The following is a 72089-nucleotide window of genomic DNA, read 5'->3' as shown; positions in this document are numbered from 1 at the left end:
TGGTGGTGCTAGTCTCTATATTACAGACTCCTCGCCGTCACTACCTGGTGGTGCTAGTCTCTATATTACAGACTCCTCACCGTCACTACCTGGGGTGATAGTCTCTATATTACAGACTCCTCATCGTCACTACCTGGTGGTGTTAGTCTCTATATTACAGACTCCTGACAGTCACTACCTGGTGGTGCTAGTCTCTATATTACAGACTCCTCACCGTCACTACCTGGTGGTGCTAGTCTCTATATTACAGACTCCTCACCGTCACTACCTGGTGGTGCTAGTCTCTATATTACAGACTCCTGACAGTCACTACCTGGTGGTGCTAGTCTCTATATTACAGACTCCTCATCGTCACTACCTGGGGTGTTAGTCTCTATAATACAGATTCCTCACCGTCACTACCTGGTGGTGCTAGTCTCTATATTACAGACTCCTGACAGTCACTACCTGGTGGTGCTAGTCTCTATATTACAGACTCCTCACCGTCACTACCTGGTGGTGCTAGTCTCTATTTTACAGACTTCTCACAGTCACTACCTGGTGGTGCTAGTCTCTATATTACAGACTCGTGACAGTCACTACCTGGTGGTGCTAGTCTCTATATTAAAGACTCCTGACAGTCACTACCTGGTGGTGCTAGTCTCTATATTACAGACTCCTCACCGTCACTACCTGGTGGTGCTAGTGGTGGTGCTAGTATCTATATTACAGGGATAGGCCTCAAAGTCACTACCTGGTGGTGCTAGTCTCGATATTACAGACTCCTCACCGTCACTACCTGGTGGTGCAGTCTCTATATTACAGGGATAGGCCTCACCGTCACTACCTGGTGGTGCAGTCTCTATATTACAGGGATAGGCCTCACCGTTACTACCTGGTGGTGCTAGTCTTTATATTACAGACGCCTCACCGTGACTACCTGGTGGTGCAAGTCTCTATATTACAGACTCTAACAGTCACTACCTTGTGGTGCTAGTCTCGATATTACAGATTCCTCACCATTACTACCTGGTGTTGCTAGTCTCTATATTATAAACTCCTCACCGTCACTACCTGGTGGTGCAAGTCTCTATATTAAATACTCCTGACAGTCACTACCTGGTGGTGTTAGTGGTGGTGCTAGTCTCTATATTACAGACTCCTCACCGTCACTACCTGGGGTGTTAGTCTCTATAATACAGATTCCTCACCGTCACTACCTGGTGGTGCTAGTCTCTATATTACAGACTCCTGACAGTCACTACCTGGTGGTGCTAGTCTCGATATTACAGACTCCTGACAGTCACAACCTGGTGGTGCTAGTCTCTATATTACAGACTCCTCACCGTCACTACCTGGTGGTGCTAGTCTCTATATTACAGACTCCTGACAGTCACTACCTGGTGGTGCTAGTCTCTATATTACAGACTCCTCATCGTCACTACCTGGGGTGTTAGTCTCTATAATACAGATTCCTCACCGTCACTACCTGGTGGTGCTAGTCTCTATATTACAGACTCCTGACAGTCACTACCTGGTGGTGCTAGTCTCTATATTACAGACTCCTCACCGTCACTACCTGGTGGTGCTAGTCTCTATTTTACAGACTTCTCACAGTCACTACCTGGTGGTGCTAGTCTCTATATTACAGACTCGTGACAGTCACTACCTGGTGGTGCTAGTCTCTATATTAAAGACTCCTGACAGTCACTACCTGGTGGTGCTAGTCTCTATATTACAGACTCCTCACCGTCACTACCTGGTGGTGCTAGTGGTGGTGCTAGTATCTATATTACAGGGATAGGCCTCAAAGTCACTACCTGGTGGTGCTAGTCTCGATATTACAGACTCCTCACCGTCACTACCTGGTGGTGCAGTCTCTATATTACAGGGATAGGCCTCACCGTCACTACCTGGTGGTGCAGTCTCTATATTACAGGGATAGGCCTCACCGTTACTACCTGGTGGTGCTAGTCTTTATATTACAGACGCCTCACCGTGACTACCTGGTGGTGCAAGTCTCTATATTACAGACTCCTAACAGTCACTACCTTGTGGTGCTAGTCTCGATATTACAGATTCCTCACCATTACTACCTGGTGTTGCTAGTCTCTATATTATAAACTCCTCACCGTCACTACCTGGTGGTGCAAGTCTCTATATTAAATACTCCTGACAGTCACTACCTGGTGGTGTTAGTGGTGGTGCTAGTCTCTATATTACAGACTCCTCACCGTCACTACCTGGGGTGTTAGTCTCTATAATACAGATTCCTCACCGTCACTACCTGGTGGTGCTAGTCTCTATATTACAGACTCCTGACAGTCACTACCTGGTGGTGCTAGTCTCGATATTACAGACTCCTGACAGTCACAACCTGGTGGTGCTAGTCTCTATATTACAGACTCCTCACCGTCACTACCTGGTGGTGCTAGTCTCTATTTTACAGACTTCTCACGGTCACTACCTGGTGGTGCTAGTCTCTATATTACAGACTCGTGACAGTCACTACCTGGTGGTGCTAGTCTCTATATTAAAGACTCCTGACAGTCACTACCTGGTGGTGCTAGTCTCTATATTACAGACTCCCCACCGTCACTACCTGGTGGTGCTAGTGGTGGTGCTAGTATCTATATTACAGGGATAGGCCTCAAAGTCACTACCTGGTGGTGCTGGTCTCTATATTACAGACTCCTGACAGTCACTACCTGTTGGTGCTAGTCTCGATATTACAGACTCCTCACCGTCACTACCTGGTGGTGCAGTCTCTATATTACAGGGATAGGCCTCACCGTTACTACCTGGTGGTGCAGTCTCTATATTACAGGGATAGGCCTCACCGTTACTACCTAGTGGTGCTAGTCTTTATATTACAGACGCCTCACCGTGACTACCTGGTGGTGCAAGTCTCTATATTACAGGGATAGGCCTCACCGTTACTACCTGGTGGTGCAGTCTCTATATTACAGGGATAGGCCTCACCGTCACTACCTGGTGGTGCAGTCTCTATATTACAGGGATAGGCCTCACCGTTACTACCTAGTGGTGCTAGTCTTTATATTACAGACGCCTCACCGTGACTACCTGGTGGTGCAAGTCTCTATATTACAGACTCCTAACAGTCACACCTTGTGGTGCTAGTCTCGATATTACAGACTCCTCACCATTACTACCTGGTGTTGCTAGTCTCTATATTATAAACTCCTCACCGTCACTACCTGGTGGTGCAAGTCTCTATATTACAGACTCCTCACAGTCACTACATAATCTCTATATTACAGACTCCTCAGTCATTACCTGGTGGTGCTAGTCTCTATATTACAGACTCCTCACAGTCACTACCTGGTGGTGCTAGTCTCTATATTACAGACTCCTCACCTTCACTACCTGGTGGTGCTAGTCTCTATATTACAGACCCCTCACAGTCACTACCTGGTGGTGCTAGTCTCTATATTACAGACTCCTCACAGTCACTACCTGGCGGTGCTAGTCTCTATATTACAGACTCCTCACAGTCACTACCTGGTGGTGCTAGTCTATATTACAGACTCCTCGCCGTCACTACCTGGTGGTGCTAGTCTCTATATTACAGACTCCTCACAGTCACTACCTGGTGATGCTAGTCTCTATATTACCGACTCCTCACAGTCACTACCTGGTGGTGCTAGTCTCCTCAGTCACTACCTGGCTGTGCTAGTCTCCTCAGTCACTACCTGGTGGTGCTAGTCTCATCAGTCACTACCTGGCGGTGCTAGTCTCCTCAGTCACTACCTGGCGGTGCTAGTCTCCTCAGTCACTACCTGGCGGTGCTAGTCTCCTCAGTCAATACCTGGCGGTGCTAGTCTCCTCAGTCACTACCTGGCGGTGCTAGTCTCCTCAGTCAATACCTGGCGGTGCTAGTCTCCTCAGTCAATACCTGGCGGTGCTAGTCTCCTCAGTCACTACCTGGTGGTGCTAGTCTCCTCAGTCAATACCTGGCGGTGCTAGTCTCCTCAGTCAATACCTGGCGGTGCTAGTCTCCTCAGTCAATACCTGGCGGTGCTAGTCTCCTCAGTCACTACCTGGTGGTGCTAGTCTCCTCAGTCAATACCTGGCGGTGCTAGTCTCCTCAGTCAATACCTGGCGGTGCTAGTCTCCTCAGTCACTACCTGGCGGTGCTAGTCTCCTCAGTCACTACCTGGCGGTGCTAGTCTCCTCAGTCACTACCTGGCGGTGCTAGTCTCCTCAGTCACTACCTGGCGGTGCTGCGTAGAAAGGATAATGGACCTATATTCAAGCATTTCTAGATTGCTAATAATCACTACACAGTCAGGGAGCAATGCACATTCCAAAAACTATGAATAGAGGTCTATTTAGTGCAAATTTTGACGGCAAGGAAATATAACCAGCTTTGATTGCGGTCCTCCGGACCTCGTTGAATACCGATGGCGCCTCTCGGGACAAAATGAGTTTGACACCCCTGATCTAATGGTTAAGGTTAGGGATTGGAAATGAAAGCTTATCCTCTGTCTTTAGCTAGCGGGTAAAATACATCTGTAGCTAGCAGGTAAAATACATCTGCAGCTAGCGGGTGAAATACATCTGTAGCTAGCGGGTGAAATACATCTGTAGCTAGCGGGTGAAATACATCTGTAGCTAGCAGGTGAAATACATCTGTAGCTAGCGGGTGAAATACATCTGTAGCTAGCGGGTGAAATACATCTGCAGCTAGCGGGTGAAATACATCTGTAGCTAGCGGGTGAAATACATCTGTAGCTAGCGGGTGAAATACATCTGCAGCTAGCGGGTGAAATACATCTGTAGCTAGCGGGTGAAATACATCTGTAGCTAGCGGGTGAAATACATCTGAAGCTAGTGGGTGAAATACATCTGTAGCTAGCGGGTGAAATACATCTGTAGCTAGCGGGTGAAATACATCTGTAGCTAGCGGGTGAAATACATCTGTAGCTAGCGGGTGAAATACATCTGTAGCTAGCGGGTGAAATACATCTGTAGCTAGCGGGTGAAATACATCTGTAGCTAGCGGGTGAAATACATCTGTAGCTAACGGGTGAAATACATCTGCAAGAGGGTCTGTTCAGGTGGGTGCAACGTTAAAAATCAAAACTTTACATGTTCAGGTATAGAAATGTGTTGTGTAGATAGATCAGGTACGAGTGTTTTGTCATGCAGAACTAACTTGAAGGTACTGTGAGGGACTGACTGAATGTGATGGTTTGCTGGCTCACTCACACTACCTGCTGGATTTATGATGTTACTACACCCTGTTTCCTGGATACAGTATAAAATCCTCTCACACATTCCACTGCTATTCTGCTGTTGTTATTCCAGACAATATGGAGTCCTACTGATGTGCTCTGTTTCACCATCTAGTATTGGATTGGTCAAGTTAGCCTGGAGTCCTACTGATGTGCTCTGTTTCACCCTCTAGTATTGGATTGGTCAAGTTAGCCTGGAGTCCTACTGATGTGCTCTGTTTCACCCTCTAGTATTGGATTGGTCAAGTTAGCCTGGAGTCCTACTGATGTGCTCTGTTTCACCATCTAGTACTGGATTGGTCAAGTTAGCCTGGAGTCCTACTGATGTGCTCTGTTTCACCCTCTAGTCAAGTTAGCCTGGAGTCCTACGGATGTGCTCTGTTTCACCATCTAGTACTGGATTGGTCAAGTTAGCCTGGATTCTCACTGATGTGCTCTGTTTCACCATCTAGTAAGATAGCATGAGATGTAAGTAGATGTTGGAAACTGAGGCCAGGTATGCCTTTGTAGAAGACATGAATCAGGATCATGGTTTGGTTATGAGGTAGCCCTGCCCAAATAAGGACATTGGTACATATTGGTTGGGGTGAGATAGGCCTTTATAGATGTCAGACGTAGTCGTGAACCCCTGATCTCCCACGGGAGAAAACCAACGTCTTGACCAATGAGACCAAGAGGAAATGTCCTTATTTGGGCAGGGCTAACTCATAACTCAGACCATGAGCCTGATTCATGTCTTCTACATAGGGATACCTGGCCTGTAGGTCTACACCACCTTGTGAAGTAATACAGGTTTATTTAATATGAGCTATAGTGAATCATTGTGTAATATAAATGTATGGTGTCATATCTCTATGCTATCATTGCTATAATAAACCCTGTCATGTTCAGGCTAAATTATCATTTCTAAATGTGCTGGGACTACACACCACTAGGACTGAGATTACACACCACTAGGACTGAGATTACACACCAGTAGGACTACACACCACTAGGACTGGGATTACACACCATTAGGACTGAGATTACACACCACTAGGACTGACATTACAGACCACTAGGACTGAGATTACACACCACTGGGACTGAGATTACACACCACTGGGACTGAGATTACAACCCACCAGGACTGGGATTACACACCACTAGGACTGAGATTACACACCAATAGGATTGAGATTACACACCACCAGGACTATTTTAAAAGCACTCATTCGAAGTGGAAGAACAGCAAAACGTAGATAAATCTCCTGATAGAGGAAACTACATTATTCAAGAGTCAACGTAACTACAACAATATACGACATTTTAAGGTGAGATTACTTTTTACATCAAGATCAGGGGAGAGCGCGAACGCAGTCCCCCACTACCATAAATTATGCAATCGAGATTTCCACATTTGAGAAATTCGCAGGGGTCAGCACAGCCGGAGTGCAATGGCTTGAGCCTCGCCCTGGGTGAACCGCCTTCTTGATCACGGTGTCTCCCTTGCCAGGTAAGTATGAGTTGTACACGTTGGTAGAGGAGCACTCGTTCCAGGAGAAAGGTGTTTGACTCACGGTTACCACTTCTACTACTGATAATACCACATCATATTGAACAAGGTTTAATGTCGTTTACGAATACAGTTGCGGACAAGTCGAAGGAAAAGCAATACATTTTGTATTACTATATTATTTCACGGACCGATTGTTTTCTCATCATGCAACACGGTAGAAATTATATACACATTGAATATGTTCTCTAAATGTCCGTCTGGTTACACACAAGTAGGCGATGTACCAAAATGCTGAAATCACATTCGTGCACACAGCCAACCGATAGACACCACTTATTTCTGGTGTTTTGTAGCGTTCCAGACGTTGTAGGAATAGTTTCATCACGCTTGTTTTCTGCTCTCAGTAAAATATGATTCCACCATTGACCACAGGGTGGCATACGAACCACAGATATGGAGGAGAAACAGTAGCCTACTACTTAATCAACAAAAAGACACAGTAGAAGCTACTCGGGTGTGCTGACATGGCCATACTCGTATTTGTAATTGTCTAAATAGTCTAAATAGATGTTGGCAAAATACCTTCCTACACGTTCTCAAAGTGGGTTGTAATGTCAAAGTGGGTTGTAATGTCAGTGGGTTGTAATGTCAAAGTGGGTTGTAATGTCAGTGGGTTGTAATGTCAGTGGGTTGTCATGTCAGTGGGTTGTAATGTCAGTGGGTTGTAATGTCAGTGGGTTGTAATGTCAGTGGGTTGTAATGTCAAAGTGGGTTGTAATGTCAGTGGGTTGTAATGTCAGTGGGTTGTCATGTCAGTGGGTTGTAATGTCAGTGGGTTGTAATGTCAGTGGGTTGTAATGTCAACGTGGGTTGTAATGTCAGTGGGTTGTAATGACAGTGGGTTGTAGTGTCAGTGGGTTGTAATGTCAGTGGGTTGTAATGTCAGTGGGTTGTAATGTCAGTGGGTTGTAATGTCAAAGTGGGTTGTATTGTCAGTGGGTTGTAATGTCAGTGGGTTGTAATGTCAACGTGGGTTGTAATGTCAGTATGTTGTAATGTCAGTGGGTTGTAATGTCAGTGGGTTGTAATGTCAGTGGGTTGTAGTATCAGTGGGTTGTAATGTCAGTGGGTTGTAATGTCAGTGGGTTGTAATGTCAGTGGGTTGTAATATCAGTAGGTTGTAATGTCAGTGGGTTGTAATGTCAGTGGGTTGTAATGTCAGTGGGTTGTAAAGTCAGTGGGTTGTAATGTGAAAGTGGTTTGTAATGTCACTGGGTTGTAATGTCAACGCGGGTTGTATTGTCAGTGGGTTGTAATGTCAAAGTGGGTTGTAATTTCAGAGTGGGTTGTAATGTCAGTGGGTTGTAATGTCAGTGGGTTGTAATGTCAATGGGTTTTAATATCAAAGTGGTTTGTAATGTCAACGTGGGTTGTAATGTCAGTGGGTTGTAATGTCAGTGGGTTGTAATGTCAAAGTGGGTTGTAATTTCAGAGTGGGTTGTAATGTCAGTGGGTTGCAATGTCAGTGGGTTGTAATGTCAGTGGGTTGTAATGTGAAAGTGGGTTGTAATGTCAGTGGGTTGTAATGTGAAAGTGGGTTGTAATGTCAGTGGGTTGTAATGTCAACGTGGGTTGTAATGTCAGTGGGTTGTAATGTCAACGTGGGTTGTATTGTCAGTGGGTTGTAATGTCAACGTGGGTTGTATTGTCAGTGGGTTGTAATGTCAGTGGGTTGTAATGTCAGTGGGTTGTAGTGTCAGTGGGTTGTAATGTCAGTGGGTTGTAATGTCAGTGGGTTGTATTGTCAGTGGGTTGTAATGTCAGTCGGTTGTAATGTTAGTGGGTTGTAATGTCAGTGGGTTGTAGTGTCAGTGGGTTGTAATGTCAGTGGGTTGTAATGTCAAAGTGGGTTGTATTGTCAGTGGGTTGTAATGTCAACGTGGGTTGTAATGTCAGTGGGTTGTAATGTCAGTGGGTTGTAATATCAGTGGGTTGTAATGTCAGTGGGTTGTAATGTCAGTGGGTTGTAATGTCAGTGGGTTGTAATATCAGTGGGTTGTAATGTCAGTGGGTTGTATTGTCAGTGGGTTGTAATGTCAAAGTGGGTTGTAATGTCAGTGGGTTGTAATGTCAGTGGGTTGTCATGTCAGTGGGTTGTAATGTCAGTGGGTTGTAATGTCAGTGGGTTGTAATGTCAGTGGGTTGTAATGTCAAAGTGGGTTGTAATGTCAGTGGGTTGTAATGTCAGTGGGTTGTCATGTCAGTGGGTTGTAATGTCAGTGGGTTGTAATGTCAGTGGGTTGTAATGTCAACGTGGGTTGTAATGTCAGTGGGTTGTAATGACAGTGGGTTGTAGTGTCAGTGGGTTGTAATGTCAGTGGGTTGTAATGTCAGTGGGTTGTAATGTCAGTGGGTTGTAATGTCAAAGTGGGTTGTATTGTCAGTGGGTTGTAATGTCAGTGGGTTGTAATGTCAACGTGGGTTGTAATGTCAGTATGTTGTAATGTCAGTGGGTTGTAATGTCAGTGGGTTGTAATGTCAGTGGGTTGTAGTATCAGTGGGTTGTAATGTCAGTGGGTTGTAATGTCAGTGGGTTGTAATGTCAGTGGGTTGTAATATCAGTAGGTTGTAATGTCAGTGGGTTGTAATGTCAGTGGGTTGTAATGTCAGTGGGTTGTAAAGTCAGTGGGTTGTAATGTGAAAGTGGTTTGTAATGTCACTGGGTTGTAATGTCAACGCGGGTTGTATTGTCAGTGGGTTGTAATGTCAAAGTGGGTTGTAATTTCAGAGTGGGTTGTAATGTCAGTGGGTTGTAATGTCAGTGGGTTGTAATGTCAATGGGTTTTAATATCAAAGTGGTTTGTAATGTCAACGTGGGTTGTAATGTCAGTGGGTTGTAATGTCAGTGGGTTGTAATGTCAAAGTGGGTTGTAATTTCAGAGTGGGTTGTAATGTCAGTGGGTTGCAATGTCAGTGGGTTGTAATGTCAGTGGGTTGTAATGTGAAAGTGGGTTGTAATGTCAGTGGGTTGTAATGTGAAAGTGGGTTGTAATGTCAGTGGGTTGTAATGTCAACGTGGGTTGTAATGTCAGTGGGTTGTAATGTCAACGTGGGTTGTATTGTCAGTGGGTTGTAATGTCAACGTGGGTTGTATTGTCAGTGGGTTGTAATGTCAGTGGGTTGTAATGTCAGTGGGTTGTAGTGTCAGTGGGTTGTAATGTCAGTGGGTTGTAATGTCAGTGGGTTGTATTGTCAGTGGGTTGTAATGTCAGTCGGTTGTAATGTTAGTGGGTTGTAATGTCAGTGGGTTGTAGTGTCAGTGGGTTGTAATGTCAGTGGGTTGTAATGTCAAAGTGGGTTGTATTGTCAGTGGGTTGTAATGTCAACGTGGGTTGTAATGTCAGTGGGTTGTAATGTCAGTGGGTTGTAATATCAGTGGGTTGTAATGTCAGTGGGTTGTAATGTCAGTGGGTTGTAATGTCAGTGGGTTGTAATATCAGTGGGTTGTAATGTCAGTGGGTTGTATTGTCAGTGGGTTGTAATGTCAGTGGGTTGTAATGTCAACGTGGGTTGTATTGTCAGTGGGTTGTAATGTCAACGTGGGTTGTATTGTCAGTGGGTTGTAATGTCAACGTGGGTTGTAATGTCAATGTGGGTTGTAATGTCAGTGGGTTGTAATGTCAGTGGGTTGTAATGTCAACTGTAGCTAGCGGGTGAAATACATCTGTAGCTATTGGGTGAAATACATCTGTAGTTAGCGGGTGAAATACATCTGTAGCTAGCGGTTGAAGTACATCTGTAGCTAGCGTGTGAAATACATCTGTAGCTAGCGGGTGAAATACATCTGTAGCTAGCATGTGAAATACATCTGTAGCTAGCGGGTGAAATACATCTGTAGCTAGCGGGTGAAATAGATCTGTAGCTAGCGGGTGAAATACATCTGCAGCTAGCGGGTGAAATACATCTGTAGCTAGCGGGTTGTAGCTATCGGGTGAAATACATCTGTAGCTAGCGGGTGAAATACATCTGTAGCTAGTGGGTGAAATACATCTGTAGCTAGAGGGTGAAATACATCTGTAGCTAGTGGGTGAAATACATCTGTAGCTAGCGGGTGAAATACATCTGTAGCTAGCGGGTGAAATACATCTGTAGCTAGCGGGTGAAATACATCTGTAGCTAGCGGGTGAAATACATCTGTAGCTAGTGGGTGAAATACATCTCTAGCTAGCGGGTGAAATACATCTGTAGCTAGAGGGTGAAATACATCTGCAGCTAGCGGGTGAAATACATCTGTAGCTAGAGGGTGAAATACATCTGCAGCTAGCGGGTGAAATACATCTGTAGCTAGCGGGTGAAATACATCTGTAGCTAGCGGGTGAAATACATCTGTAGCTAGTGGGTGAAATACATCTGTAGCTAGCATGTGAAATACATCTGTAGCTAGCGGGTGAAATACATCTGTAGCTAGCGGGTGAAATACATCTGTAGCTAGTGGGTGAAATACATCTGTAGCTAGCGGGTGAAATACATCTGTAGCTAGTGGGTGAAATACATCTGTAGCTAGCGGGTGAAATACATCTGTAGCTAGCGGGTGAAATACATCTGTAGCTAACGGGTGAAATACATCTGCAAGAGGGTCTGTTCAGGTTGGTGCAACGTTAAAAATCAAAACTTTACATGTTCAGGTATAGAAATGTGTTGTGTAGATATATCAGGTACAAGTGTTTTGTGATGGAGAACTAACTTGAAGGTACTGTGAGGGACTGACTGAATGGGATGGTTCGCTGGCTCACTCACACCACCTGCTGGATTTATGATGTTACTACACCCGCTTTCATGGATACAGTATCAAATCTTCTCACACATTCCACTGCTATTCTGCTGTTGTTATTCCAGACAATATGGAGTCCTACGGATGTGCTCTGTTTCACCATCTAGTACTGGATTGGTCAAGTTAGCCTGGAGTCCTACTGATGTGCTCTGTTTCACCATCTAGTACTGGATTGGTCAAGTTAGCCTGGAGTCCTACTGATTGATGTGCACTGTTTCACCATCTAGTATTGGACTGGTCAAATTAGCCTGGAGTCCTACTGATGTGCTCTGTTTCACCCTCTAGTATTGGATTGGTCAAGTTAGCCTGGAGTCCTACTGATGTGCTCTGTTTCACCCTCTACTATTCAATTGGTCAAGTTAGCCTGGAGTCCTACGGATGTGCTCTGTTTCACCATCTAGTAAGATAGCATGAGATGAAAGTAGATGTTGGAAACTGAGGCCAGGTATGCCTTTGTAGAAGACATGAATCAGGATCATGGTTTGGTTATGAGGTAGCCCTGCCCAAATAAGGACATTGGTACATATTGGTTGGCGTGAGATAGGCCTTTATAGATGTCAGACGTAGTCGTGAACCCCTGATCTCCCACGGGAGAAAACCAACGTCTTGACCAATGAGACCAAGAGGAAATGTCCTTATTTGGGCAGGGCTAACTCATAACTCAGACCATGAGCCTGATTCATGTCTTCTACATAGGCATACCTGGCCTGTAGGTCTACGCCACCTTGTGAAGTAATACAGGTTTATTTAATATGAGCTATAGTGAATCATTGCGTAATATAAATGTATGGTGTCATATCTCTATGCTATCATTGCTATAATAAGCCCTGTCATGTTCAGGCTAAATTATAATTTCTAAATGTGCTGAGACTACACACCACTAGGACTGGGATTACACACCACTAGGACTGGGATTACACACCACTAGGACTGAGATTACAACCCACTAGGACTGTGATTACACACCACTAGGACTGGGATTACACACCACTAGGACTGAGATTACAACCCACTAGGACTGGGATTACACACCACCAGGACTAAATAAAATGTTTTTTTAAATAGATTAGACATTTTAAAAGCACTCATTCGAAGTGGAAGAACAGCAAAACGTAGATAAATCTCCTGATAGAGGAAACTACATTATTCAAGAGTCAACACTACGACAATACACGACATTTTAAAGTGAGATTACTTTTTACATAAAGATCAGGGGAGAGCGCGAACGCAGTCCCCCACTACCATAAATTATGCAATCGAGATTTCCACATTTGAGAAATTCGCAGGGGTCAGCACAGCCGGAGTGCAATGGCTGAGCCTCGCCCTGGGTGAACCGCCTTCTTGATCACGGTGTCTCCCTTGCCAGGTAAGTATGAGTTGTACAGGTTGGTAGAGGAGCACTCATTACAGGACAAAGGTGTTTGACTCACGGTTACCACTTCTACTACTGATATACCACATCATATTGAACAAGGTTTAATGATGTTTACGAATACTGTCGCGGACAAGGCGAAGGAAAAGCAATACATTTTGTATTACTATATTATTTCACGGACCGATTGTTTTCCCATCATGCAACACGGTAGAAATTCTATATACATTGCATTTTTTGTCTAAATGTTGGTCTGGTTACACACAAGTAGGGCGATGTACCAAAATGCTGAAATCACATTCGTGCACACAGCCAACCGAAAGACACCACTTTTTTCTGGTGTTTTGTAGCGTTCCAGACGTTGTAGGAATAGTTTCATCACGCTTGTTTTCTGCTCTCAGTAAAATATGATTCCACCATCGACCACAGGGTGGCATACGAACCACAGATATGGAGGAGAAACAGTAGCCTACTACTTCATCAACAAGACACAGTAGTAGCTACTCGGGGTGTGCTGACATGGCCATACTCGTATTTGTAATTGAATCTGTAAATGTATAGATTATAGTCAGATAGGATGAAAAACGAATCATTTTAACATGTCTAAATAGATGTTGGCAAAATACCTTCCTACACGTTCTCAAAGTGGGTTGTAATGTCAGTGGGTTGTAATGTCAAAGTGGGTTGTATTGTCAGTGGGTTGTAATGTCAAAGTGGGTTGTAATGTCAAAGTGGGTTGTAATGTCAGTGGGTTGTAATGTCAAAGTGGGTTGTAATGTCAGTGGGTTGTAATGTCAGTGGGTTGTAATGTCAAAGTGGGTTGTAATGTCAGTGGGTTGTAATGTCAGTGGGTTGTAATGTCAACGTGGGTTGTAATGTCAGTGGGTTGTAATGTCAAAGTGGGTTGTAATGTCAGTGGGTTGTAATGTCAGTGGGCTGTAATGTCAAAGTGGGTTGTAATGTCAGTGGGTTGTAATGGTTGTAATGTCAGTGGGTTGTAATGTCAAAGTGGGTTGTAATGTCAGTGGGTTGTAATGTCAGTGGGTTGTAATGTCAGTGGGTTGTAATGTCAAAGTGGGTTGTAATGTCAGTGGGTTGTAATGTCAAAGTGGGTTGTAATGTCAGTGGGTTGTAATGTCAGTGGGTTGTAATGTCAGTTTGTTGTAATGTCAGTTTGTTGTAATGTAAAAGTGGGTTGTAATGTCAAAGTGGGTTGTAATGTCAGTGGGTTGTAATGTCAAAGTGGGTTGTAATGTCAGTGGGTTGTAATGTCAGTGGGTTGTAATGTCAGTGGGTTGTAATGTCAGTGGGTTGTAATGTCAAAGTGGGTTGTAATGTCAGTGGGTTGTAATGTCAGTTTGTTGTAATGTAAAAGTGGGTTGTAATGTCAGTGGGTTGTAATGATAGAGTTCAGTGTGTCAAATCGGAGGGCCTGTTGTCCGGACCCCTGGCAGTTTCTATGGTGGTGCCACAGGGTTCAATCCTCGGGCAGACTCTCTTCTCTGTAAACATCGATGATGTTGCTCTTGCTGCTGGTGATTCTCTGGTACACCTCTACGCAGACGACACCATTCTGTATACTTCTGGCCCCTCCTCCAGGCGAGCTTCAATGCCATTACAACTCTCCTTCCGTGGCCTCCAACTGCTCTTAAACGCAGGGGGAACTAAAATGCACGCTATTCAACCGATCTCTGCCCGTATCTGCTCTCCCGTTCAGCATCACTACTCTGGACGGCTCTGATTTAGAATACGTGGACAACTACAAATACCTAGGTGTCTGGTTAGACTGTAAACTCTCCTTCCAGACTCACATTATTAAGCAGCTCCAATCCAAAATTAAATCTAGAATTAGCTTCCTATATCGCAACAAAGCATCCTTCACTCATGCTGCCAAACATACCCTCGTAAAACTGACCATCCTGCCGATCCTCAACTTCGGTCATGTCATCTATAAAATAGCCTCCAACACTCTACTCAGCAAACTGGATGTAGTCTATCACAGTGCCATCCGTTTTGTCACCAAAGCCCCATACACTTACCCACCATTGCGACCTGTACGCTCTTTTTGGTTGGCCCTCGCTTCATACTCGTCACCAAGCCCACTGGCTACAGGTTATCTTCAAGTCTCTGCTAGGTAAAGCCCCGCCTTATCTCAGCTCACTGGTCACCATAGCAGCACCCACTCGTAACACCCACTCCAGCAGGTATATCTCACTGGTCACTCCCCAAAGCCAATTCCTCCTTTGGTCGTCTTTCCTTCCAGTTCTCTGCTGCCAATGACTGGAACGAACTGCAAAAATCTCTGAGATCTTTGTGGGCTATACGCAGCCTTGTCTCAGGATGGTAAGTTGGTGGTTGAAGATATCCCTCTAGTGGTGTGGGGGCTGTGCTTTGGCAAAGTGGGTGGGGTTATATCCTTCCTGTTTGGCCCTGTCCGGGGGTGTCCTCGAATGGGGCAACAGTGTCTCCTGACCCCTCCTGTCTCAGCCTCCAGTATTTATGCTGCAGTAGTTTATGTGTCGGGGGGCTAGGGTCAGTTTGCTATATCTGGAGTACTTCTCCTGTCCTATTCGGTGTCCTGTGTGAATCTAAGTGTGCGTTCTCTAATTCTCTCCTTCTCTCTTTCTTTCTCTCTCTCGGAGGACCTGAGCCCTAGGACCATGCCCCAGGACTACCTGACATGATGACTCCTTGCTGTCCCCAGTCCACCTGGCCGTGCTGCTGCTCCAGTTTCAACTGTTCTGCCTTATTATTATTTGACCATGCTGGTCATTTATGAACATTTTAACATCTTGGCCATGTTCTGTTATAATCTCCACCCAGCACAGCCAGAAGAGGACTGGCCACCCCACATATGCTCTCTCTAATTCTCTCTTTCTCTCTCTCGGAGGACCTGAGCCCTAGGACCATGCCCCAGGACTACCTGACATGATGACTCCTTGCTGTCCCCAGTCCACCTGACCGTGCTGCTGCTCCAGTTTCAACTGTTCTGCCTTATTATTATACGACCATGCTTGTCATTTATGAACATCTTGGCCATGTTCTGTTATAATCTCCACCCGGCACAGCCAGAAGAGGACTGGCCACCCCACATAGCCTGGTTCCTCTCTAGGTTTCTTCCTAGGTTTTGGCCTTTCTAGGGAGTTTTTCCTAGCCGCCGTGCTTCTACATCTGCATTGCTTGCTGTTTGGGGTTTTGGGCTGGGTTTCTGTACAGCACTTTGAGATATCAGCTGATGTACGAAGGGCTATATAAATACATTTGATTTGATTTGAAGTTGGAGACTCATATCTCCCTCACTAGCTTTAAGCACCAGCTGTCAGAGTAGCTCACAGATCACCATACAGTATTTATTTATTTATCTTGCTCCTTTGCACCCCAGTATCTCTACTTGCACATTCATCTTCTGCACATCTACCATTCCAGTCTTTTTTCCAATTGTTATATTGTAATTACTTCCCCACCATGGCCTATTTATTGCCCTATGTCCCTTATCTTACCTCATTTGCACTCACTGTACATAGACTTTTTGTTTTCTTTTGTTCTACTGTATTATTGACTGTATGTTTTGTTTATTCCATGTGTAACTCTGTGTTGTTGTATGTGTCGAATTGCTACGCTTTATCTTGGCCAGGTCGCAGGTGCAAATGAGAACTTGTTCTCAACTAGCCTACCTGGTTAAATAAAGGTCAAATAAAAAACTAAATAAATTTGGGCGAGTTACATGAACACATTTTAAAACTATGTCGATCGTTATGTTACAATGAGCAGTAATATTTTGTTTATTGTGGGTTTAAATTACAAACGGTCATATAAATGAATTATCTAGCAAATAAAAGACCTCAATCCAGATTTACGTCTGAAGAAGCACAAAAGCAGGCCTTTTCCTTGACATTATCAGGACATGAAAGACATAATCACCGGTGCTACAATAACAGGTTGGGGTTATCAGAAGACTAAATGTATCTCTGAGACGTTAGTTTTGTCTTGAAAAATAAGACCCTATTCTATATCCATTCATCTGACATGGGAAAAGACGGTAGGTAATGTCAATAAATCTCTTCAGAAATTAACTATTTCTTACATTATTTTTAACATCAAGATCAGGGGAGAGCGCGAACGCAGTCCCCCACTACCATAAATTATGCAATCGAGATTTCCACATTTGAGAAATTCGCAGGGGTCAGCACAGCCGGAGTGCAATGGCTGAGCCTCGCCCTGGGTGAACCGCCTTCTTGATCACGGTGTCTCCCTTGCCAGGTAAGTATGAGTTGTACACGTTGGTAGAGGAGCACTCGTTCCAGGAGAAAGGTCTTTGACTCACGGTTACCACTTCTACTACTGATAATACCACATCATATTGAACAAGGTTTAATGACGTTTACGAATACTGTCGCGGACAAGGCGAAGGAAAAGCAATACATTTTGTATTACTATATTATTTCACGGACCGATTGTTTTCCCATCATGCAACACGGTAGAAATTCTATATACATTGCATTTTTTGTCTAAATGTTGGTCTGGTTACACACAAGTAGGGCGATGTACCAAAATGCTGAAATCACATTCGTGCACACAGCCAACCGAAAGACACCACTTATTTCTGGTGTTTTGTAGCGTTCCAGACGTTGTAGGAATAGTTTCATCACGCTTGTTTTCTGCTCTCAGTAAAATATGATTCCACCATCGACCACAGGGTGGCATACGACCCACAGATATGGAGGAGAAACAGTAGCCTACTACTTCATCAACAAGACACAGTAGTAGCTACTCGGGGTGTGCTGACATGGCCATACTCGTATTTGTAATTGAATCTGTAAATGTATAGATTATAGTCAGATAGGATGAAAATCGGGGGAAAAAAAATCATTTTAACATGTCTAAATAGATGTTGGCAAATTACCTTCCTACACGTTCTCAAAGTGGGTTGTAATGTAAGTGGGTTGTAATGTCAAAGTGGGTTGTAATGTCAAAGTGGGTTGTAATGTCAAAGTGGGTTGTAATGTCAGTGGGTTGTAATGTCAAAGTGGGTTGTAATGTCAAAGTGGGTTGTAATGTCAGTGGGTTGTAATGTCAAAGTGGGTTGTAATGTCAGTGGGTTGTAATGTCAGTGGGTTGTAATGTCAGTGGGTTGTAATGTCAGTGGGTTGTAATGTCAAAGTGGGTTGTAATGTCAGTGGGTTGTAATGTCAGTGGGTTGTAATGTCAGTGGGTTGTAATGTCAAAGTGGGTTGTAATGTCAAAGTGGGTTGTAATGTCAGTGGGTTGTAATGTCAGTGGGTTGTAATGTCAGTGGGTTGTAATGTCAGTGGGTTGTAATGTCAGTGGGTTGTAATGTCAGTGGGTTGTAATGTCAAAGTGGGTTGTAATGTCAGTGGGTTGTAATGTCAAAGTGGGTTGTAATGTCAGTTTGTTGTAATGTCAGTTTGTTGTAATGTAAAAGTGGGTTGTAATGTCAAAGTGGGTTGTAATGTCAGTGGGTTGTAATGTCAACGTGGGTTGTAATGTCAGTGGGTTGTAATGTCAGTGGGTTGTAATGTCAGTGGGTTGTAATGTCAAAGTGGGTTGTAATGTCAAAGTGGGTTGTAATGTCAGTGGGTTGTAATGTCAGTGGGTTGTAATGTCAGTGGGTTGTAATGTCAGTGGGTTGTAATGTCAGTGGGTTGTAATGTCAGTGGGTTGTAATGTCAGTGGGTTGTAATGTCAAAGTGGGTTGTAATGTCAGTGGGTTGTAATGTCAAGTTCAGGTTGTAATGTCAGTGGGTTGTAATGTCGGAAAGTGGGTTTGTATGGTGTCAGTGGGTTGTAATGTCAGAGTGGGTTGTAATGTCAAATCGTGGTTGTAATGTCAGTGGTGATTCTTGTAATGTGAAAGTGGGTTGTAATGCCCCTCCTCAAAGTTGGTCAATGCCATTAATGTCAGTGGGTTCCAATGCTCTTAAAGTGGGTTGTAATTCAGTGGGTTGTAATGTCAGCAACTACTCTGGGTTGTAGAAATGACAACTACAATAGTGGGTTGTAATGTCAGTGGGTTGTAATCACATCAAAGTGGGTTGTAAATGTCAGAATTGGGTTGTAATGCAACAAAGTGGGTTGTAATGTCAAACTGGATGTGTCTATCACAGTGCCATCCGTTTTGTGTAATGTCAGTGGGTTGTAATGTGAAAGTGGGTTGTAAATGTCAAAGTGGGTTGTAATGTCAGTGGGTTGTAATGTGGAAGTGGGTTGTATTGTCAGTGGGTTATAATGTCAAAGTGGGTTGTATTGTCAGTGGGTTGTAATGTCAATGTGGGTTGTCATGTCAGTGGGTTGTAGTATCAGTGGGTTGTAGTATCAGTGGGTTGTAATCTGAAAGTGGGTTGTAATGTCAGTGGGTTGTAAAACTGTGCTGTCCCCAGTCCACCTGGCCGTGCTGCTGCTCCAGTTTCAACTGACCTGAGACCTAGGACCATGCCCCAGGACTACCTGACATGATGACTCCTTGCTGTCCCCAGTCCACCTGACTGTGCTACTGCTCCAGTTTCAACTGTTCTGCCTTATTATTATTCGACCATGCTGGTCATTTATGAACATTTTAACATCTTGGCCATGTTCTGTTATAATCTCCACCCAGCACAGCCAGAAGAGGACTGGCCACCCCACATATGCTCTCTCTAATTCTCTCTTTCTCTCTCTCGGAGGACCTGAGCCCTAGGACCATGCCCCAGGACTACCTGACATGATGACTCCTTGCTGTCCCCAGTCCACCTGACCGTACTGCTGCTCCAGTTTCAACTGTTCTGCCTTATTATTATACGACCATGCTTGTCATTTATGAACATCTTGGCCATGTTCTGTTATAATCTCCACCCGGCACAGCCAGAAGAGGACTGGCCACCCCACATAGCCTGGTTCCTCTCTAGGTTTCTTCCTAGGTTTTGGCATTTCTAGGGAGTTTTTCCTTAAACGTGCTTCTACATCTGCATTGCTTGCTGTTTGGGGTTTTGGGCTGGGTTTCTGTACAGCACTTTGAGATATCAGCTGATGTACGAAGGGCTATATAAATACATTTGATTTGATTTGAAGTTGGAGACTCATATCTCCCTCACTAGCTTTAAGCACCAGCTGTCAGAGTAGCTCACAGATCACCATACAGTATTTATTTATTTATCTTGCTCCTTTGCACCCCAGTATCTATACTTGCACATTCATCTTCGGCACATCTACCATTCCAGTCTTTCAATTGTTATATTGTAATTACTTCCCCACCATGGCCTATTTATTGCCCTCATTTGCACTCACTGTACATAGACTTTTTGTTTTCTTTTGTTCTACTGTATTATTGACTGTATGTTTTGTTTATTCCATGTGTAACTCTGTGTTGTTGTATGTGTCGAACTGCTTTGCTTTATCTTGGCCAGGTCGCAGGTGCAAATGAGAACTTGTTCTCAACTAGCCTACCTGGTTAAATAAAGGTCAAATAAAAAACTAAATAAATTTGGCGAGTTACATAAACACATTTTAAAACTATGTCGATCGTTATGTTACAATGAGCAGTAATATTTTGTTTATTGTGGGTTTAAATTACAAACTGTCATATAAATGAATTATCTAGCAAATAAAAGACCTCAATCCAGATTTACGTCTGAGGAAGCACAAAAGTAGGCCTTTTCCTTGACATTTATCAGGACATGAAAGACATAATCACCGGTGCTACAATAACAGGTTGGGGTTATCAGAAGACTAAATGTATCTCTGAGACGTTAGTTTTGTCTTGAAAAATAAGACCCTATTCTATATCCATTCATCTGATATGGGAAAGACGGTAATGTCAATAAATCTCTTCAGAAATTAACTATTTCTTACATTATTTTTAACATCAAGATCAGGGGAGAGCGCGAACGCAGTCCCCCACTACCATAAATTATGCAATCGAGATTTCCACATTTGAGAAATTCGCAGGGGTCAGCACAGCCGGAGTGCAATGGCTGAGCCTCGCCCTGGGTGAACCGCCTTCTTGATCACGGTGTCTCCCTTGCCAGGTAAGTATGAGTTGTACACGTTGGTAGAGGAGCACTCATTCCAGGACAAAGGTGTTTGACTCACGGTTACCACTTCTACTACTGATAATACCACATCATATTGAACAGGGTTTAATGACGTTTACGAATACTGTCGCGGACAAGGTGAAGAAAAAGCAATACATTTTGTATTACTATATTATTTCACGGACCGACTCTGTTCCCATCATGCAACACGGTAGAAATTCTATATACATTGCATTTTTTGTCTAAATGTTGGTCTGGTTACACACAAGTAGGGCGATGTACCAAAATGCTGAAATCACATTCGTGCACACAGCCAACCGAAAGACACCACTTATTTCTGGTGTTTTGTAGCGTTCCAGACGTTGTAGGAATAGTTTCATCACGCTTGTTTTCTGCTCTCAGTAAAATATGATTCCACCATCGACCACAGGGTGGCATACGACCCACAGATATGGAGGAGAAACAGTAGCCTACTACTTCATCAACAAGACACAGTAGTAGCTTCTCGAAAAAGAAAGAAGTTTATTCCGATCACATATTATTACGAAAAAAGACTTGGATCATAATCGTATCCCAAAAAATTGCCCATATCAGTTACGATCCTCGTTTTGTCTGACTACTCCACACACCTCTAGTAGCTACAGTAACAGAGACGTTAATAATTAACCCATTGATCTATCTGTGGTAATAGGACGTGGGAGAAACGTTTTTCTTAATAACAGTAAGTGTTACACATATTGATGCATACGACATACACATACTGAAATCACAGTCAAAAATAGCTTGACTGAGTGGTTGTTTTGACCTCCATAGCTGAGTTTTGATTTATTTAACCTTTATTTAACTAGGCAACAAATTCTTATTTACAATGACGGCCTACACCAGCCAAACCTGGACAACGCTGGGCCAATTGAATAGGCTACTACAACTCGTAGTTTTGTCGTACTTTTCAGACAGGTGATCTATTATAAATTATAAACTGGGTGGTTTGATCCCTGAATGCAGATTGACAAAAACAAATGTTTTTGCTGTTCTAATGTAGTTTGTAACCATTTTGTAATAGCAATAATGCCCATCTGAGGTTTGTTGTGTATGGCCAATGTTAGAGTGACCCCTATCCACAAGAAGGACAGCAAAACAGACCTGTATCTATTTTGAGTGTGCAGTCTAAGGTCCTGGGAAAAGTCATTTATGAATAGATGGATGAATATACTGGCGAGAACACTCTTATCAGAACTACAGTCTGGTTTTAGAAAGACCCACTCCACTGACACCTCTGTTTTGACTGACTTCATCAGGAAATAAGTGGACCAGGAACATGTCTGTGGCATGGTAATGGTTGACCAGGGAAATATCTGTGGAATGGTTGACCAGGGAAATGTCTGTGGAATGGTTGACCAGGGAATGTCTGTGGCATGGTAATGGTTGACCAGGGAATGTCTGTGGCATGGTAATGGTTGACCAGGGAATGTCTGTGGCATGGTAATGGTTGACCAGGGAAATATCTGTGGCATGGTAATGGTTGACCAGGGAAATGGTTGTGGCATGGTAATGGTTGACCAGGGAAATGACTGCGGAATGGTAATGGTTGACCAGGGAATTGACTGTGGAATGGTAATGGTTGACCAGGGAAATGTCTGTGGCATGGTTGACCAGGGAAATGTCTGTGGCATGGTAATGGTTGACCAGGGAAATGTCTGTGGCATGGTAGACCAGGGAAATGACTGTGGCGTGGTAATGGTTGACCAGGGAAATGTCTGTGGCATGGTTGACCAGGGAAATGTCTGTGGCATGGTTGACCAGGGAAATGTCTGTGGCATGGTTGACCAGGGCAATGTCTGTGGCATGGTTGACCAGGGAAATGTCTGTGGCATGGTAATGGTTGACCAAGGAATGTCTGTGGCGTGGTAATGGTTGACCAGGGAAATGGCTGTGGCATGGTAATGACCAGGGGTCTGTGACCAGGGAAATGTCTGTGGAATGGTTGACCATGTCTGGGAAATGGCTGTGGCATGGTAATGTTTGACCAGGGACATGTCTGTGGCATGGTAATGGTTGACCAGGGAAATGTCTGTGGCATGGTAATGGTTGACCAGGGAAATGTCTGTGGCATGGTAATGGTTGACCAGGGAATGTCTGTGGCATGGTAATGGTTGACCAGGGAAATATCTGTGGCATGGTAATGGTTGACCAGGGAAAAATGGTTGTGGCATGGTAATGGTTGACCAGGGAAATGTCTGTGGAAATGACATGGTTGACCAGGGAATGGTAATGGTTGACCAGGGAATTGACTGTGGAATGGTAATGGTTGACCAGGGAAATGTCTGGGAAATGTTGACCAGGGAATGTCTGTGGCATGGTTGACCCAGGGAAATGTCTGTGGCATGGTAATGGTTGACCAGGGAAATGTCTGTGGCATGGTAGACCAGGGAAATGACTGTGGCGTGGTAATGGTTGACCAGGGAAATGTCTGTGGCATGGTTGACCAGGGAAATGTCTGTGGCATGGTTGACCAGGGCAATGTCTGTGGCATGGTTGACCAGGGCAATGTCTGTGGCATGGTTGACCAGGGCAATGTCTGTGGCATGGTAGACCAAGGAATGTCTGTGGCGTGGTAATGGTTGACCAGGGAAATGGCTGTGGCATGGTAATGGTTGACCAGGGAAATGTCTGTGGAATGGTTGACCAGGGAAATGGCTGTGGCGTGGTAATGTTTGACCAGGGACAGCATGGTAATGGTTGACCAGGGAAATGGCTGTGGCATGGTAATGGTTGACCAGGGAAATGGCTGTGGCATGGTAATGGTTGACCAGGGACATGTCTGCGGAATGGATCTACATCTTGGAACAACAGAATCCATCTTATTTGGGTCCAGAGTAAATGTTGCAGGCTCCCCTGGATAACTCAGTGGTTACACCGAAAACCTCTGTCAGCTGTCCTTGGGTGTGAACTGGGTAGGTACCTGACTGCTGAGAATATGAATAAATCCATCTATATCACCGAGGCTCATTAACTTTGTATAGTCAATACAACTCTCACTTCTCGACTGTGAAGTGGCTGATGGCCCCACCTTAAGGATCACTTAGGTAGAAAGATTTATTTGACCATTTAAAACACAATACAAACACACTAACAATGGCACCAAAAAAAATAAGTTTGAAAACGAAATGAGAGTTGGATACAATATACAAAGTTGATGAGCCTTGGTGATATAGACCGGTTATCATTTCAGACGATATAAAATCAAAGCAGACCAAGGTCTACATCTGTATTCTGGACCTTTCAACTTTAGACACACGTTCAAAGCTAATGTGATTATCCAAGCCATTCAATCAATTTTCATCAATTTCCTCCCTCTTAATGTTCATCATTATGTTACAATGTGCAGTAATCTATTGATGTCAATAAATATTGCAAGTCAGTTAAAAAACTTTAACCAATTAAAAACAGTTATGTAGCAATGAGATTTGTGCAGTAAACTATAGGCCCAATACATTATCACCACATACTGGCTTACTGGCTTTTACCTGCCAATGCATTGCTGTTCGGGACGTTAAAAATATATATATATTTCAAAATTTGAGGTAGGCTATATGATCACACCGGTAATAGATCAATTGTTGTATTACTTGTGAGGCACAGCTGAGTGAGCATACATTTGAATCATTCGCTTTATATTTTACTGGGCTGATGGTGCCTGTATCTGATGGTCAGTCTCAGCAGAGGGAGAGAGCAGCAGACTGAGGGTCAGTCTCAGCAGAGGGAGAGAGCAGCAGACTGAGGGTCAGTCTCGGCAGAGGTAGAGAGCAGCAGACTGAGGGTCAGTCTCAGCAGAGGTAGAGAGCAGCAGACTGAGGATCAGTCTCAGCAGAGGGAGAGAGCAGCAGGCTGAGGGTCAGTCTCAGCAGAGGGAGAGAGCAGCAGACTGAGGGTCAGTCTCGGCAGAGGGAGAGAGCAGCAGGCTGATGGTCAGTCTCAGATGAGGTAGGAAGCAGCAGACTGAGGGTCAGTCTCAGCAGAGGGAGAGAGCAGCAGGCTGAGGGTCAGTCTCAGCAGAGGTAGAGAGCAGCAGACTGAGGATCAGTCTCAGCAGAGGGAGAGAGCAGCAGGCTGAGGGTCAGTCTCAGCAGAGGGAGAGAGCAGCAGACTGAGGGTCAGTCTCAGCAGAGGGAGAGAGCAGCAGACTGATGGTCAGTCTCAGATGAGGTAGGAAGCAGCAGACTGAGGGTCAGTCTCAGCAGAGGGAGAGAGCAGCAGGCTGAGGGTCAGTCTCAGCAGAGGGAGAGAGCAGCAGGCTGATGGTCAGTCTCAGCAGAGGGAGAGAGCAGCAGGCTGACTGGTCAGTCTCAGCAGAGGGGGAGCAGCAGACTGAAGGTCAGTCTCGGCAGAGGGAGAGAGCAGCAGGCTGATGGTCAGTCTCAGCAGAGGGAGAGAGCAGCAGACTGAGGGTCAGTCTCAGCAGAGGGAGAGAGCAGCAGACTGAGGGTCAGTCTCTCAACATCCCTCCGCTCTCCCTTTCCTCCACTGAGCCGTACCAGCCTTTCAGATCCTAGAGCCTGAGACGGGAGATATGGAGAACTACAAGATGGAAGAAGTGGGAGTGTTGTTTGTTTTGGCAATGTACTATTTTTATTAGGGTGGATTAAGTTAGTTTCACTATTACGCATGGATTTTTTTCTTTTTCAAAACGTCCAGTTGGTGGCGGCAATACATCTTTTGGGGTGCAGTCCTCCTTAAACCCCACAGAAATAGAAGAAGAAGAAGAAGACCGTTTTCATCAAAGGGGAATGTTTAAGACGTGTGTAGCGTTCTTTTATATTTGAATGTAGAAATTGCGAGAGTGATGATTTAGGGGGTAAGACATCCGTCATGTTATTACAATATTGATTGAAACTTTCAAGAATTATTATTTTAGGCTTATTTACATTTGTGTTGATTTATAGCCTAGTCAATAAGATCCAATGTGATGTGATATAGGCTACAGGGCTACGAAATATAGTATTATTGTTATCGGTGATTGCCAGCACATTAAAGGTGATTATCATCCTCACGAAAGACTGTGGAAACTAGCTCACTTTCATTTCCCGAAAGAAGACGTGCATCGGAATTATGTATAGCTGTCGTTAAATAAAAGTACGTCTCGTCAAGTAAAAGTGACGCGCAACAATGTACATATAAACTGTTCTCCGAACCTGCCACGTTGCACGAATGCATACAGGAAGTACGTGTGGGAACACAAGTATATATTGTAACATCTCCCGGCTGTTTCATCACAATATAAATAATATAAATAATATACAAAATACAATTTGGGGGTAAAATATCACATTACACACGGGCCTTATTAAGGGACACACAGACACTTATAATTATAACAGCGTTTCTGTTAGTAGAGTATTTAATTGTCTTAAAATACAGTTCACTTTTCTTTTTGTAAGGTAAGAACATGTGGTGTTTTGTTTGTACATTTAACATTTGTGAATATGAAATTTGGCCAAAAGAATGATGAAATTAATTACATAAAAATTGTTCAGCTAATTTCTATCGTAGGTAAAGAATCCAAGCGGTACATCTCTCCACAATAGTGTAAGATTTCATGAATGTATTAAATGATAAATCTACTGATGTCTTGCCACAGTTTTCTTACATGAATACAAAGTCAAGACAAGATGCAACACTGTTTCTGGGTGGTCATTACAAAAGATACAATTTGAGTTTTCCTTAAACTTCTTCATATAGTGGTTGGCTGGTTGATATTTATATATAATTTTAAAGTAAAATTCATTAATTTTTGTTAACAAGTAGGTATGTGTGTGGCAACATCCAAACTTTTTCCCAACAGATATTATCAATAAATCCTTTCCAATAAGGCCTGACATAAGGGACATATACAACATCCTGCTGAAACAAGGTTGGTATCGCTTTATGATCCTCCTAACCTGCTGTGTTAATTCTCCTCCTAACCTGCTGTGTTAATTCTCCTCCTAACCTGCTGTGTTAATTCTCCTCCTAACCTGCTGTGTTAATTCTCCTCCTAACCTGCTGTGTTAATTCTCCTAACCTGCTGTGTTAATTCTCCTCCTAACCTGCTGTGTTAATTCTCCTCCTAACCTGCTGTGTTAATTCTCCTCCTAACCTGCTGTGTTAATTCTCCTCCTAACCTGCTGTGTTAATTCTCCTCCTAACCTGCTGTGTTAATTCTCCTCCTCCTAACCTGCTGTGTTAATTCTCCTCCTCCTAACCTGCTGTGTTAATTCTCCTCCTAACCTGCTGTGTTAATTCTCCTCCTAACCTCCTAACCTGCTGTGTTAATTCTCCTCCTAACCTGCTGTGTTAATTCTCCTCCTAACCTGTTGTGTTAATTCTCCTCCTAACCTGCTGTGTTAATTCTCCTCCTAACCTGCTGTGTTAATTCTCCTCCTAACCTGTTGTGTTAATTCTCCTCCTAACCTGCTGTGTTAATTCTCCTCCTAACCTGCTGTGTTAATTCTCCTCCTAACCTGCTGTGTTAATTCTCCTCCTAACCTGCTGTGTTAATTCTCCTCCTCCTAACCTGCTGTGTTAATTCTCCTCCTAACCTGTTGTGTTAATTCTCCTCCTCCTAACCTGTTGTGTTAATTCTCCTCCTAACCTGCTGTGTTAATTCTCCTCCTAACCTGCTGTGTTAATTCTCCTCCTCCTAACCTGCTGTGTTAATTCTCCTCCTATAACCTGCTGTGTTAAATCTCCTCCTAACCCGCTGTGTTAAATCTCCTCCTAACCTGTTGTGTTAATTCTCCTCCTAACCTGCTGTGTTAATTCTCCTCCTCCTAACCCGCTGTGTTAATTCTCCTCCTAACCTGTTGTGTTAATTCTCTTCCTAACCTGCTGTGTTAATTCTCCTCCTAACCTGTTGTGTTAATTCTCCTCCTAACCTGCTGTGTTAATTCTCCTCCTAACCTGCTGTGTTAATTCTCCTCCTAACCTGTTGTGTTAATTCTCCTCCTAACCTGTTGTGTTAATTCTCTTCCTAACCTGTTGTGTTAATTCTCCTCCTAACCTGTTGTGTTAATTCTCCTCCTAACCTGTTGTGTTAATTCTCCTCCTAACCTGCTGTGTTAATTCTCCTCCTCCTAACCTGCCGTGTTAATTCTCCTCCTCCTAACCTGCCGTGTTAATTCTCCTCCTAACCATTATATTGACCAGGTACTATAGTGGCTGCTGTATCAGATTACCCATTATATTGACCAGGTACTATAGTATAGGCTCTATCAGATTACCCATTATATTGACCAGGTACTATAGTGGCTGCTGTGTCAGATTACCCATTATATTGACCAGGTACTATAGTGGCTGCTGTATCAGATTATCCATTATATTGACCAGGTACTATAGTATAGGCTCTATCAGATTATCCATTATATTGACCAGGTACTATTGTGGCTGCTCTATCAGATTACCCATTATATTGACCAGGTACTATAGTGGCTGCTCTATCAGATTATCCATGATATTGATCCAACCAGGTAGACTAGCTGTTGTTATGGAGTCAGGGGATCCAACCAGGTAGACTAGCTGTTGTTATGGAGTCAGGGGATCCAATCAGGTAGACTAGCTGTTGTTATGCGGTCAGGGGATCCAACCAGGTAGACTAGCTGATGTTATGGAGTCAGGGGATCCAACCAGGTAGACTAGCTGTTGTTATGGAGTCAGGGGATCCAACCAGGTAGACTAGCTGTTGTTATGGAGTCAGGGGATCCAACCAGGTAGACTAGCTGTTGTTATGGAGTCAGGGGATCCAACCAGGTAGACTAGCTGTTGTTATGGAGTCAGGGGATCCAACCAGGTAGACTAGCTGTTGTTATGGAGTCAGGGGATCCAACCAGGTAGACTAGCTGTTGTTATGGAGTCAGGGGATCCAATCAGGTAGACTAGCTGTTGTTATGGAGTCAGGGGATCCAAGCAGGGAGACTAGCTGTTGTTATGGAGTCAGATAATGGAGATCCAACCAGGTAGACTAGCTGTTGTTATGGAGTCAGGGGATCCAACCAGGTAGACTAGCTGTTGTTATGGAGTCAGGGGATCCAACCAGGTAGACAAGCTGTTATTATGGGATCAGGGGATCCATCCAGGTAGACTAGCTGTTGTTATGGAGTCAGGGGATCCAACCAGGGAGACTAGCTGTTGTTATGGAGTCAGATAATGGAGATCCAACCAGGTAGACTAGCTGTTGTTATGGAGTCAGGGGATCCAACCAGGTAGACTAGCTGTTGTTATGGAGTCAGGGGATCCAACCAGGTAGACGAGCTGTTATTATGGGATCAGGGGATCCATCCAGGTAGACTAGCTGTTGTTATGGAGTCAGGGGATCCAACCAGATAGACTAGCTGTTGTTATGGAGTCAGGGGTTCCAACCAGGTAGACGAGCTGTTGTTATGGAGTCAGGGGATCCACCCAGGTAGACGAGCTGTTATTATGCGATCAGGGGATCCATCCAGGTAGACTAGCTGTTGTTATGGAGTCAGGGGATCCAACCAGGGAGACTAGCTGTTGTTATGGAGTCAGCTAATGGGGATCCAACCAGGTAGACTAGCTGTTGTTATGGAGTCAGGGGATCCAACCAGGGAGACTAGCTGTTGTTATGGAGTCAGATAATGGAGATCCAACCAGGTAGACTAGCTGTTGTTATGGAGTCAGGGGATCCAACCAGGTAGACTAGCTGTTGTTATGGAGTCAGGGGATCCAACCAGGTAGACTAGCTGTTGTTATGGAGTCAGGGGATCCAACCAGGTAGACTAGCTGTTGTTATGGAGTCAGGGGATCCAACCAGGTAGACTAGCTGTTGTTATGGAGTCAGGGGATCCAACCAGGTAGACTAGCTGTTGTTATGGAGTCAGGGGATCCAACCAGGTAGACTAGCTGATGTTATGGAGTCAGGGGATCCAACCAGGTAGACTAGCTGTTGTTATGGAGTCAGGGGATCTAACCAGGTAGACTAGCTGTTGTTATGGAGTCAGATAATGGAGATCCAACCAGGTAGACTAGCTGTTGTTATGGAGTCAGGGGATCCAACCAGGTAGACTAGCTGTTGTTATGGAGTCAGGGGACCCAACCATGTAGACTAGATGTGTTTATGGGGTCAGGGGATCCATCCAGGTAGACTAGCTGTTGTTATGGAGTCAGGGGACCCAACCAGGTAGACTAGCTGATGTTATGGAGTCAGGGGATCCAACCAGGTAGACTAGCTGTTGTTATGGAGTCAGATAATGGAGATCCAACCAGGTAGACTAGATGTTGTTATGGAGTCAGGGGATCCAACCAGGTAGACTAGCTGATGTTATGGAGTCAGGGGATCCAACCAGGTAGACTAGCTGTTGTTATGGAGTCAGGGGATCTAACCAGGTAGACTAGCTGTTGTTATGGAGTCAGATAATGGAGATCCAACCAGGTAGACTAGCTGATGTTATGGAGTCAGGGGATCCAACCAGGTAGACTAGCTGTTGTTATGGAGTCAGGGGACCCAACCATGTAGACTAGATGTGTTTATGGGGTCAGGGGATCCATCCAGGTAGACTAGCTGTTGTTATGGAGTCAGGGGACCCAACCAGGTAGACTAGCTGTTGTTATGGAGTCAGGGGATCCAACCAGGGAGACTAGCTGTTGTTATGGAGTCAGATAATGGAGATCCAACCAGGTAGACTAGCTGTTGTTATGGAGTCAGGGGATCCAACCAGGCAGACTAGCTGTTGTTATGGGGTCAGGGGATCTAACCAGGTAGACTAGCTGTTGTTATGGAGTCAGGGGATCCAACCAGGTAGACTAGCTGTTGTTATGGAGTCAGGGGATCCAACCAGGTAGACTAGCTGTTGATATGGGGTCAGGGGATCCAACCAGGTAGACTAGCTGTTGTTATGGGGTCAGGGGATCCAACCAGGTAGACTAGCTGTTGTTATGGAGTCAGGGGATCCAACCAGGTAGACTAGCTGTTGTTATGGAGTCAGGGGATCCAACCAGGTAGACTAGCTGTTGTTATGGAGTCAGGGGATCCAACCAGGTAGACTAGCTGTTGTTATGGAGTCAGGGGATCCAACCAGGTAGACTAGCTGTTGTTATGGAGTCAGGGGATCCAACCAGGTAGACTAGCTGTTGTTATGGAGTCATATAATGGAGATCCAACCAGGTAGACTAGCTGTTGTTATGGAGTCAGGGGATCCAATCAGGTAGACTACCTGTTGTTATGGAGTCCGGGGATCCATCCAGGTAGACTAGCTGTTGTTATGGATTCAGGGGATCCATCCATGTACACTAGCTGTTGTTATGGAGTCAGATAATGGAGATCCAACCAGGTAGACTAGCTGTTGTTATGGAGTCAGATAATGGAGATCCAACCAGGTAGACTAGCTGTTGTTATGGAGTCAGGGGATCCAACCAGGTAGACTAGCTGTTGTTATGGAGTCAGGGGATCCAACCAGGTAGACTAGCTGTTGTTATGGAGTCAGGGGATCCAACCAGGTAGACTAGCTGTTGTTATGGAGTCAGGGATCAACCAGGTAGACTAGCTGTTGTTATGGAGTCAGATAATGGAGATCCAACCAGGTAGACTAGCTGTTGTTATGGAGTCAGGGGATCCAACCAGGTAGACTAGCTGTTGTTATGGAGTCAGGGGATCCAACCAGGTAGACTAGCTGTTGTTATGGAGTCAGGGGATCCAGCCAGGTAGACTAGCTGTTGTTATGGAGTCAGGGGATCCAACCAGGTAGGCTAGCTGTTGTTATGGAGTCATTGGATCCAACCAGGTAGACTAGCTGTTGTTATGGAGTCAGGGGATCCAACCAGGTAGATTAGCTGTTGTTATGGAGTCAGGGGATCCAACCAGGTAGACTAGCTGTTGTTATGGAGTCAGGGGATCCAACCAGGTAGACTAGCTGTTGTTATGGAGTCAGGGGATCCAACCAGGTAGATTAGCTGTTGTTATGGAGTCAGGGGATCTAACCAGGTAGACTAGCTGTTGTTATGGAGTCAGGGGATCCAACCAGGTAGATTAGCTGTTGTTATGGAGTCAGGGGATCCAACCAGGTAGACTAGCTGTTGTTATGGAGTCAGGGGATCCAACCAGGTAGACTAGCTGTTGTTATGGGGTCAGGGGATCCAACCAGGTAGACTAGCTGTTGTTATGGAGTCAGGGGATCCAACCAGGTAGACTAGCTGTTGTTATGGAGTCAGGGGATCCAACCAGGTAGACTAGCTGTTGTTATGGAGTCAGGGGATCCAAACAGGTAGACTAGCTGTTGTTATGGAGTCAGGGGATCCAACCAGGTAGACTAGCTGTTGTTATGGAGTCAGGGGATCCAACCAGGTAGACTAGCTGTTGTTATGGAGTCAGGGGATCCAACCAGGTAGACTAGCTGTTGTTATGGAGTCAGGGGATCCAACCAGGTAGACTAGCTGTTGTTATGGAGTCAGGGGATCCAACCAGGGAGACTAGATGTTGTTATGGAGTCAGGGGATCCAACAGGTAGACTAGCTGTTGTTATGGGGTTAGGGGATCCAACCAGGTAGACTAGCTGTTGTTATGGGGTTAGGGGATCTAACCAGGTAGACTAGCTGTTGTTATGGAGTCAGATAATGTGGATCTAACCAGGTAGACTAGCTGTTGTTATGGGGTCTGGGGATCCAACCAGGTAGACTAGCTGTTGTTATGGGGTCAGATAATGTGGATCTAACCAGGTAGGCTAGCTGTTGTTATGGAGTCAGGGGATCCAACAGGTAGACTAGCTGTTGTTATGGAGTCAGATAATGTGGATCTAACCAGGTAGGCTAGCTGTTGTTATGGAGTCAGGGGATCCAACAGGTAGACTAGCTGTTATGGAGTCAGGGGATCCAACCAGGTAGACTAGCTGTTGTTATGGAGTCAGGGGATCCAACCAGGTAGACTAGCTGTTGTTATGGAGTCAGGGGATCCAACGAGGTAGACTAGCTGTTGTTATGGAGTCAGGGGATCTAACCAGGTGGACTAGCTGTTGTTATGGAGTCAGGGGATCCAACCAGGTAGACTAGCTGTTGTTATGGAGTCAGGGGATCCAACCAGGTAGACTAGCTGTTGTTATGGAGTCAGATAATGGGGATCCAAGTCAAATCAAAAGAATACCATATTGGACTGTGTATGTTTGAATACAATATGAAGTAGCTGATTTAACTCTTTGACCACAGACAGTAAATGTTTTGTCATTGTTTATGGTTCTTCAACAATGTTCAGAAATATTGACTGTTCTGTTATTTCTTATTGCAGATGAGTGAGCTGTGACTTACATCTTAAATGAGCCTCTCTGGGGAGACAGAGGAGGAGATCACTGCCTCTAAAATGAGTCTCTCTGGGGAGAAAGAGGAGGGGACCACTGCCTTTAAAATGAGTCTCTCTGGGGAGAGAGAGGAGGAGACTACTGCCTCTAAAATGAGTCTCTCTGGGGAGACAGAGGAGGAGACCACTGCCTCTAAAATGAGTCTCTCTGGGGAGAGAGAGGAGGAGACCACTGCCTCTAAAATGAGTCTCTCTGGGGAGAGAGAGGAGACCACTTCCTCTAAAATGAGTCTCTCTGGAGAGAGAGAGACCACTGCCTCTAAAATGAGTCTCTCTGGGGAGAGAGAGGAGGAGACCACCGCTTCTAAAATGACTCAAGACACCAGTTCTAAGAGGTAAGCGATTAATAGCAAAATATACAGTTCTCTTATATCAAACTAATGAAAAGTGTTCCCAAATTACATAACATGTAGGCCTATATCATTCATTTAAAGGGCCAAAAATGGATTTACCAATTCCAGACTGTAGCTTTAATAGAAACATCAGGACTTCTAGAAGTTCCACTATGCAGTTGTTAAAATGAAGTAGATGAGGTATTGATGAGATATTGATGAGGTGTTCTGTCTCCTGTTTTGTTCAGTGTCCAGAAGCCCAGAGCAGAGTCCCCTACAACCAGCCTGCTATCAATGAAGAGTGATCAGCCACCTGCTTTCAGCCAGGAACCATTACCAGATGACAATAAGGAAGTGGAGAGTTTGGACAGTGAGGATGTATTAAAGATCACACACAACCTTCTGGACAGAAGAAGTAAGACTGTGTTTCATACAATATCACAAAGAACGGTACAAAGGCCCTTATAAAACACACACACAAACTGATGAGTCCCAACTCTCATTGTTTTCCTACAGGTGAAACTCTTCTGACAGTCCAACAAGACATCAAGGCTAAACTGAAACACAAGTATCAACACATATCTGAAGGAATTGGACACCATGGAAACCAAAGTCTGTTCAAGGACATCTACACAGAGCTCTACATCACAGAGGGTGGAAGTGGAGGGCTCAATAATGAACATGAGGTTAGACAGATAGAGATGGCATCCAAGAAACAAACCACACAAGAGACACAAATCAAATGCCACGACATCTTCAAGCCTTTACCTGGACAAGACAAACCTATCAGAACTGTGCTGACAAAAGGAATCGCTGGCATTGGAAAAACAGTCTCTGTGCAGAAGGTCATCCTTGACTGGGCAGAGGGAAAAGCAAATCAGGACGTTCATTTCATGTTTCCTCTTCCTTTCCGTGATCTGAACCTGAAAAAGGACCAATACAGTCTGATGCAACTTCTTTCCCACTACTTCTCAGAGCTGAAAGAGATTGACAGCATTGAAGATGGTGAAACCAAAACTGTTTTCATTTTTGATGGTCTGGATGAGTGTCGACTTCCTCTAGACTTCAAAAACAATGAGAAGTGCTGTGATGCCACGAAGCCAACCTCAGTGGACGTGCTGCTGACAAACCTCATCGAGGGGAATCTGCTTCCCTCTGCACTCCTCTGGATAACCTCACGGCCTGCAGCAGCCAATCAGATCCCTCCTGAGTGTATTGACCAGGTGACAGAGGTACGAGGGTTCAATGATCCACAGAAGGAGGTGTACTTCAGGAAGAAAATCACAGATCAGAATCTGGCCAATGAAATCATCAAACACATGAAGACGTCAAGGAGCCTCCACATCATGTGCCACATGCCGGTCTTCTGTTGGATATCAGCCACAGTCCTTGAGATGATACTGAACGAGGCTGAGAAGGATGAAGTCCCCAAAACTCTGACCCAGATGTACTCACACTTCATGCTCATCCAAATCATTGTGAAGAACAGGAAGTACAACAAAGCCACAGAGACAAACCCAAAGGAACTGTCTCAGTCAGACAAAGAGATGATCCTGAAACTGGCAGAGCTGGCTTTCCAACAGCTGCAGAAGGGCAACCTGATCTTCTATGAGGAGGACCTGAGAGAGTGTGGCCTTGACGTCACAGAGGCATCAGAGTACTCAGCATTGTGTACAGAGATCTTTAAAGAAGAATCTGGGCTGTACCAAGAGAAGGTCTACAGCTTTGTGCATCTGAGCATTCAGGAGTTTCTAGCAGCAGTGCATGCTTTAGAATCATGTCTGGACAAGAAGGAAAATGTTTTCTTCAAAGCAGTCACTGGTGGTGAGGAGGAGGAGAATGATGATGATGATGAGGAGGAGGAGGAGGAGGAGGAGTCGTCAATCCAGTTGTCTGACTTTCACGAGATCGCAGTGGACCAGGCCTTGAAGAGTGAGAATGGACACCTGGACCTGTTCCTCCGCTTCCTTCTGGGTCTCTCACTGGAGTCCAATCAGAATCTGTTACGAGGCCTTCTGACACAGACAGCAAGTACAACACAGACCAATGAGAGCACAGTTGAGTACCTTTCAGACAAGATCAAGGAGGAATCCTCACCAGAAAGGATCATCAACTTGTTCCACTGTCTGAATGAACTTGGTGCCAACTCTCTAGTTGAAGACATGCAGACCTCCCTGCGATCAGGAACTCTTTCAGAAACAAGACTAAAACCTGACCAATGTTCAGCCCTGGCCTACCTGTTACTGATGTCAGAGGAGGTGCTGGAGGAGTTTGACCTCAAGACATACAACACATCAGAGGAAGGTTATCAGAGGTTGCTGCCGGTAGTGAAAACCTGCAAGAGAGCACTGTAAGTTCTGTTATTGAGTTGATGTTTACAGTATCATTATAATGAAGGATTTGTATATCTAACAGACTATATCCTCTCTTCAGACTAGCTGGCTGTAAACTCACATATAAATCCTGTGAGACTCTGGCCTCAGCTCTGCAGACACCAAACTCCCCCCTGAGAGAACTGGACCTCAGCTACAATGACCTGGGAGACAGAGGAGTGAAGCTGCTCTGTGTTGGACTAACCAGTCTAGTCTGCAACATACAGACACTAGTGTGAATTAACTTTCTTCAGGGTCCACTGTCTTTATAGTGTTTTATATATATGTAGTTTTTATATGTTACTATGTTTTTAACATTATTTGAACATCTTGGTAAATATGCAGATACATACAGTATCATTATAATGAGGGATTTGTCAATCTAACAGTTTATCTCTCTCTCCAGACTAGCTGGCTGTAAACTCACATATGAATCCTGTGAGACTCTGGCCTCAGCTCTGCAGACATCAAACTCCCCTCTGAGAGAGCTGGACCTCAGCTACAATGACCTGGGAGACAGAGGAGTGAAGCTGCTCTGTGTTGGATTAACCAGTCCACTCTGCAACATACAGACACTAGTGTGAGTTAAATATCTTGTCACGCCCTAGACCTTAGAGCCTTTTTATTTCTCTATTTGGTTAGGTCGGGGTGTGATTTGGGGTGGGCATTCTAGTTTGTCTGTTTCTTTGTTGGTCGGGAATGGTTCCCAATCAGAGGCAGCTGTCATTCGTTGTCTTTGATTGGGGATCATACTTAGGCAGCCCTTTTCCCCACTTTCAGTTGTGGGATCTTGTTTGTGTGTATGTTACAGGAATTAAATTCCTATATGTTTTAATACCCAATTAAAATGAAACACTCTGTCAATTCCTAAGAATTTGTAAGACTCTTATTTGCATGAAATGGACAGAGACCAGTCTCAAAATCTATCAGCAGCGTTTATTCTCGAGAGTACTGAACATGATACAGTTTACCACAGATTATAAACTGGAAAATGACGTCATTAGTTTTCGTACTACCCCGTCTCATCAACCAGCAGTACAATGGCTGTATAGTTCTCAAGCCTTCCCACATCGTCTCTCCCTACTAAGATAATTTACGACCCAAGTCAAGGTCTGCCTGTGTAAGATAAGCATTCTAGCCAGTCTGGCTATAAGTTCATTCATTTCTACCAAGGAACAGACAGTCATTGTTCTAATTCTTGATTATAATTACACACATTATATTCAGTACTAAGGTTAAAAGAAAATTCATACATCTATACAGTAACATAATAGTATTCTGATTAGTCAGTCCTGATTGAAATGTATACATAATTAGTCATTATTGATTAAAAAAAATTATCTTTAACAGTGTAGTTGCTTTCTGCACCAGTAATATAGCTTTACGTTCGTTTTTCTTATTTTGTTGTTTTTCAGTGTCATTTTGAATAAAGGAAAAGATGTACGCCTACCACGCTGCACCTTGGTCTCATTCTGACGACGGACTTTACATAGCTTCAGTATCCACTGTCTTCATAGTGTTCATATATTTGTAGTAATTATGTTTTTAACATTATTTGAACATCTTGGTGAAAGTACAGAAACACACATACGATGTGATAAATATTTGAAACTATAAGCTTAAATATCTTGAGTGAGTTAGGAATGTTTTTAACATTGTCTAATCGTGTCCTTCTGTTATTGTCTTAATGCATCTCATTATTCCTAAAGCTTTGCATATTGAACAGTGTATCAACCTGTCTCCTCTCTTCAGACTAGCGTTATAATGAAGGCATTGCATATCTAACAGATTATCTCCTCTCTTCAGACTAGCTGGCTGTAAACTCACATATGAATCCTGTGAGACTCTGGCCTCAGCTCTGCAGACACCAAACTCCCCCCTGAGAGAACTGGACCTCCGCTACAATGATCTGGGAGACAGAGGAGTGGAGCTGCTCTGTGTTGGACTAACCAGTCCACTCTGCAACATACAGACACTAGTGTGAATTAACCTTCTTCAGTATGAGTTATTATGTGGATGTTTTAAACATGTGTTAATCATGTGATCTTCTGCCCTCTAGTCTGGGTCAGTGTGGTCTGACAGAGGGTTGCTGTTCAGATCTGGTCCCAGTCCTGAGTTCACCCAACTCACAACTGAAACAACTGGAGCTGAGAGACAATGACCTGCAGGACTCAGGAGTTACACTGCTGTCTGCTGGACTGGAGGATCCAGACTGTAAACTACACACACTGGGGTAAGTACAGCTGTTTCAGTCAGGTCTGTACTGAGCTGAGTTACACTGCTGTCTGCTGGACTGGAGGATCCAGACTGTAAACTACACACACTGAGGTGTGTGTGTGTTATGTGAGTGTGTGTTGCTAGTGTTCAAGTATGTCTTCTCCAGTATGTACTTTAAAGTACATACACTAAGTTGTTTTTTGGGGGATATCTGTACTTTACCATTTAGATTTTCGACTACTTTTACTTCACTACATTCCTAAAGAAAATAAAGTACTTTTCATTTACTTTTTATTCCGTACATTTTCCCTGACAGCCAAAATTACTCGTTACATTGTCATGCTTAGCAGGACAGGAAAACGGTCCAATTCACACACTTATCAAAAGAACATCCCTGGTCATCTCTACTGCCTCTGATCTGGAGGACTCACTAAACACAGAACATCCCTGGTCATCTCTACTGCCTCTGATCTGGAGGACTCACTAAACACAGAACATCCCTGGTCATCTCTACTGCCTCTGATCTGGAGGACTCACTAAACACAGAACATCCCTGGTCATCTCTACTGCCTCTGATCTGGAGGACTCACTAAACAGAGAACATCCCTACTGCCTCTGATCTGGAGGACTCACTAAACAGAGAACATCCCTGGTCATCCCTACTGCCTCTGATCTGGTGGACTCACTAAACAGAGAACATCCCTGGTCATCCCTACTGCCTCTGATCTGGGGGACTCACTAAACACAGAACATCCCTGGTCCTCCCTACTGCCTCTGATCTGGAGGACTCACTAAACACAGAACATCCCTGGTCATCCCTACTGCCTCTGATCTGGAGGACTCACTAAACAGAGAACATCCCTACTGCCTCTGATCTGGAGGACTCACTAAACAGAGAACATCCCTACTGCCTCTGATCTGGAGGACTCACTAAACAGAGAACATCCCTGGTCATCCCTACTGCCTCTGATCTGGTGGACTCACTAAACAGAGAACATCCCTGGTCATCCCTACTGCCTCTGATCTGGTGGACTCACTAAACAGAGAACATCCCTGGTCATCTCTACTGCCTCTGATCTGGCGGACTCACTCAACACAAATGCTTCGTTTGTAAATTATGTCAGAGTGAACGAGTGTGCCTCTGGCTATCAGTAAATAAACTAGAAAATGGTGCCGTCTGGTTTGCTTAATATAAGGATTTTAAAATGATTTATACTTTTCCTTTTAATACTCAAGTACATTTCATCAATTCCATTTACTTTTAATACTCAAGTACATTTCATCAATTCCATTTACTTTTGATACTTAAGTATATTTCATCAATTCCATTTACTTTTGATACTTAAGTACATTTAAAACCGAATACTTTAAGACTTTTACTCAAGTAGTATTTTACTGGGTGACTTTTACTCAAGTAGTATTTTACTGGGTGACTTTTACTCAAGTAGTATTTTACTGGGTGACTTTTACTCAAGTAGTATTTTACTGGGTGACTTTTACTCAAGTAGTATTTTACTGGGTGACTTTCACTTGAGTCATTTTCTATTAAGGTATTTGTACTTTTACTCAAGTATGACAATTGAGTACTTATTCAACCACTGGTTCTCTACTCCCCTCTAGTCTGGGTCAATGTGGTCTGACAGAGGGTTGCTGTTCAGATCTGGCCTCAGTCCTGAGTTCACCCAACTCACAACTGAAACAACTGGAGCTGAGAGACAATGACCTGCAGGACTCAGGAGTTACACTGCTGTCTGCTGGACTGGTGGATCCAGACTGTAAACTACACACACTGGGGTAAGTACAGCTGTTTCAGTCAGGTCGGAACTGAGCTTAGTGAAACAAATACTCTGAAAATCTGATGTTTTATCCCAATGTTTGTGTCATGGACAAATGTGTTGGTGTCCTACAAGATGATTGACACCAGTACACCAACCTAGACAGCTGTTGTGTCTCTCTGTAGGCTGTCTGGCTGTCTGGTCACAGAGGAGGGCTGTGCTGCTCTGTCTTCAGCTCTGAGGTCAAACCCCTCCCACCTGAAAGAGCTGGACCTGAGCTACAATCACCCAGGAGACTCTGCAGGGGACTGCTTTCAACTGCTCTGGTGGATCCCACATATAAACTGATGAAGCTGAAGTAAGTCAGAATAGATGTCCTAATAGTGTGAGCAGCGGTTGTGTCATATGTAGTGTAGTAGGTTTAGTAACATGAGGACATGATGGTAGAATTAAGGGGAAGTTTACCCAGCAGGCAGAGCACTCCAACACAGCATACATCATCACCACATGAATACTCTTCTTCTGCATCTCTGATATCCTGTTGGAATTGTACTCTGTTCTGTATGCAGTAGGTAGGATAGAATACCTGTATGTCTCTAGTAATGAACTGTACTCCGTTCTGTATGCAGTAGGTAGGATAGAATACCTGTATGTCTCTAGTAATGAATTGTACTCTGTTCTGTATGCAGTAGGTAGGGTAGAATACCTGTATGTCTCTAGTAATGAATTGTACTCCGTTCTGTATGCAGTAGGTAGGATAGAATACCTGTATGTCTCTAGTAATGAATTGTACTCTGTTCTGTATGCAGTAGGTAGGATAGAATACCTGTATGTCTCTAGTAATGAATTGTACTCTGTTCTGTATGCAGTAGGTAGGGTAGAATACCTGTATGTCTCTAGTAATGAATTGTACTCCGTTCTGTATGCAGTAGGTAGGATAGTAATGAACTGGGATAGTGCACCAGAACACAACAATATGGTTTAAATGTTGACTGCTTTATTAGGTCTTTGTCAGTCAATAACCTGTTTCTCCTACAGTGTGGATCATGGTGGAGAGTGCAGGCTGAAATCAGGGCTGAGGAAATGTAAGTCTCTTCAATCCTAATTAACTGTATATTCAGAACTATAGTAACATAGTAACTAATCAATACTTGTTCTGTACCTACAAAACAGCATTTTACATGAAGATGTGGTTTGCTAAACTCTCCTTTTGTCTACAGATGCCTGTCATCTCACCCTGGACCCAAATACAGCAAACCCATACCTGATACTGTCTGAGGGGAACAGGAAGTTGAATCGGGTGGTGGAGGAGCAGCATTATGAAGACCATCCAGACAGATTTGACTGTCTTTATCAAGTTCTCTGCAGAGAAGGCTTATCTGGAGGTCGTTATTACTGGGAGGTGGAGATGGATGGTGGCATGACTGACATTGGTGTGGTGTACAGAGGATTGAAGAGGAAGGAAAGGGGGAGTGACCGTAGGATTGGAGACAATAGGAAGTCTTGGTGTTTAGTCTGCTTTGACAAAGGTTATTTATTTAAACATGATGGAGTCAGCAGATCCATCCCTCGTCGTGTTTCTAACAGAGTTGGAGTGTATCTGGACTGGCCAGCTGGTACTTTGACCTTCTATAGCGTGTCCTCCTCTGGTACACTGACACACCTTTACACAGAACACACCACGTTCACTGAACCCCTCTATCCTGGGTTTGGGATTTACTCCGCCTTCTCAGTGACCCTGTGTCAGATAGATGACCAACACATTCAGAGGTGAGTCAAATAGCGATGTTTTCCTCTGGAATCTTTCCCACAATTACATGAGTAGTAGTTAGATTAGTAGTAGTTAGATTAGTAGTAGTGGTGACAGGTGGCAGAGCTAGTCAGTTAGATTAGTAGTAATGGTGGCAGAGCTAGTCAGTTAGATTAGTAGTAATGGTGGCAGGTGGCAGAGCTTGTCAGTTAGATTAGTAGTAGTGGTGACAGGTGGCAGAGCTTGTCAGTTAGATTAGTAGTAATGGTGGCAGAGCTAGTCAGTTAGATTAGTAGTAGTTAGATTAGTAGTAGTTAGATTAGTAGTAGTGGTGACAGGTGGCAGAGCTAGTCAGTTAGATTAGTAGTAGTGGTGACAGGTGGCAGAGCTAGTCAGTTAGATTAGTAGTAATGGTGGCAGAGCTAGTCAGTTAGATTAGTAGTAATGGTGGCAGAGCTAGTTAGTTAGATTAGTAGTAGTGGTGACAGGTGGCAGAGCTTGTCAGTTAGATTAGTAGTAATGGTGGCAGAGCTAGTCAGTTAGATTAGTAGTAGTTAGATTAGTAGTAGTTAGATTAGTAGTAGTGGTGACAGGTGGCAGAGAGCAGTTAGATTAGTAGTAGTGGTCAGTTAGATTAGTAGTAGTGGTGACAGGTGGCAGAGCTAGTCAGTTAGATTAGTAGTAGTTAGATTAGTAGTAGTTAGATTAGTAGTAGTGGTGACAGGTGGCAGAGCTAGTCAGTTAGATTAGTAGTAGTTAGATTAGTAGTAGTTAGATTAGTAGTAGTGGTGACAGGTGGCAGAGCTAGTCAGTTAGATTAGTAGTAGTTAGATTAGTAGTAGTTAGATTAGTAGTAGTGGTGACAGGTGGCAGAGCTAGTCAGTTAGATTAGTAGTAGTGGTGACAGGTGGCAGAGCTAGTCAGTTAGATTAGTAGTAGTTAGATTAGTAGTAGTGGTGACAGGTGGCAGAGCTAGTAAGTTAGATTAGTAGTAGTTAGATTAGTAGTAGTGGTGACAGGTGGCAGAGCTAGTAAGTTAGATTAGTACATTTACATTTACATTTAAGTCATTTAGCAGACGCTCTTATCCAGAGCGACTTACAAATTGGTGCATTCACCTAGTGGTGACAGGTGGCAGAGCTAGTCAGTTAGATTAGTAGTAGTTAGATTAGTAGTAGTGGTGACAGGTTGCAGAGCTAGTCAGTTAGATTAGTAGTAGTTAGATTAGTAGTAGTTAGATTAGTAGTAGTGGTGACAGGTGGCAGAGCTAGTCAGTTAGATTAGTAGTAGTTAGATTAGTAGTAGTTAGATTAGTAGTAGTGGTGACAGGTGGCAGAGCTAGTCAGTTAGATTAGTAGTAGTGGTGACAGGTGGCAGAGCTTGTCAGTTAGATTAGTAGTAATGGTGGCAGAGCTAGTCAGTTAGATTAGTAGTAGTTAGATTAGTAGTAATGGTGGCAGAGCTAGTCAGTTAGATTAGTAGTAGTTAGATTAGTAGTAATGGTGACAGAGCTAGTCAGTTAGATTAGTAGTAGTTAGATTAGTAGTAATGGTGGCAGAGCTAGTCAGTTAGTAGTAGTTAGATTAGTAGTAATCAAATCAAATCAAATTTTATTTGTCACATACACATGGTTAGCAGATGTTAGTGCGAGTGTAGCGAAATGCTTGTGCTTCTAGTTCTGACAATGCAGTAATAACCAACAAGTAATCTAGCTAACAATTCCAAAACGACTACCTTATAGACACAAGTGTAAGGGGATAAAGAATATGTACATAAGATATATGAATGAGTGATGGTACAGAGCGGCATAGGCAAGATACAGTAGATGGTATTGAGTGCAGTATATACATATGAGATGAGTAATGTAGGGTATGTAAACAAAGTGGCATAGTTAAAGTGGCTAGTGATACATGTATTACATAAGGATGCAGTAGATGAGACAGAGTACAGTATATACATATACATATGAGATGAATAATGTAGGGTATGTAAACATTATATTAAGTAGCATTGTTTAAAGTGGCTAGTGATATATTTTACATCATTTCCCATCAATTCCCATTATTAAAGTGGCTGGAGTTGAGTCAGTGTGTTGGCAGCAGCCACTCAATGTTAGTGGTGGCTGTTTAACAGTCTGATGGCCTTGAGATAGAAGCTGTTTTCAGTCTCTCGGTCCCAGCTTTGATGCACCTGTACTGACCTCGCCTTCTGGATGATAGCGGGGTGAACAGGCAGTGGCTCGGGTGGTTGTTGTCCTTGATGATCTTTATGGCCTTCCTGTAACATCGGGTGGTGTAGTTGTCCTGGAGGGCAGGTAGTTTGCCCCCGGTGATGCGTTGTGCAGACCTCACTACCCTCTGGAGAGCCTTACGGTTGTGGGCGGAGCAGTTGCCGTACCAGGCGGTGATACAGCCCGCCAGGATGCTCTCGATTGTGCATCTGTAGAAGTTTGTGAGTGCTTTTGGTGACAAGCCGAATTTCTTCAGCCTCCTGAGGTTGAAGAGGCGCTGCTGCGCCTTCTTCACGTTGCTGTCTGTGTGAGTGGACCAATTCAGTTTGTCTGTGATGTGTATGCCGAGGAACTTAAAACTTACTACCCTCTCCACTACTGTTCCATCGATGTGGATAGGGGGGTGTTCCCTCTGCTGTTTCCTGAAGTCCACAATCATCTCCTTAGTTTTGTTGACGTTGAGTGTGAGGTTATTTTCCTGACACCACACTTTGAGGGCCCTCACCTCCTCCCTGTAGGCCGTCTCGTCGTTGTTGGTAATCAAGCCTACCACTGTTGTGTCGTCCGCAAACTTGATGATTGAGTTGGAGGCGTGCGTGGCCACGCAGTCATGGGTGAACAGGGAGTACAGGAGAGGGCTCAGAACGCACCCTTGTGGGGCCCCAGTATTGAGGATCAGCGGGGTGGAGATGTTGTTGCCTACCCTCACCACCTGGGGGCGGCCCGTCAGGAAGTCCAGTACCCAGTTGCACAGGGCGGGGTCGAGACCCAGCTTGATGACGAGCTTGGAGGGTACTATTGTGTTAAATGCCGAGCTGTAGTCGATGAACAGCATTCTCACATAGGTATTCCTCTTGTCCAGATGGGTTAGGGCAGTGTGCAGTGTGGTTGAGATTGCATCGTCTGTGGACCTATTTGGGCGGTAAGCAAATTGGAGTGGGTCTAGGGTGTCAGGTAGGGTGGAGGTGATATGGTCCTTGACTAGTCTCTCAAAGCACTTCATGATGACGGAAGTGAGTGCTACGGGGGCGGTAGTCGTTTAGCTCAGTTACCTTAGCTTTCTTGGGAACAGGAACAATGGTGGCCCTCTTGAAGCATGTGGGAACAGCAGACTGGTATAGGGATTGATTGAATATGTCCGTAAACACACCAGCCAGCTGGTCTGCGCATGCTCTGAGGGCGCGGCTGGGGATGCCGTCTGGGCCTGCAGCCTTGCGAGGGTTAACACGTTTAAATGTTTTACTCACCTCGGCTGCAGTGAAGGAGAGGCCGCATGTTTTCGTTGCAGGCCGTGTCAGTGGCACTGTATTGTCCTCAAAGGGGGCAAAAAAAGTTATTTAGTCTGCCTGGGAGCAAGACATCCTGGTCCGTGACGGTGCTGGTTTTCTTCCTGTAGTCCGTAATTGACTGTAGACCCTGCCACATACCTCTTGTGTCTGAGCCGTTGAATTGAGATTCTACTTTGTCTCTGTACTGACGCTTAGCTTGTTTGATAGCCTTGCGGAGGAATAACTGCACTGTTTGTATTCGGTCATGTTACCAGTCACCTTGCCCTGATTAAAAGCAGTGGTTCGCACTTTCAGTTTCACGCGAATGCTGCCATCAATCCACGGTTTCTGGTTAGGGAATGTTTTAATCGTTGCTATGGGAACGACATCTTCAACGCACGTTCTAATGAACTCGCACACCGAATCAGCGTATTCGTCAATGTTGTCGTCTGACGCAATACGGAACATATCCCAGTCCACGTGATGGAAGCAGTCTTGGAGTGTGGAGTCAGATTGGTCGGACCAGCGTTGAACAGACCTCAGCGCGGGAGCTTCTTGTTTTAGTTTCTGTCTGTAGGCAGGGATCAGCAAAATGGAGTCGTGGTCAGCTTTTCCGAAAGGAGGGGCGGGGCAGGGCCTTATATGCGTCACGGAAGTTGGAATAGCAATGATCCAAGGTTTTTCCAGCCCTGGTTGCGCAATCGATATGCTGATACAATTTAGGGAGTCTTGTTTTCAGGTTAGCTTTGTTAAAATCCCCAGCTACAATGAATGCAGCCTCCGGATATATGGATTCCAGTTTGCAAAGAGTCAAATAAAGTTCGTTCAGAGCCATCGATGTGTCTGCTTGGGGGGGAATATATACGGCTGTGATTATAATCGAAGAGAATTCCCTTGGAAGATAATGAGGTCGACATTTGATAGTGAGGAATTCTAAATCAGGTGAACAGAAGGACTTGAGTTCCTGTATGTTGTTATGATCACACCACGTCCCGTTAACCATAAAGCATACGCCCCTGCCCCTCTTCTTACCAGAAAGATGTTTGTTTCTGTCGGCGCGATGCGTGGAGAAACCAGCTGGCTGCACCGTCTCCGATAGCGTCTCTCCAGTGAGCCATGTTTCCGTGAAGCAAAGAACGTTACAGTCTCTGATGTCCCTCTGGAATGCTACCCTTGCTCGGATTTCATCAACCTTGTTGTCAAGAGACTGGACATTGGCGAGAAGAATGCTAGGGAGTGGTGCGCGATGTGCCCGTCTCCGGAGTCTGACCAGAAGACCGCTTCGTTTTCCCCTTTTTCAAAGTCGTTTTTTGTGGTCGCCGGCTGGGATCCATTCCGTTGTCCTGGGTGAAAGGCAGAACGCAGGATCCTCTTCGCGAAAGTCATATTCTTGATCGTACTGATGGTGAGTTGACGCTGCTCTTATGTTCAGTAGTTCTTCTCGACTGTATGTAATGAAACCTAAGATGACCTGGGGTACCAATGTAAGAAATAACACGTAAAAAAACAAAAAACTGCATAGTTTCCTAGGAACGCGAAGTGAGGCGGCCATCTCTGTCGGCGCCGGCAGAGCTAGTCAGTTAGATTAGTAGTAGTGGTGACAGGTGACAGAGCAGGTGTGTTGTCAGGGGACTCATCTGTCGTCAGAACCATCGATGTGCCAACTTCTGTTTATAGCGTCCGAACCGGTTTGGCTACAAACTCCTCTGATCTCACAATGGAAAGGGGAGATTCTCACGAACACGATGGTGTTCTCCATGTGAAGATAGTGTTGTGCCTAACCCCAAAAAAAGAGATTGAATACTGGATGTGTAAAAAATATTTGTTATGTCATATTTAGGCAATGTACCCTACATAGAGAGCTGTCCTGTCAAACTTTGTACTGCTTATGAAGACTGTATGTATGCTATATAAAGCCTTTATAAGTTGTATTTAGTTTAATCACAGTCTATCCTTCTGCTTTACCAAATCCAGAGACCATGGTGGAGAGTGTTGTATCAAGCCTGGACCTGAGGACACCAGAGACCATGGAGGAGAGAGTTCGATCAAACCTGGACCTGAGGACACCAGAGACCATGGAGGAGAGTGTTGGATCAAGCCTGGACCTGAGGACACCAGAGACCATGGTGGAGAGAGTTGGATCAAGCCTGGACCTGAGAAATGTGAGGGTTTTTTACATTTATTTTTTTACCTTTATTTAACTAGACAAGTCAGTTAAGAACAAATTCTTATTTTCAATGATTAGTGGGTTAACTGCCTGTTCAGGGGCAGAACGACAGATTTGGGGATTTGATCTTGCAACCTTCCGGTTACTAGTCCAACACTCTAACCACTAGGCTACCCTGCCGCCCCTGATAATTGTTTTTAAATCAAAGTAGTTTTAAAGCGTTCATTATACTTGAGTCCCAGACAAGCAGAAAGCACAATCATGATCTATTTGGTCAAAACAAACTTAAAGGTAGAGTCAGCGATGTGACATAGATGCTCAAAGTAAACAGCATAGTGAGTCAATTTCTACAACAACTAAAAGTGTTGGAGAGCAAGGCTAAACTTCTCTGCTGTTTTGGTCCTGTGACTAACACTCTGTAAGAGAGTGAAGAGAACCCTTGCACATGGGCAGATACTGTGTGTGACTGTGTGAAAGAGAAGTCAGGCATCTTGCTCATCACAATATCTGTGGTGCTGCTCGTACAACATCATTTATCTGACCAATAAACTCTCATCCTAATATCTAGCAGAAATCAGGCCCTCAACATCTATAAAACATGGACCAGAACGATGTTTCCTGCTTCCACAAACATTCATTAATATAACACTAATGTCAGATTATGGTATGCTAATGAGTGGACATTCTGAGACTGTTGCTCACTTAAAGGTCACTTAAAGTCTATTTAATAATTATTAATTCATTATTACATCAGATTGTCCATTTTAAATAACAACTACTTTTGACTTTAGGGATTCCTCAGAGCTGTAAGACTTGTGACCATGTTGAGGTAAGTCATAATGTCAATTCTTACTTTTACATACCTGCAGGAGTCAGGCACAGTCTCAAAGCCAGGTGTGTACTGACCAACCATTCATACTGGGATATAGACAGTCCTGTGTTCTGCTTCAGTAATATAAACACAGTCTCAAAACCAGGTGTGTACTGACCAACCATTCATACTGGGATATAGACAGTCCTGTGTTCTGCTTTAGTAATATAAACACAGTCTCAAAGCCAGGTGTGTACTGACCAACCATTCATACTGGGATATAGACAGTCCTGTGTTCTGCTTTAGTAATATAAACACAGTCTCAAAGCCAGGTGTGTACTGACCAACCATTCATACTGGGATATAGACAGTCCTGTGTTCTGCTTTAGTAATATAAACACAGTCTCAAAGCCAGGTGTGTATTGACCAACCATTCATACTGGGATAGAGACAGTCCTGTGTCCTGCTTGTATATGTTGTGTCTTTACTATCATTAAATGAAGACTTTTAAAGTTTTTATCAAAGATTCTCTGTAGTTAGTATTACGTGATTAAACTGATTAATCATGTAACTGTAATTAACTAGGAAGTCGGGGCACCAAGGAAAATATTCAGAATTCAAAGTTATAATTTTCCTAATATAACTTTTCAGATATTTTATATCTGATCAATTAGTCTTTGAATGAATGAATTATTTATTTTACCTCACTTTAGTCTCATTCCAAACGTCATAAAATTGTTGGTTATCTGCACAAACCCAGTCTTCACTATGAGTCATCCATACATCAATTGTCTTAAATCATTTATTTACTAACTAAGTAATTCACAGAAATGCATAAACAAACAGTTGATAATTACAAGGAAATGATAACGGAGTTTCCCTGGTGGGATAAACCCGGCATGGCGGCATGGTGTACAAAAGGGAAGTGGGGATCGACTGAGATAAGACAGTTGCTAATTATAGAATGGATAGTTCAGAGTGACATTCATTCATTTCGTTATAGAATAATGTTTCTGCGGTTGTCGTTCTTCACGTTCAATGATACCGAATTCCTAGCTGCAGACTAGTAATTAATATCAAAGACTTGTTCTTATTCTGTCGGTATCGATAGTCTAAGAGTTTAACCACGTGGGATGGTTAAAAGATTCAGCAATCTGGTCTCAAACCTTGGCCCTCTCGTTATCGAGGAAAGCTGGTCTGCAACCTTTGTCCTCTCGTAATGGAGAGAAACATGGTCTGGTGATAAATTCTCAAGGTGGGTTTTTTTATTTGGGAGTTGCAGAAAAGGGCTGTCTCACGACGCCAGGTCCGAACTGGGCTCATGGGCGGTCCTCTGATTTAGTTCAACTAAAAAGGAAATTGGAGTTTCCTTCATTAAACAGTCCAAAATCACTTTACACAATTTTACAAACAGTATCCTCTTCACTCATCCATCTTATACAACAATTAGATGTAAACCTCATATCTGAGGCTATTATGTAAACAGCGTTATGGTAATGTGGCCGTATTGTCTCTCATGAGTTTCACCAAATTGTACCAACCGGACCAGTTCGTAGCTGGATTCTTCGCCGATCTTTTATAATTTCTCCGGAACATGAATGTCGTTCGGACCTCCAGTTCTGTGAGGTGGAAGAAATTCCTTTTGTTCTCTCTATGAAAATTCACTCTGTCTCTATACTGTGGCCATGAGGAGATCATCTCCTCCAGGAATGTATGACCTCTCTGACCACAGCAGCCTAGTTGTAGGAGGCAGGGAGAAGGGGGTGGGGCTTGCTGTACACAAAGAGGGCAACGTCATGACATAGTCATGCAGGATTTGATCTGTTGTCACCTTTGTTCATTGAACAGTGTAATCAATATATCACCAGCATTCCATGTAACATTGAATAAATACATTAGATCAGATACTTTGGTATAATTGGCCAGTTTCCCAGACACAGATTAAGTCTAGTCCTGGACCTTAAAGAACTTTCTATTGAAACTTCCATTGAGCATGCTTTTTAGTCCAGCACTAGACTCAATCTGTGTCCAGGAAACAGGCCCCATATGTATTACTGACATGCTTGTCCTTGTTCAGGACTCCACACACTGGCTTCAGATTGAACCCTTGACTTCCACTGTCCAGGGAGTGACAATGTTCAGGTAAAATAACTACTTTTAACATTTCATTCCACTTGCTATTGTATTTCCTCATTACCTTTGGGAATAGTCTTCTAATCCAACCTCTCCATTTGACCATTGACCTTCTCTACCATATCTTGTTGTTGCTCTCAGACACAGGACACCCAAAGGGAGTTATGAGTGCACAGTGTCTGGGCTCCGCTGGCTGTGTGAGAGAGATGTCATTCTGAAGTATCACTTCAGGAACTGGGAACCCTACAGTCAACTTCTGAAAGACATGCAATACACACAAGGTGGTCAATTGCTGGACATCACTATGGAGTTAGGTGAACTGGAGGAAGTTCATCTGCCACACTTTGTCTGTTTAGGTAAAACCATGTAGAAATAGTATTCAGAAAGACATTTCCATGTAACTGAGTTTCACTTCCTGAATTAATGAATGAACTATTCTGGGAGTTTGAGTTTACTGTGATCTGGTACTGCATATTCTTTGTGTTTTAGTTGGATTAATAATACAATATTTGTCTTTCTGTCTCCTTTGTAATGTGTTGTTCAGGGACCAACCCTTCCCTGAGGAATGAGATGAAGATTCTTCATGTAGAGGAACATGGAGTGTCTTTAGAGGAAGTGCATGAGGTCACCAGATTCCATGTTAAGATTCTCCATCCCAAGTTCTCAGCTATTGCTGTTATACTGAGCTATATCTTTTCTTGGATCGTAGATGTCCACTGTGATGTGGTCCTCTACATGGCAGTAAAAAAGTCAACAATAATTTCAAGGCTGTACCTGCTCCTCAGAAACTCCAGTCAGAAAGAGGTGAGCCACTATCACTGAAGTGACAACAGTATGTTGAATCTTACTGAAGGAAAGCTGATAGTTCGTTGAAAATCTCTAGATTACTGATGAAGGAAATTATATATGAAATGATTAATAATGTATACATTTCAATTAAAACCATTTATTCTGATACTATATGTTATGTTATGAAAATGTGCGGGCTCTTGGTTAAGCTGTTACTGAAAATGTAAGTAAAAACAAATTAATTGTCTGTACCTTGCAGAGTTTAAGGGGGAGGGATGAGATAGCTTTTCAGACCGATAAGAATGTTTTAGTTGGATTCCATTAGTGGAGAGAAGTATATCTTTTAGACAGGTTGGAATGTAGTTTTATGAGGGGAGTAAAAAATCTCCAGGACTGAATGCTACGCTATTGTGAGGATGGGAGAGGGTGTGAAACTGATGACGTCATTTTATGTTCTCTTTCTTTAAAATGTAATGTTCTTTGTATTTTGGGTCAGTACTCATCAAGAATAAATGCTGAACTTGTTTTTAAGACTGGTCTCTTGCTAATTCATGCAAATGATAAACTTACAACTTATCATGAATTAGAAATGAGTGCGAATTGAATTGGTTTTGCCAATAAAACATAAAGGAATTTAGAATTCCTCTATCAATTACAAAGACGACATGCAGCTCTGTGACAAATATATTTCTGTCTCATTCAGTTGAAGAGCCAGTAGATGGCACTCTTCCCTCTGGTCGAAGGAGAACCCAATGCCCCTGGGCAGTGAAGGGGACATTGCCCCTGGGCAGTGAAGGGGACATTGCCCCTGGGCAGTGAAGTGGACATTGCCCCTGGGCAGTGAAGGGGACATTTCCCTGTGTAGGTTGCTGTCTTTCAGATGGGACGTTAAACGGGTGTCCTCTCCATGGTCACTAAAGTTCCCATGGTACTTATCGTAAGAGTAGGGGTGTTAACCCAGGTGTCCTGGCTAAACTCCCAATCTGACCCTCATACCATCATGGCTACCTAATCATCCTCAGCTTCCTATTGGCTCATTTATCCCCTCTCCCCTGTAACTATTCCCCAGGTCGTTGCTGTGAAAGAGAATCTCTTCTCGGTCAACTTATCTGATAAAATAATGGTAAATCAATAACGATAGTGTTGACAAAAATGGATTGCCCAGTGAGCTGCATGTTGTGTGAATTATGAGACTACATTGTTGTGACTGACTACTATATCTATCATTTTGTAGGCTGTTCGGGAACGGGAGAAAGATCAGGTGTCCCAAGGATATTCAGAATTTCTCCTGCCAAGTCCAAACGGGCCCTTAAAGATGAACACTTGGTTTGCACTCAAGAATCCCCTCTCCACTTCCATCTATCCAGAGGTGAAGTTTTATCAGGCTGAGGACATGAATCTGTCATATTGTATATGAATTACTGGAATATCATTCTCTCTCTCTCTCTCTCTCTCTCTCTCTCTCTCTCTCTCTCTCTCTCTCTGTCTCTCTCGTGTTGCACCATATGGCCTCCTACAGAAGATTCAGCTGTTACCTGCAAACACCACACCAAGCTGTTGTAAGATGATAATGGGAAACACAGGGGTTGACATTGAGATGGAGTTAATCGGGGACGATGAGAGGACAGTATGGAAATCAGTGGTATCAAAAGGTAAGAAATACTGGACATGAACAGTATGTCGATCATCAATGTCCTTTTCTAACAGATGCTATTAAAGTGTTTTATGATATTTTCTCTTGTTTGTCTTTCAGATGAATACAGCAAAGACTCTCATCCAACACGTAAGTTTGTCTTTGTGGACAAGGTTACAGAGCTCACGTCTCTTCAAGTTGTGATGAAGGACACTGACATGTTCAGTGGGGTGATGAAGGTCTTCATGAATCTTGTTCAGTGGGGTGATGAAGGTCTTCATGAGTCGTGTTCAGTGGGGTGATGAAGGTCTTCATGAGTCATGTTCATTGGGGTGATGAAGGTCTCCATGGGTCGTGTTCAGTGGGGTGATGAAGGTCTTCATGGGTCGTGTTCAGTGGGGTGATGAAGGTCTTCATGAGTCTTGTGTCAGTGGGGTGATGAAGGTTTTCATGAATCGTGTTCAGTGGGGTGATGAAGGTCTTCATGGGTCGTGTTCAGTGGGGTGATGAAGGTCTTCATGAGTCGTGTTCAGTGGGGTGATGAAGGTCTTCATGAGTCATGTTCAGTGGGGTGTAATGATATAGAACATTCAGACATAAATACAGTCTTTCAAACGTATCTGCATCACATTTTATAGTGTTACAAAGTGGGATTAAAAGGGGATTTAATTGTAATTTCTTGGTCAACAATCTACACAAAGTACACCAATGTCAAATAATATATATATATTTAGATAGATAGATAGAAATTAAATACGTAAAATAGTGTTTCCATAAGTATTCAGCCCCCCGAGTCAATACTGAGAAACACCTTTGGCAGTGATTACAGCTGGGAGTCTTCTTGGGTAAGTCTCTAAGAGTCATTACAGCTGGGAGTCTTCTTGGGTAAGTCTCTAAGAGTCATTACAGCTGGGAGTCTTCTTGGGTAAGTCTCTAAGAGTCATTACAGCTGGGAGTCTTCTTGGGTAAGTCTCTAAGAGTCATTACAGCTGGGAGTCTTCTTGGGTAAGTCTCTAAGAGTCATTACAGCTGGGAGTCTTCTTGGGTAAGTCTCTAAGAGTCATTACAGCTGGGAGTCTTCTTGGGTAAGTCTCTAAGAGTCATTACAGCTGGGAGTCTTCTTGGGTAAGTCTCTAAGAGTCATTACAGCTGGGAGTCTTCTTGGGTAAGTCTCTAAGAGTAATTACAGCTGGGAGTCTTCTTGGCTAAGTCTCTAAGAGTCATTACAGCTGGGAGTCTTCTTGGCTAAGTCTCTAAGAGTCATTACAGCTGGGAGTCGTCTTGGGTAAGTCTCTAAGAGTCATTACAGCTGGGAGTCTTCTTGGGTAAGTCTCTAAGAGTCATTACAGCTGGGAGTCTTCTTGGGTAAGTCTCTAAGAGTCATTACAGCTGGGAGTCTTCTTGGGTAAGTCTCTAAGAGTCATTACAGCTGGGAGTCTTCTTGGGTAAGTCTCTAAGAGTCATTACAGCTGGGAGTCTTCTTGGGTAAGTCTCTAAGATCTTTACAGCTGGGAGTATTCTTGGGTAAGTCTCTAAGAGTCATTACAGCTGGGAGTCTTCTTGGGTAAGTCTCTAAGAGTCATTACAGCTGGGAGTCTTCTTGGGTAAGTCTCTAAGAGTCATTACAGCTGGGAGTCTTCTTGGGTAAGTCTCTAAGAGTCATTACAGCTGGGAGTCTTCTTGGGTAAGTCTCTAAGAGCTTTACACACCAGGGTTGAACAATATTAACCCATGATTATTTTCATAATTCTTCAAGCTCTGTCAAGATGTTGGAGATCATGGGTATAGACCGCCATTTTCACATCTTGTCATATATTTACAAGCAGATTTAAGTCAAAACTGTAACTTGGCCACTCAGGAACATTCAATGTCTTCTTGGTAAGAAACTCCAGTGTAGTTTTGGCCTTGTGCTGTAGGTTATTGTCCTGCTGAATCTACTCACTGTGTCTGGTGTAAAGCAGACTGAACTAGGTTTTCCTCTAGGATTTTGCCTGTTCTTAGCTCCATCCTGTTTCTTTTCATCCTGAAAAACTCCCCAGTATTTGCTGATGACAAGCATACCCATACCATGAAGCAGCCACCACCATGCTTGAAAATAAGGAGGCGGTTACTCAGTGATGTGTTGTGTTTCACTCTGTCATTTAAGTCGTTATGATGGAGTCACTACAATGTTGTTGATCCATCCTCAGTTTTCTCCTGTATGGGGGACAGGTCCACTTTGGCATTACAGAGTATTTTCAGTAGATAGTTGACGAAACATTACAGTTAAATCCATTTTAATCCCATTATGTAACACAATAGAGAAATCCAAGGGGTATGAACACTTTTGCAAGGCTCTGTATGTTTTGTATAATAGACAATCGTGTCAGCCAGGGTAGGCGTCAATTCCAAATAAATCAGTCCATTCAGGAAGTAAACTGAAATTCTAATTCAATAACCGGAAAAGGGCATCAATTTTCAATGACTAATGGGAAGACAATTTTTTATTTATTTTTTATTGACTGACTTGAATATGAATTAACCACAACCCTGGAGTCAGCTCTATACAAGAAATGACTATCAGAGGAATGTTAACTGGAGAGACTGTTAGATGTAGAAACAGCTGCTGTTCACCCTAAAGACATATTCATTTATTTCACCCCCCTTCAGCATTAACACTCCCTGGGATTCCTGCTGAGGAGTTTCTGAAGAAACACAGGGCTGTACTCATTCAGGGAGTCAAAAACCCAAAGCCAATAGCAGATGTTCTGCGGTCAAAGTACATGATTGGTGAAGAAGAGTACTCCAGAATAACAGCTGAAACAACTGAACAGGAGCGAATGAGAAAACTACTGAACGCAGTCCTCCCTAAAGGACCAGAAGTGATGGGAGCTTGTCTCAAAGCTCTCAGTGAACATGAACACCATCTTGTTAAGTACTTGAGTGAATCTAGGTAAGACCGGTTTCTTTTCTCCCTCCCTTGAATATGTGGAATGATTAAATATAGGTCAAATAAAAACATAGCTACCCAGATCAAAGAGAAAGTACTTTTCAGAATGGAAGCATGTGTTTGTGTTGCTGCCTGTAATAAATGTGTCCTATTATAGTTCTATCATAGGACCATCATCACATCATTATCTCAGGTGTGTCATAGGACCATCATCACATCATTATCTCAGGTGTATCATAGGACCATCATCACATCATTATCTCAGGTGTATCATAGGACCATTATCTCATCATTATCTCAGGTGTATCATAGGACCATCATCACATCATTATCTCAGGTGTATCTCACTCCTCATTCTTCTCCATACTTTCTGATCTCTCCTCCATCCTCTGTCTTGTAGCACCTAATCTGAAGATGCTGAGGCCTGTCTCCTAGTCTGTGGACAAAGACACTTCTCCAAATAATCTGAAGATGCTGAGGCCTGTCTCCTAGTCTGTGGAGAAAGACACTTCTCCACCTAATCTGAAGATGCTGAGGCCCGTCTCCTAGTCTGTGGACAAAAGACACTTCTTCACCTAATCTGAAGATGCTGAGGCCTGTCTCCTAGTCTGTGGACAGACACTTCTCCACCTAATCTGAAGATGCGAAGGCCTGTCTCCTAGTCTGTGGACAAAGACACTTAAATTATTTTAAATTGTAATGTTTGCTATTCTTTAAACACGTGTTTTATTCATGTGCTTCAGGGAGAGATCCTGATTGACATGTGTACTATGGTACATTGAGTTGGGTCTGCCCAGGGAGAGCTCCTGATTGACATGTGTACTATGGTACATTGAGTTGGGCCTGACCAGGGAGAGATCCTGATTGACATGTGTACTATGGTACATTGAGTTGGGTCTGCCCAGGGAGAGCTCCTGATTGGTTTGAACCTTTCCAGCTCATTTCAGATTGACTTCGAGTGTCTCTGCGTGGAAGAATTTCAACAACATGATTTTGAAAACGCAATTAAGGGGATGAACTGGAATGATCTCTTGTCCTATACAGATGGGGAAGCTGATAGTCAGGCTAGTCAAAGATACACACCACCACGTTGACATCTTGACCAAAGACCTTCCTTAGATTCTTTACGGGATTACAACTCACTCTGTCTGAAGGAAATGAGGAAATGGACTCACGAAAGGGGGATAGCTGAGAGGGCAGAGAAGGCACGTGACATCATCGACATTCGGGGTTCACGTCGAAGTGCTATCCACCCTCGGGTTTTTGGTAACCGGCACGTTTCAGGCGGATGCTCGTGGATCCGCCAGCGGCATCTCACATCCCTCGATGAGACAATGTTGAGGATCTAATCATCAGCAAACGTGTAATATACCATTTCTATCATCGCACAACTGATTGAATGGGGTTATTTTCCATCAATGGGTTCCCCAAATACGAATGGAGCAATAGACGGCACCAAAATCACCAAAAGAGCACCATCCCAAAACGAGTTGAACAAGGCTATGTAATCAGAGAAGACTTATATTCTTTATGTGAAGGTGATAGACTATGTGAACAGAGAAGACATCTACTTTTAATGCGAAGGTGATGATAGGTAAGTGTAACGGATGTGAAACTGATAGCTAGTTAGCGGTGGTGCGCGCTAAATAGCGTTTCAATCGGTGACGTCACTTGCTCTGAGACCTTGCTCTGCAAGGGCCGCGGCTTTTGTGGAGCGATGGGTAACGATGCTTCGTGGGTGACTGTTGTTGATGTGTGCAGAGGGTCCCTGGTTCGCGCCCGGGTATGGGCGAGGGGGGCGGTCTAAAATTATACTGTTACATAATGTTATGTGCAAAAGACGCTGCTGAATGTGGTGGCCAGGTAGAAAGCACTTGTTCATTCTGCAGAACAGCAAAGTTTGCCTTTCCACCTACAGGAGGGAGCTGTTGAGGATGGATGGCTTATTGGTGAGTATTGACTACTAATATGAACTATATTTGTCATTGATAAAGAAACTTGAATTGTGCTATTTGTCCTCTCTTTGTTGCTATGTTTTTATTGTTACTCATCAAACCTCGACTGAGTGAGCCAATCAAACCTTTTGTTTGTATTCAGTATCTGACACTAGCGCCTCTATTCAATATCTGACACTACCACCTCTATTCAATATCTGACACTAGCGCCTCTATTCAATATCTGACACTATCACCTCTATTCAATATCTGACACTACCGCCTCTATTCAGTATCTGACACTACCGCCTCTATTCAGTATCTGACACGAGCGCCTCTATTCAATATCTGACACGAGCACCTCTATTCAGTATCTGATCTTACCACCTCTATTCAATATCTGACACTACCACCTCTATTCAATATCTGACACTAGCACCTCTATTCAATATCTGACACTAGCGCCTCTATTCAATATCTGACACTATCACCTCTATTCAATATCTGACACTACCACCTCTATTCAGTATCTCACTAGCGCCTCTATTCAATATCTGACACTAGCGCCTCTATTCAATATCTGACACCAGCGCCTCTATTAAATATCTGACACTAGCGCCTCTATTAAATATCTGACACTAGCGCCTCTATTCAATATTTGACACTAGCGCCTCTATTCAATATCTGACACTAGCGCCTCTATTCAATATCTGACACTACCGCCTCTATTCAATATCTGACACTACCACCTCTATTCAATATCTGACACTACCACCTCTATTCAATATCTGACACTACCACCTCTATTCAATATCTGACACTACCACCTCTATTCAATATCTGACACTACCGCCTCTATACAATATCTGACACTACCGCCTCTATTCAGTATCTGACACTAGCGCCTCTATTCAATATCTGACACTACCACCTCTATTCAATATCTGACACTACCACCTCTATTCAATATCTGACACTAGCGCCTCTATTCAGTATCTGACACTACCACCTCTATTCAGTATCTGACACGAGCGCCTCTATTCAATATCTGACACGAGCACCTCTATTCAGTATCTGACACTACCACCTCTATTCAATATCTGACACTACCACCTCTATTCAATATCTGACACTACCACCTCTATTCAATATCTGACACTAGCACCTCTATTCAATATCTGACACTAGCGCCTCTATTCAATATCTGACACTATCACCTCTATTCAATATCTGACACTACCACCTCTATTCAGTATCTGACACTAGCGCCTCTATTCAATATCTGACACTAGCGCCTCTATTCAATATCTGACACCAGCGCCTCTATTAAATATCTGACACTAGCGCCTCTATTAAATATCTGACACTAGCGCCTCTATTCAATATTTGACACTAGCGCCTCTATTCAATATCTGACACTAGCGCCTCTATTCAATATCTGACACTACCGCCTCTATTCAATATCTGACACTACCACCTCTATTCAATATCTGACACTACCACCTCTATTCAATATCTGACACTACCGCCTCTATACAATATCTGACACTACCGCCTCTATTCAATATCTGACACTACCGCCTCTATTCAATATCTGACACTACCGCTTCTATTCAATATCTGACACTAGCGCCTCTATTCAATATCTGACACTAGCGCCTCTATTCAATATCTGACACTAGCGCCTCTATTCAATATCTGACACTATCGCCTCTATTCAATATCTGACACTACCGCCTCTATTCAATATCTGACACTACCGCCTCTATTCAATATCTGACACTACCGCCTCTATTCAATATCTGACACTACCGCCTCTATTCAATATCTGACACTAGCGCCTCTATTCAATATCTGACACTAGCGCCTCTATTCAATATCTGACACTACCGCCTCTATTCAATATCTGACACTACCGCCTCTATTCAATATCTGACACTACCACCTCTATTCAATATCTGACACTAGCGCCTCTGTTCAACATCTGACACCAGCGCCTCTGTTCAATATCTGACACCAGCGCCTCTATTCAATATCTGACACTAGCGCCTCTATTCATCATCTGACACCAGCGCCTCTATTCAATATCTGACACCTCTATTCAATATCTGACACCTCTATTCAATATCTGACACTAGCGCCTCTATTCAATATCTGACACCAGCGCCTCTATTCAATATCTGACACTTCTATTCACAATCTGACACCTCTATTCAATATCTGACACCTCTATTCAATATCTGACACCTCTATTCATATCTGACACCTCTATTCAATATCTGACACCTCTATTCAATATCTGACACCTCTATTCAATATCTGACACCTCTATTCAATATCTGACACCAGCGCCTCTATTCAATATCTGACACCAGCGCCTCTATTCAATATCTGACACCTCTATTCAATATCTGACACCTCTATTCAATATCTGACACTAGCGCCTCTATTCAATATCTGACACCAGCGCCTCTATTCAATATCTGACACTTCTATTCACAATCTGACACCTCTATTCAATATCTGACACCTCTATTCAATATCTGACACCAGCGCCTCTATTCAATATCTGACACCTCTATTCATATCTGACACCTCTATTCAATATCTGACACCTCTATTCAATATCTGACACATTTATTCAATATCTGACACCAGCGCCTCTATTCAATATCTGACACTAGCACCTCTATTCAATATCTGAAACCTCTATTCAATATCTGACCTCTCTATTCAATATCTGACACCAGCACCTCTATTCAATATCTGACACTTCTATTCAATATCTGACACCTCTATTCAAATTCTGACACCTTTATTCAATATCTGACACCTTTATTCAATATCTGACACTACCACCTCTATTCAATATCTGACACTACCACCTCTATTCAATATCTGACACTACCACCTCTATTCAATATCTGACAGCTCTATTCAATATCTGACACCTCTATTCAATATCTGACACTAGCACCTCTATTCAATATCTGACACCTCTATTCAATATCTGACACCTCTATTCAATATCTGACACTAGCACCTCTATTCAATATCTGACACTACCACCTCTATTCAATATCTGACACCTTTATTAAAATCTGACACCTCTATTTCAGTCAAAAAGGAAAAGTAGTTTCTTCGCTTTTTATTGTTTTGCGCTGTTAAATTTCATTGTAAGGCTTTTTGTATTCCCCGTGGGTTTTAAATGGAGGATTTGACCATATATGGTTAATTAGGGGCGTTTCTACACGCTAAATAGCCAAGGTAATTCACAAGAACTGAGGCTCAGAACAATTGGTATTTATCAACGGCGATCTCCTACGTTTGTGTCATAGGATTGTTTGATAAATCACACTTTTTCAATGCGTACCAACATTCAACATTGCGTTTATAAAGGTGTATGTTAGGATAGTTTCTACACAATATTTATACATTTGTAAATGTAAATGCATAAAAATATTGAGATTTATCAACTTGGCGCATGCATGTTTCCAGTTATAAATCAGACCGGTTGTAAATACGGTGCCCGCGTGAACTAGCTTTATAACTCCAGGTGAAATACGCCCCTCATTCACCCTTTATGGGGACAATAACGCCCTTATTTGCTGTATACTTTGGAAGTATTGGAATTAGGCCCAGACAGTATATCTAAAGGAAATATCCATGGTGAACTGGATCAAATGTCATTGGAGGTGTTGGAATTAGGCCCAGACAGTATATCTAAAGGAAATATCCATGGTGAACTGGATCAAATGTCATTGGAGGTGTTGGAATTAGGCCCAGACAGTATATCTAAAGGAAATATCCATGGTGAACTGGATCAAATGTCATTGGAGGTGTTGGAATTAGGCCCAGACAGTATATCTAAAGGAAATATCCATGGTGAACTGGATCAAATGTCATTGGAGGTGTTGGGAGACAGTATATCTAAAGGAAATATCCATGGTGAACTGGATCAAATGTCTTTGGAAGTATTGGAATTAGGCCCAGACAGTATATCTAAAGGAATTATCCATGGTGAACTGGATCAAATGTCTTTGGAAGTATTGGAATTAGGCCCAGACAGTATATCTAAAGGAAGTATCCATGGTGAACTGGATCAAATGTCTTTGGAAGTATTGGAATTAGGCCCTCTATTATGTCCTTTCTTTTCTTCGTGTTCAGCTCCAGGTTGTTTCCGCTGCACATCGCGCTTCTTGTCTGTCTATAGGCTGTCTCGTCGTTGTTATTGACGACACTTATGACGTTTTTAGTCTCACAATGGATTCTGAGGACCCCCTTTTATTATAGTGCTGTGATAATACAAACATACAGCCTCCTTAATATCTAAACATATTATTTGAAAGACTGAAGACGGAGAGTTATGCATGAAAGATGTATTTTGTTATTGTCAGTGACATGGCACACAACCATTGGTTGAGGCAATGTGGCGTGTCAATTGTAGGCGGCCTCGTAGGATTTCAATGGCCACACTGCACACTGCCCTAACCCACCTGGACAAGAGGAATACCTATGTGAGAATGCTGTTCATCGACTACAGCTCGGCATTCAATACCATAGTACCCTCCAAGCTCGTCATCAAGCTCGAGACCCTGGGTCTCGACCCCGCCCGGTGCAACTGGGTACTGGACTTCCTGACGGGCCGCCCACAGGTGGTGAGGGTAGGCAACAACATCTCCTCCCGCTGATCCTCAACACGGGGCCCCACAAGGGTGCGTTCTGAGCCCTCTCCTGTACTCCCTGTTCACCCACGACTGCGTGGCCATGCACGCCTCCAACTCAATCATCAAGTTTGCGGACGACACAACAGTGGTAGGCTTGATTACCAACAACGACGAGACGGCCTACAGGGAGGAGGTGAGGGCCCTCGGAGTGTGGTGTCAGGAAAATAACCTCACACTCAACGTCAACAAAACTAAGGAGATGATTGTGGACTTCAGGAAACAGCAGAGGGAACACCCCCTATCCACATCGATGGATCAGTAGTGGAGAGGGTAGCAAGTTTTAAGTTCCTCGGCATACACATCACAGACAAACTGAATTGGTCCACTCACACTGACAGCGTCGTGAAGAAGGCGCAGCAGCGCCTCTTCAACCTCAGGAGGCTGAAGAAATTCGGCTTGTCACCAAAAGCACTCACAAACTTCTACAGATGCACAATCGAGAGCATCCTGGCGGGCTGTATCACCGCCTGGTACGGCAACTGCTCCGCCCTCAACCGTAAGGCTCTCCAGAGGGTAGTGAGGTCTGCACAACGCATCACCGGGGGCAAACTACCTGCCCTCCAGGACACCTACACCACCCGATGTTACAGGAAGGCCATAAAGATCATCAAGGACATCAACCACCGAACCATTGCCTGTTCACCCCGCTATCATCCAGAAGGCGAGGTCAGTACAGGTGCATCAAAGCTGGGACCGAGAGACTGAAAAACAGCTTCTATCTCAAGGCCATCAGACTGTTAAACAGCAATCACTAACATTGAGTGGCTGCTGCCAACACACTGTCATTGACACTGACCCAACTCCAGCCACTTTAATAATGGGAATTGATGGGAAATGATGTAAATATATCACTAGCCACTTTAAACAATGCTACCTTATATAATGTTACTTACCCTACATTATTCATCTCATATGCATATGTATATACTGTACTCTAGATCATTGACTGCATTCTTATGTCACTAGCCACTTTAACTATGCCACTTTGTTTACTTTGTCTACATACTCATCTCATATGTATATACTGTACTCGATACCATCTACTGTATGCTGCTCTGTACCATCACTCATTCATATATCCTTATGTACATATTCCTTATCCCCTTACACTGTGTATAAGACAGTAGTTTTGGAATTGTTAGTTAGATTACTTGTTGGTTATCACTGCATTGTCGGAACTAGAAGCACAAGCATTTCGCTACACTCGCATTAACATCTGCTAACCATGTGTATGTGACAAATAAAATTTGATTGATTGATTGATTTGGGCTGGTCTGCAGAGGAGCTCAGCATTTCTTCCGAATCTCTCTCTCCCCTCAGCTATATGCAGGTGTGTAAGGGGGTGTAGTTCACAATGGGAGCCGAGACTATCGCACGGTGGCAGTAGAGAGACGCCGATGAAGTGTGTATCAGTCATGCTGGTGGCTGGCAGCGACGACAGAGCAGAGCGTGACATGCCAGTGTTTTTTCCTGAGGGGATGTGTTTTCTTGGTCTTGGATCCACGGAGTGATGGCAGAATGTTCCATTTATTCTATGGATCTTTCCTTCCCGTCTTATTTCTGCCACCATGGCATGATCCAGAGCAGGGCGGTGTAACTGGGTGATTCAAAATCACGGTTATAGTGATCGGAAGAGACACGGAGGATTTTGCAACAAGTGCAAGTAGGAAAACCGTCATTACACCTTTCCCCTTCATAATCAACGCAGTTCTCTCTGGTAGTGTTCAAGCCTCAGCAGCAGTCAATCGGAGTGTTTCTGGCTGATTTGTTTTGTTCTGATGATGATGATTGGCAGCTCCGTTATGGTTTCTTCGGACAGCTCAGTGTCAGTGAGTAGAGACACAGTGGTGGTTTTATAGTGACTTGTATTTCCATTTACTTACAAAAGTGAGACACATTTCTCCAGTAGATTAGTAGTATGCTTCGACCGGGTAGGTCAACTTACTGTCTATTATTTTCTATCCAGTACAGCTTGGTTTTACAGTGACTGACGTGACTTAACATTGGTCGGACAATTCAGCCGTGGTTGGATGTTCTCATGTGAAAGACTCTCGTCCGCGGAGCTACAACCAAGATAGTAGAGCTGCGCATCGATTTGACTGGTGTCGTAACGCAGCCGTGTCCCTTCCTCTGACTGCCATCGTCCTCACAGAGCCCAGCCTAACTTCTCCTTGCCGGCAACACTACAGCAGCTCCTCGGAGTGAAGCCGCTTTTTGAGCGTCAAACCAGCAGACTAATCCAACTAACATATCACCATCACCCTGATTCCTCTGTCCCCTTTTGTTAAATATCATAATATCATCGATCGTACACAATATCATCATATAGCGTAACGACCCTGGGTTTATAAGCGTGGATAGCGACTCTGCTTGAATATGCTTTTGGGGCACAGTCGATAGCGCGCTGGACTTTGGGCTAGAAGGTCCGAGGGTTCGAGTCCTGCTCCCTGCCTGTTTCATTACGTCATATTTTACTCTCGTTATATTTCTGTGGTACAGAAATGATCTGACAGTTCCAAACTCCATCAGAAGCTTTTCTAAAATTTATTCAAGTAGTTTAATCCATTTTATTCAAGTAGTATAATTGCCATTTTCAAGGACCTGTTAAAAGTAATATATTGGAATTATTATTTGGAGCTCTCTCACATATAGTAGGTCTACATAGCACACAGAGGTAGACAGTATAACAGTCACACGGAACAAATAAAACCTGTATAAAATCCTCTATGACGTCCTTTATCTTCTTTGTGTTCAGGTTGTTTCCGCTGCACATCGCTGTTAGACACTGCGCTTCTTGTCTGTCTATAGGCTGTCTCGTCGTTGTTATTGACGACACTTATGACGTTTTTAGTCTCACAACGGATTCTGAGGACCCCCTTTTATTATAGTGCTGTGATAATACAAACATACAGCCTCCTTAATATCTAAACATATTATTTGAAAGACTGAAGACGGAGAGTTCTGCATGAAAGATGTATTTTATTATCGTCAGTGACATGGCACACAACCATTGGTTGATGCAATGTGGCGTGTCAATTGTAGGCGGCCTCGTAGGATTTCAATGGGCTGGTCTGCAGAGGAGCTCAGCATTTCTTCCGAATCTCTCTCCCCTCAGCTATATGCAGGTGTGTAAGGGGGTGTAGTTCACAATGGGAGCCGAGACTATCGCACGGTGGCAGTAGAGAGACGCCGATGAAGTGTGTGTCAGTCATGCTGGTGGCTGGCAGCGACGGCAGAGCAGAGCGTGACATGCCAGTGTTTTTTCCTGAGGGGATGTGTTTTCTTGGTCTTGGATCCACGGAGTGATGGCAGAATGTTCCATTTATTCTATGGATCTTTCCTTCCCGTTTTATTTCTGCCACCATGGCATGATCCAGAGCAGGGCGGTGTAACTGGGTGATTCAAAATCACGGTTATAGTGATCGGAAGAGACACGGAGGATTTTGCAACAAGTGCAAGTAGGAAAACCGTCATTACACCTTTCCCCTTCATAATCAACGCAGTTCTCTCTGGTAGTGTTCAAGCCTCAGCAGCAGTCAATCGGAGTGTTTCTGGCTGATTTGTTGTTGTTCTGATGATGATGATTGACAGCTCCCTTATGGTTTCTTCGGACAGCCCAGTGTCAGTGAGTAGAGACACAGTGCTGGTTTTATAGTGACTTGTATTTCCATTCACTTACAAAAGTGAGACGCATTTCTCCAGTAGATTAGTAGTATGCTTCGACCGGGTAGGTCAACTTACTGTCTACTATTTTCTATCCAGTACAGCTTGGTTTTACAGTGACTGACTTGATTTAACATTGGTCGGACAATTCAGCCGTGGTTGGATGTTCTCATGTGAAAGACTCTCGTCCGCGGAGCTACAACCGAGATAGTAGAGCTGCGCATCGATTTGACTGGTGTCGTAACGCAGCCGTGTCCCTTCCTCTGACTGCCATCGTCCTCACAGAGCCCAGCCTAACTTCTCCTTGCCGGCAACACTACAGCAGCTCCTCGGAGTGAAGCCGCTTTTTGAGCGTCAAACCAGCAGACTAATCCAACTAACATATAACCATCACCCTGATTCCTCTGTCCCCTTTTGTTAAATATCATAATATTATCGGTCGTACACAATATCATCATATAGCGTAACGACCCTGGGTTTATAAGCGTGGATAGCGACTCTGCTTGAGTATGCTTTTGGGGCACAGTCGATAGCGCGCTGGACTTTGGGCTAGAAGGTCCGAGGGTTCGAGTCCTGCTCCCTGCCTGTTTCATTACGTCATATTTTACTCTCGTTATATTTCTGTGGTACAGAAATGATCTGACAGTTCCAAACTCCATCAGAAGCTTTTCTAAAATGTATTCAAGTAGTTTAATCCATTTTATTCAAGTAGTATAATTGCCATTTGCAAGGACCTGTTAAAAGTAATATATTGGAATTATTCTTTGGAGCTCTCTCACATATAGTAGGTCTACATAGCACACAGAGGTAGACAGTATAACAGTCACACGGAACAAATAAAACCTGTATAAAATCCTCTATGACGTCCTTTATTTTCTTTGTGTTCAGGTTGTTTCCGCTGCACATCGCTGTTAGACACTGCGCTTCTTGTCTGTCTATAGGCTGTCTCGTCGTTGTTATTGACGACACTTATGACGTTTTTAGTCTCACAACGGATTCTGAGGACCCCCTTTTATTATAGTGCTGTGATAATACAAACATACAGCCTCCTTAATATCTAAACATATTATTTGAAAGACTGAAGACGGAGAGTTCTGCATGAAAGATGTATTTTATTATCGTCAGTGACATGGCACACAACCATTGGTTGATGCAATGTGGCGTGTCAATTGTAGGCGGCCTCGTAGGATTTCAATGGGCTGGTCTGCAGAGGAGCTCAGCATTTCTTCCGAATCTCTCTCTCCCCTCAGCTATATGCAGGTGTGTAAGGGGGTGTATAGTTCACAATGGGAGCCGAGACTATCGCACGGTGGCAGTAGAGAGACGCCGATGAAGTGTGTATCAGTCATGCTGGTGGCTGGCAGCGACGACAGAGCAGAGCGTGACATGCCAGTGTTTTTTCCTGAGGGGATGTGTTTTCTTGGTCTTGGATCCACGGAGTGATGGCAGAATGTTCCATTTATTCTATGGATCTTTCCTTCCCGTCTTATTTCTGCCACCATGGCATGATCCAGAGCAGGGCGGTGTAACTGGGTGATTCAAAATCACGGTTATAGTGATCGGAAGAGACACGGAGGATTTTGCAACAAGTGCAAGTAGGAAAACCGTCATTACACCTTTCCCCTTCATAATCAACGCAGTTCTCTCTGGTAGTGTTCAAGCCTCAGCAGCAGTCAATCGGAGTGTTTCTGGCTGATTTGTTGTTGTTCTGATGATGATGATTGGCAGCTCCGTTATGGTTTCTTCGGACAGCTCAGTGTCAGTGAGTAGAGACACAGTGGTGGTTTTATAGTGACTTGTATTTCCATTTACTTACAAAAGTGAGACACATTTCTCCAGTAGATTAGTAGTATGCTTCGACCGGGTAGGTCAACTTACTGTCTATTATTTTCTATCCAGTACAGCTTGGTTTTACAGTGACTGACGTGACTTAACATTGGTCGGACAATTCAGCCGTGGTTGGATGTTCTCATGTGAAAGACTCTCGTCCGCGGAGCTACAACCAAGATAGTAGAGCTGCGCATCGATTTGACTGGTGTCGTAACGCAGCCGTGTCCCTTCCTCTGACTGCCATCGTCCTCACAGAGCCCAGCCTAACTTCTCCTTGCCGGCAACACTACAGCAGCTCCTCGGAGTGAAGCCGCTTTTTGAGCGTCAAACCAGCAGACTAATCCAACTAACATATCACCATCACCCTGATTCCTCTGTCCCCTTTTGTTAAATATCATAATATCATCGGTCGTACACAATATCATCATATAGCGTAACGACCCTGGGTTTATAAGCGTGGATAGCGACTCTGCTTGAATATGCTTTTGGGGCACAGTCGATAGCGCGCTGGACTTTGGGCTAGAAGGTCCGAGGGTTCGAGTCCTGCTCCCTGCCTGTTTCATTACGTCATATTTTACTCTCGTTATATTTCTGTGGTACAGAAATGATCTGACAGTTCCAAACTCCATCAGAAGCTTTTCTAAAATTTATTCAAGTAGTTTAATCCATTTTATTCAAGTAGTATAATTGCCATTTTCAAGGACCTGTTAAAAGTAATATATTGGAATTATTCTTTGGAGCTCTCTCACATATAGTAGGTCTACATAGCACACAGAGGTAGACAGTATAACAGTCACACGGAACAAATAAAACCTGTATAAAATCCTCTATGACGTCCTTTATCTTCTTTGTGTTCAGGTTGTTTCCGCTGCACATCGCTGTTAGACACAGCGCTTCTTGTCTGTCTATAGGCTGTCTCGTCGTTGTTATTGACGACACTTATGACGTTTTTAGTCTCACAACGGATTCTGAGGACCCCCTTTTATTATAGTGCTGTGATAATACAAACATACAGCCTCCTTAATATCTAAACATATTATTTGAAAGACTGAAGACGGAGAGTTCTGCATGAAAGATGTATTTTATTATCGTCAGTGACATGGCACACAACCATTGGTTGATGCAATGTGGCGTGTCAATTGTAGGCGGCCTCGTAGGATTTCAATGGGCTGGTCTGCAGAGGAGCTCAGCATTTCTTCCGAATCTCTCTCTCCCCTCAGCTATATGCAGGTGTGTAAGGGGGTGTAGTTCACAATGGGAGCCGAGACTATCGCACGGTGGCAGTAGAGAGACGCCGATGAAGTGTGTGTCAGTCATGCTGGTGGCTGGCAGCGACGGCAGAGCAGAGCGTGACATGCCAGTGTTTTTTCCTGAGGGGATGTGTTTTCTTGGTCTTGGATCCACGGAGTGATGGCAGAATGTTCCATTTATTCTATGGATCTTTCCTTCCCGTTTTATTTCTGCCACCATGGCATGATCCAGAGCAGGGCGGTGTAACTGGGTGATTCAAAATCACGGTTATAGTGATCGGAAGAGACACGGAGGATTTTGCAACAAGTGCAAGTAGGAAAACCGTCATTACACCTTTCCCCTTCATAATCAACGCAGTTCTCTCTGGTAGTGTTCAAGCCTCAGCAGCAGTCAATCGGAGTGTTTCTGGCTGATTTGTTGTTGTTCTGATGATGATGATTGACAGCTCCCTTATGGTTTCTTCGGACAGCCCAGTGTCAGTGAGTAGAGACACAGTGCTGGTTTTATAGTGACTTGTATTTCCATTCACTTACAAAAGTGAGACGCATTTCTCCAGTAGATTAGTAGTATGCTTCGACCGGGTAGGTCAACTTACTGTCTACTATTTTCTATCCAGTACAGCTTGGTTTTACAGTGACTGACTTGATTTAACATTGGTCGGACAATTCAGCCGTGGTTGGATGTTCTCATGTGAAAGACTCTCGTCCGCGGAGCTACAACCGAGATAGTAGAGCTGCGCATCGATTTGACTGGTGTCGTAACGCAGCCGTGTCCCTTCCTCTGACTGCCATCGTCCTCACAGAGCCCAGCCTAACTTCTCCTTGCCGGCAACACTACAGCAGCTCCTCGGAGTGAAGCCGCTTTTTGAGCGTCAAACCAGCAGACTAATCCAACTAACATATAACCATCACCCTGATTCCTCTGTCCCCTTTTGTTAAATATCATAATATTATCGGTCGTACACAATATCATCATATAGCGTAACGACCCTGGGTTTATAAGCGTGGATAGCGACTCTGCTTGAGTATGCTTTTGGGGCACAGTCGATAGCGCGCTGGACTTTGGGCTAGAAGGTCCGAGGGTTCGAGTCCTGCTCCCTGCCTGTTTCATTACGTCATATTTTACTCTCGTTATATTTCTGTGGTACAGAAATGATCTGACAGTTCCAAACTCCATCAGAAGCTTTTCTAAAATGTATTCAAGTAGTTTAATCCATTTTATTCAAGTAGTATAATTGCCATTTGCAAGGACCTGTTAAAAGTAATATATTGGAATTATTCTTTGGAGCTCTCTCACATATAGTAGGTCTACATAGCACACAGAGGTAGACAGTATAACAGTCACACGGAACAAATAAAACCTGTATAAAATCCTCTATGACGTCCTTTATTTTCTTTGTGTTCAGGTTGTTTCCGCTGCACATCGCTGTTAGACACAGCGCTTCTTGTCTGTCTATAGGCTGTCTCGTCGTTGTTATTGACGACACTTATGACGTTTTTAGTCTCACAACGGATTCTGAGGACCCCCTTTTATTATAGTGCTGTGATAATACAAACATACAGCCTCCTTAATATCTAAACATATTATTTGAAAGACTGAAGACGGAGAGTTCTGCATGAAAGATGTATTTTATTATCGTCAGTGACATGGCACACAACCATTGGTTGATGCAATGTGGCGTGTCAATTGTAGGCGGCCTCGTAGGATTTCAATGGGCTGGTCTGCAGAGGAGCTCAGCATTTCTTCCGAATCTCTCTCCCCTCAGCTATATGCAGGTGTGTAAGGGGGTGTAGTTCACAATGGGAGCCGAGACTATCGCACGGTGGCAGTAGAGAGACGCCGATGAAGTGTGTGTCAGTCATGCTGGTGGCTGGCAGCGACGGCAGAGCAGAGCGTGACATGCCAGTGTTTTTTCCTGAGGGGATGTGTTTTCTTGGTCTTGGATCCACGGAGTGATGGCAGAATGTTCCATTTATTCTATGGATATTTCCTTCCCGTCTTATTTCTGCCACCATGGCATGATCCAGAGCAGGGCGGTGTAACTGGGTGATTCAAAATCACGGTTATAGTGATCGGAAGAGACACGGAGGATTTTGCAACAAGTGCAAGTAGGAAAACCGTCATTACACCTTTCCCCTTCATAATCAACGCAGTTCTCTCTGGTAGTGTTCAAGCCTCAGCAGCAGTCAATCGGAGGGTTTCTGGCTGATTTTTTTCTTCTGATGATGATGATTGGCAGCTCCGTTATGGTTTCTTCGGACAGCCCAGTGTCAGTGAGTAGAGACACAGTGCTGGTTTTATAGTGACTTGTATTTCCATTCACTTACAAAAGTGAGACGCATTTCTCCAGTAGATTAGTAGTATGCTTCGACCGGATAGGTCAACTTACTGTCTACTATTTTCTATCCAGTACAGCTTGGTTTTACAGTGACTGACTTGATTTAACATTGGTCGGACAATTCAGCCGTGGTTGGATGTTCTCATGTGAAAGACTCTCGTCCGCGGAGCTACAACCGAGATAGTAGAGCTGCGCATCGATTTGACTGGTGTCGTAACGCAGCCGTGTCCCTTCCTCTGACTGCCATCGTCCTCACAGAGCCCAGCCTAACTTCTCCTTGCCGGCAACACTACAGCAGCTCCTCGGAGTGAAGCCGCTTTTTGAGCGTCAAACCAGCAGACTAATCCAACTAACATATAACCATCACCCTGATTCCTCTGTCCCCTTTTGTTAAATATCATAATATTATCGGTCGTACACAATATCATCATATAGCGTAACGACCCTGGGTTTATAAGCGTGGATAGCGACTCTGCTTGAGTATGCTTTTGGGGCACAGTCGATAGCGCGCTGGACTTTGGGCTAGAAGGTCCGAGGGTTCGAGTCCTGCTCCTGCCTGTTTCATTACGTCATATTTTACTCTCGTTATATTTCTGTGGTACAGAAATGATCTGACAGTTCCAAACTCCATCAGAAGC

General features: G+C 43.8%; 2 protein-coding genes and 4 non-coding genes across 6 annotated transcripts; 2 read left to right on the top strand and 4 right to left on the bottom strand.

Moving 5' to 3' along the window:
- Positions 1-6575: 6575 nt before the first annotated feature.
- LOC135562026 (U1 spliceosomal RNA) lies at positions 6576-6740 on the bottom strand. The gene has a single exon (XR_010459849.1). It is a non-coding gene; the product is annotated as a U1 spliceosomal RNA (small nuclear RNA).
- A 6036-nt stretch (positions 6741-12776) lies between these two features.
- Positions 12777-12940, bottom strand: LOC135562008 (U1 spliceosomal RNA). Its single transcript, XR_010459831.1, has one exon. It is a non-coding gene; the product is annotated as a U1 spliceosomal RNA (small nuclear RNA).
- Positions 12941-17042: 4102 nt separating this feature from the next.
- On the bottom strand, positions 17043-17206 carry LOC135562007 (U1 spliceosomal RNA). Its single transcript, XR_010459830.1, has one exon. It is a non-coding gene; the product is annotated as a U1 spliceosomal RNA (small nuclear RNA).
- A 3597-nt stretch (positions 17207-20803) lies between these two features.
- Positions 20804-20967, bottom strand: LOC135562006 (U1 spliceosomal RNA). The gene has a single exon (XR_010459829.1). It is a non-coding gene; the product is annotated as a U1 spliceosomal RNA (small nuclear RNA).
- Positions 20968-25714: 4747 nt separating this feature from the next.
- Positions 25715-41772, top strand: LOC115117140 (NACHT, LRR and PYD domains-containing protein 12-like). Its single transcript, XM_065003525.1, is given in 14 exon segments — positions 25715-25820; positions 26808-26876; positions 33234-33637; positions 33883-34049; positions 34151-35984; positions 36068-36241; positions 36413-36586; positions 37813-37986; positions 38066-38239; positions 39844-40017; positions 40184-40302; positions 40305-40356; positions 41037-41083; positions 41219-41772. Coding segments are annotated over 12 exon segments (4020 nt in total). The 5' UTR covers positions 25715-25820; positions 26808-26876; positions 33234-33260.
- An 8267-nt stretch (positions 41773-50039) lies between these two features.
- On the top strand, positions 50040-57716 carry LOC115114941 (NACHT, LRR and PYD domains-containing protein 1 homolog). The gene is made up of 9 exons (XM_065003513.1): positions 50040-50366; positions 50499-50713; positions 50902-51161; positions 52216-52269; positions 52381-52515; positions 52666-52798; positions 52900-52929; positions 55429-55711; positions 56109-57716. Exons 1-9 carry the CDS (start codon positions 50218-50220, stop codon positions 56113-56115), a joined length of 1266 nt encoding a protein of 421 aa, XP_064859585.1. The 5' UTR covers positions 50040-50217; the 3' UTR covers positions 56116-57716.
- The last annotated feature ends 14373 nt before the right edge of the window (positions 57717-72089 follow it).

Source organism: Oncorhynchus nerka, linkage group LG18 (assembly GCF_034236695.1).
Source record: "Oncorhynchus nerka isolate Pitt River linkage group LG18, Oner_Uvic_2.0, whole genome shotgun sequence".
Lineage (NCBI taxonomy): Eukaryota > Metazoa > Chordata > Actinopteri > Salmoniformes > Salmonidae > Oncorhynchus > Oncorhynchus nerka.
The sequence above is the reverse complement of the archived record's forward strand: the minus strand, read 5'-3'. Positions and strand labels throughout refer to the sequence as shown.

What these genes read in the sequence shown, in the direction of transcription:
- LOC115114941 (XM_065003513.1), top strand. Translation starts at nt 50,218, where the DNA reads ATGCTTTTTAGTCCAGCACTAGACTCAATCTGTGTCCAGGAAACAGGC. An exon ending in CAGGGAGTGACAATGTTCAG is followed by an intron (nt 50,367 to 50,498) that starts GTAAAATAACTA and finishes TGTTGCTCTCAG; the next exon opens with ACACAGGACACCCAAAGGGA. An exon ending in CAAAGACTCTCATCCAACAC is followed by an intron (nt 52,930 to 55,428) that starts GTAAGTTTGTCT and finishes ACCCCCCTTCAG; the next exon opens with CATTAACACTCCCTGGGATT.